Genomic DNA, 72,089 nt, shown 5'->3' with positions numbered 1-72,089 from the left:
TCACTGAAAAAAAACATAGGCTTTAGGGAAAGTTATAGTTAGTTGGACATTTCCCTCATACAAAACCAGAGAAATTCCCCCGTTATAGATAGTTCAGCTAACTATAACTCACGCCCCCGCAATGCACTACTGATGATGTCACATAATACATCACTCATGACATGATCAGTGACATCACTGATGACATCACTGATGACATTTCAAATGACATCACTGATTATTTTGATTTTTCCAATAATGGCTCTGCACCAACTTCCTCTTTCCTCCCTCTCCTGAAGAAAAGCAAAGAGAGGAAATAATAAAAGTAAAACCCTCAAAAATTGAAACAGCAAAAATAAGATTTATTACAACCTTTTCACAAGAATCAAGTCAAGTGACTAAAATACTGAAAAAAATTGGAAATTACTAAAACTGGACCAAACGGTGGCAGAGATTGTGGGGGAACACTCTAATGTGACATACAAGAGAGGGGGAAATTTGAAAAACAAGCTGGTGCAGAGCCATTATTGGAAAAATCAAAGTAAAAAGAAACAATGGTTAAAAGCGACCAGCTTTGTCAAATGTTCAAACTGTAAAGTGTGCCAAATAGCCAAAAATAGAAAGGAATTTATCGGTATCAACCGGAAAGTGTGGCGCATTCGACAATTAATTAACTGCAAAACTCAGTATGTCGTATACATTATAGAGAGCCCGTGCTCGTTAAGATATGTAGGGAGCACAATCTGTGAAGTCAAAAAACGAATTCTGGAACATGTGCGGGCAACCGTGAACAAAGATAGAAGTAGCCAAGCACATGGAAGAAAAACATGGAAGTAAGTGGAAATCTTTAAAGTTCTATGGTGTGGAGAGTATGGAAAAAATGTACGGGGAGGAATTCGAGAAAAAAGACTGTGAGAGTGCTAGTCGTGTTGGATTTTGTCACTAAGAACATTCGCCCCACATGGTCTGAATCAGGACGAGGAGATGTATGTTCATCTTGACTAAACTCTGTTCATTGAACTAGCCTTTAACATTAACCTTTTTAACATGAATCAAAAATCATGAGCGACTTCCGTATAACCATGAACTCTGGAGAGAATGCTAAAATAGAGCACAATACAATATAAACTTCATGTGTGAGGGTAGTCCGCAAATATGAGAATATTGATTTGTTTAATTTATGGTTTTTCCCCTTCCTTTTTTATTTAATTTAATTTTTCCCTCCCCCTTTTTTCCTTTTCCTTTCTACTTTAATTTTGTGATTTTAAAGAAGTACTAGCAAAAATTCATAGAATTTTTTGAATGAAGGTTTTTAGATAAAAATATATAAATCAATGATTTATAGGATGGGTTGGTATACCAATTGATATGGTTGTGATTCCATGATGAATTAGTATAATACTTTGAAGAAGTTTGTTGTTGGTTATGGCTTATATGAGCATAATATCACAGAAGTGAATTTATGTCTGTCCACTGGAGGGCAGAAAACAAAGTATTAATTGAATGGTATTTTGAAATGGGAAATTTGTTGCAACCCATCTTTTTTGCGAACCCAAAGCCCACTCAAAAGAAAGAATGAGCCTGACATGTCCTGGCACACAATCCAGGATTTATTCCACAAAAGTTATAAAAGCAAAGTCCAGGAAACGCCAGGCAGATGCGTTTCAGCGAGTCTTTGTGCTTTCTTAAGTGCCGGTTCCAGTTACCGTGTTTTTTCGAGAACAGAGGCATGCTGGTATATCAAGTCCAAAGTGTCAGCCCATGCAGTGAAGGGCTGCCAAACACCAAGTGGCATGTCTCGGCGACTCGCAAACATCCGCTCTCAGCCACAGGGATACTGTTGCAGTACCTGGTGTGGCCACTGCAGTTAATGCTGCAGCCTCTCTCCCCGTGTAGTACATTCAAGCCAGTGCTGCTAAACCACTTGGGAGTGGGGGGGTAACTTACTGTAGTTTTATTCAGACATCCCAAAGTGCTGGTTTTTGCGCGTCACACCAGATTGAGAGGGCATGCCCATTAGCCAGTGTCCGGCATACTTGCATAATATAAAAACCCAATACCCACTCAAAAGAAAGAATGAGCCCGACATGTGCTGGCACATAATCCCGGATTAATTCCCCAAATATTATAAAAGCAACATTTTAGAGAGTCTTTGTGCTTTCTTCAGTGCTGGTTCCAGTTTCGATCAGAGCCTCACACCTGGGGATTATTTTCAAGGTCCTGTGGCAATCTCGGGCCACTCCCTTTTACAAGTTGTTTCACCCCGCCTCTGCTGTCAGCTTTGATGCCTCCCGTGTTTTTTCGAGAACAGAGGCATGCTGGTTCATCGAGTCCAAAGTATCAGCCCATGCAGTGAAGGGCTGCCAAACACCAAGTGGCGTGTCTCGGCGACTCGCAAACATCTGCTCTCGACCACAGGGATAAAATTACATAAACTCTACCAAGCTTAAATACTATATATAAATATTTATTTATATAAACATATACACATATAACTGTCTTGTGTTTATTTATGTATATATATTTATATATATATGCACACACATATATGTATAGAGTGTAACACAATTATTAAAATATATATTTTACATTATAAATATATTTTTTTTTATTTACCACTATGAAAAGTCTATATCTATCTATCTATCTATCTATCTATCTATCTATCTATCTATCTATCTATCTATCTATCTATCTATCTATCTATCTATCTATCTATCTATCTATCTATCTATCTATCTATCTATCTATCCTATCTATCTATCTATATTTAATTAAAATAAAAACGAATACAAATTCAATTACAAAATATTAAATACATTACCAAACAATTAAAATGTAAAAAAAACTGAAAACTAAAAAAACACAATTACAAAAAGTATTATACAAATTTTAAACATATTAACAATATAAAAAAATATAAAAGTAAAAGAAAACAAATAATAATACCAAATCTATGTACCTAATGTTAGGAAAGGTAATGGGGTAACATTAAATACACTATATACTATTACCATTCCACTTTTTGCAACAGGAGGGAAAGTGTAAGACTTTGTAGAGGTTACATTTACCACCCCTACGACAAACAGTGCAACAGTAGGCAAAGTGTAGGACTTTGAAGGGTTTAGATGAACTATTCTCACTCCAAACAAGGCAACAGTAGGAAAAGTGTTAGACGTTAGAGGGGTTAAATTAAATATTCCAACTCCAATCATTGCAACAGTAGGGAAAATGTAGGACTTTGAAAGGGTCAGATTTAATAATTCTTCTTCAGTCTGTGAAACAAAAGGGAAAGTGTTGCACTGGACAGGACCGTGGAGAAGTGTGGCTCAAGTGGTTGGAGCGGCAGACCCTGATGCAGAGGTCTGGCCCGGACCAGGGTTCGATTCCCCGCCTCGGCAGGGTCTTGGGCTCACATTTCCCCTAACCTGACAATTCTCGCCTCGGTGCCTATTCCAATCATGTAGTCCCACTCTGTAACTCTGGGCAATAGCTTGCTTAATCTCCACAACGGCCCCTCGCAGCGGGATGCCTGGCTTTCACCTTGGGGATGCCCAGTAATGGGTTATCTCGCAGGGGAATACCAGGACTGGTTCCCTAAGCAAGCGCTGGGACGCTTTCGGGCAGCCATGCGCTCTACAAATCAAATTTCACTTCATTTCATTCACTTCAGAGCGGTTACATTTATTATTCCCAATCCAGTCTCAGCAACAGTAGGGAAAACGCAAAACTTTGGAGGGGGTATATTTACTATTCTTACTCCAGGCACTGCAAAGTTAGGGACAGTGTTGGGCTTTAGAGGGATTTAATTTGCTATTCCTACTTCAATCAATGTAATAGTAGGGAGAATGTTTATCTTTAGCGGGCTTAGATTGACTAGTCCTACTTCAGTCTGTGCAACAGTAGAGAAAGTATGGGATCATGGAGGGGCTTGTTTTATTATTCCCACTCCAGTCAAAGCAACAGTAGGGAAAGTCTAAAACTTTGGAAAGGTTGCATTTACTATTCCTACTCCAGTTACTGCAAAGGTCGCCAAAGTGTTGGACTTCAAAGAGGTTTAATTTAATTTTCCCCCTTCAAACAGCACAATAGTAGGGAACATTTCGGGTTATGGAGGAGTTAAATTGACTATAGCCACTCCAAACAGCGTAACACTAGGTAAATTATTGGATTTCATAGAGGTTATATTTACTATTTCTACTCTAGTCAGAGCAACAGCAGGAACATTGTTAGACTTTGCAGGGGTTACATTTACTATTCACACTCCAGTCTAAACAACAGTTGGGAAAGTGTTGGACTTCGGAGATGCTCCTTTATTATTCCCACTCCAGACTAAGAAACAGTAGGTAAAGTATTGGACTTTGAAGAGGTAAAATTTACCATTCCTACTCAAACAGACCAAAAGTAGGCAAAGTGTTGGACTTCAGAGGGTTTAGATGAACTATTCTCATTCCAAACAAGGCAACAGTAGGAAAAGTTAGACGTTAGAGGGGTTAAAATAAATATTCCTACTCCACCCTCTTAGCCCTCAATCCCGGTCGACTCCCCAACTGCGCCCAAGCCGCGCCTGGACACACCCATGGACCCTTCACATGTAACTCCTGCAAGTATGATGGCACCAAGACCAACTCCTCATCCACGAACACCAAACAGAGCTCTGACACCAACCACCTAAAATGCATCCTGCTCAATACCCGCTCGGTCCACAGACACGCCATCGACCTTTGGAATCTACTTGACACCATCTCTCCGGACGTCGCCTTCCTAACAGAAACATGGATGAACGCCTCCTCAGCCCCAGACATCACCATTGCCATCCCGGAAGGCTACAAGATCATCCGTAAGGACCGCACCATCCAAACAGGAGGAGGCATCGCTATCGTCCATAAGAATTCCATCCGCATCTCAACCAGCTCAGACGTCAACCTCCCTAGCGCCGAACACCTTCACTTCCAGATCCACACCGACCCCAAGACCACACTCAGAGGCACCCTCCTCTACAGGCCACCAGGACACCGTGCACAATTCAGTGAAGACATCACTGACTTTATCACCCCACACGCCCTCCCCTCCGAAGACTACATTCTATTGGGAGACCTCAACTTTCACCTGGAAAACAGCAACGACAGTAACACCACCACCCTCCTGGACAATCTCGCCAACCTCGGACTCAAACAACTTGTTAACACCCCCACCCACTACGCAGGTCACACACTCGACCCTATCTTCACCTCCAGCAAACATATCTCCTTCAGTCACACCACAGTTCTCCATTGGACGGACCACAGCTGCGCTCACTTTGTCTACAAAAAGACCACAACCCACAACCATCCTCAACCTACTCTGCGAAGAAACTGGAACAAAATCACCATCGACCAGATCTCCTCATCGCTTCTTCAAAACCCCCCTGCCCACTCTTCGAACCCCAACCAAGCAGCCATTAACCTCACTCAATGGCTAACCAACAGCGCCGACAACCTAGCACCGTTGAAAAAACGTCAAATCAAACTAGGCAGCAAAAACGCCGCCTGGTTCAACGATGATCTTAAGAAATCCAAGAAACTCTGTCGCTCCCTCGAGAAGGCCTGGAAAAAAGACCCAAACACCAGCACCAGGGTCGCCTTCAAAAAAGCCACCCGCATACACCACCAACTGATCCGGACTGCCAAGAAAGCCGCATTCAAAGACCGACTAGACAACAACGCCCACAACAGCAAGGAATTATTCAACATCATCAAAGAGTTTACCAACCCTACCGCCAACTCCAATGACATCACTCCCTCTCAAACCCTTTGCGACTCCTTAGCTTCGTTCTTCCACGACAAAATCGCAGACATCCACAACAGCTTCGACAACCAACCTGGAGACCAAGCCACCCAACCATCTACCATACCTTCACCCCCCTTGAACATCCTTAATAACTGGAACCCAATCTCCACTGAGGACACCATCCGCCTGATGAACTCCATCCACTCAGGATCCCCCACAGACCCATGCCCTCACCACATCTACAACAAAGCAGACTCCATCATAGCACCACACCTCCGAGACGTCATCAACTGCTCCCTCAACTCCGCCACCTTCCCGGAAATCTGGAAACACGCCGAACTCAGCGCCCTTCTGAAAAAACCCACAGCCGACCCCACCGAACTCAAAAACTACCGCCCCATCTCGCTCCTTCCATTCCCGGCCAAAGTCATCGAGAAAGCTGTCAACAACCAGCTCGCCGCCTTCCTCGAAACCAACAAATCCCTCGACTCCTCACAGTCCGGCTTCCGAGCCAAACACAGCACTGATCGCAGCAACAGACGACATTCGAACTTTACTGGACAATGGAGACACAGTCGCCCTCATCCTCCTCGACCTCTCCGCAGCCTTCGACACAGTCTGTCATAGTACCCTGTTACAACGCCTCAGAAACATCGGAATTCAAGGAAAAGCACTGGAATGGATCACCTCGTTCCTTGCCGGTAGAACTCAGAGAGTCCGCCTCCCACCATTCAAGTCAGAGGCCACTGAAGTCATTTGCGGCGTGCCACAAGGATCTTCACTCAGCCCCACACTCTTCAACGTATACATGAGCCCCCTCGCGGCCATCGCATGCCTACACAACCTCAACATCATCTCCTACGCCGATGACACTCAACTGATCCTCTCACTCACCAAAGACCCTAACACCGCCAAAACCAACCTACATGCAGGAATGAAAGAAGTAGCCGAATGGATGAAGCACAGCCGTCTGAAACTGAATTCAGACAAAACAGAAGTCCTTATCTTAGGTACCTCCCCCTCCGCCTGGGACGACTCTTGGTGGCCAGAGGCCCTTGGAAAAGCACCCATCCCGACGGACCACGCACGGAGCCTGGGCGTCATCCTGGACTCCTCACTCTCGATGAACAGACAAGTCAACGCCGTTTCTTCCTCTTGCTTCAATATCCTTCGCATGCTCAAAAAAACATTTCGCTGGATCCCCACCGAAACTAGGCAAACAGTCACCCACGCACTGGTTACAAGCCGCCTGGACTACGGAAACACCCTATACGCCGGTATCTCTGCAAAACTTCAGAAAAAACTCCAACGCATCCAGAACGCATCAGCCAGACTCATACTAGACATCCCGCGTAAAGACCACATTTCCGGTCACCTGAAAAATCTCCACTGGCTCCCCGTCAATAAGAGGATAACATTCCGCCTTCTAACCCACGCACACAAAACACTCTACGAACTTGGACCCGAATGCCTCAACACACGACTTTCCTTCTACACCCCCTCCCGCCAGCTACGCTCTTCCAACCAAGCCCTTGCTGCTGTACCTTGCATCAACAAAACCACCATGGGAGGAAGATCCTTTTCCTACCTGGCGGCTAAAACCTGGAACTCTCTTCCCATTCACCTTCGCCTCACTCAGAACCATCTAGCATTCAGAAAGCAACTTAAAACCTGGATTTTCGACATGCAATTCCCCACTCTTCTTCAAGCGCCTTGAGACCCTCTGGGTATGTAGCGCGCTATATAAATAAATTGAATTGAATTGAATTGAATCATTGCAATAGTAGGGAAAAGCGTTAAACTTTGGAGGGGGTACATTCACTATTCCTACTCCAGTCACTGCAAAGTTAGGGAAAGTGTTGGACTTTAGGTGAGTTTAATTTGATGGGTTAAATGTACTATTCTGACTTAAATCAATGCATAGTCGGAAGAACGTTGAACTTTAGAGGGGTTAGATTTATTAGTCCTACTTCAGTCTGTGAAACAGTAGGGAAAGTATTGGACTTTGGAGGGGCTATATTTTTGAATTTCACTCCAGTCTAAGTAACAGTAGGGAAAGTCTTAAACTTTGGAGAGGTTACATTTATTGTTCTTACTCCAGTCACTGCAAAAGTTTCAAATGTGTTGGACTTCAAAGAGGTTACACTTACTTTTTCCCCTCCAAATAGTACAATAGTAGGGAAAGTGTTTGACTCTGAATGGGTTACATTTACTATTCCTAGTCCCATCAGCACAACATTATGGAAAGTGTTAGACTTCGGAGGAGTTACATTTACTATTGCCAATCCAAACAAAGTGAAACTAGGTAAAGTGTTGGATGTCGAAGAGATTACATTTACTGTTTCTACTCCAGTCAATGCAACAGCATGAAAAGTGTTGGGCTTTGGAGGGGTAAGATTTACTATTCCCACTCCAGTTTCAGCAACAGTAGGGGAAATGTTGGACTTCGCAAGGGTTACATTTACTACTATCACTCCAGTCTGTGCAATAGTAGGGTAAGCACTACACTTCAAAAACCTTACATATTTGAATAATCCTATTAATTTCCCAAAAACATAAAACTCTTAATTTAAACATTATTAATTAACATTGAACATATGTAGATATATATATATAAAACATAAACAACAAATAAACAATTTACATAATAATCGGTTAAATAATTATCAATAATTTTTACCTAATAAACTTCCCAGCTTATACCCCTATAAACCTAGAAGTCCACACCTAAAATAAAATTAATATAGTTAAGTATACCACAATTTGCATAATTTGCAATGAATTAAATAATTGATCAACAATTAATTGTTAATTAATTATTACTTGATTAACTTCTCACTCTATGCCCCTACAAACTCAGCACTCCACTCCTAAGATACAACTAAAATATATAAATATTAGACAATTTACATAATTAATAATCAATTAATTGACTAATTATCAATCAGTATTTAATTGTTAATTCATTATTACTTAACTCCCTACCCTAAACTCCTTCAAACCTAGAAACCAGCACCAAAAATATAACTAAAATATGAACGTATTACATAATTTACATAATTAATAATCAATTATTAATTCTAAATTAACAATTAACTGTTAATTGTTGCTTGATTAACTACCCCCATAACCCCGCGAATCTAGTGAACCAAGCCTACATTATACTTAAAATAGCTTGGTATTACATAATTTACATAATTATTATCAATCACATAATTATTAAAAGTATTAATTAGTTCGTAATTAATTATTACTTAATTAACTCCCCTCCCCAACAACCCACTACGGCACTATAAAGTACTATTAACAATTTTTTTTAAAGTCTACATTATTTATAATTACAAACTATGTTAAAAAAGTAATAACAATTACATAAATATTAGTAACACAAACATTTAATATATGAAGTAAAACACATTAAAAGAATAAAAAATGTATCTTTTTTTATAACTACATCACTGAAACGATATTAAAAACATTGATAATTTCAAAACCAATATTACTTACCGAATAAAATCAATATTCTTGACAACTATATTCTTGCATCACAATATTGTTGTATTACTATATTTTATTTCCTTTATATCTGTCTCCCGATATTTACAACTCAGGACTTCATTACGATGTCGGTCGGAAAGCATTCTGATCGACTCCTTGTCGGAACCATTCCCGACCGACTCTGGTTCGAGGAGTCCAACCGACCTATTACGATGTTTCCGAACACCGTTCGGTCAGACTCCCATTGAAATCAATGGGAGCCTGCACTCCGACAACACAGACTCCCATTGAAAAGAGGGGTGGTTGCAGAATGCCCCCACCCTGTCAGTAAGGTTAAGAACCTTGGGGTCATTTTTGATGCCAAATTGATCTCTGGTGCTCAGGTAAACAGTCTTATTTCATCCTGCTTTTTTTCTATTAAAAACGCTGAGAAATTTTTCTCCATACATCTCTTATGAGTTGCAAAAGATGGTGATGGTAGCACTCTTCTTATCCAAGTTAGACTACTGCAATGGCCTATTTCTGGACATTGAAAAGTCCCTACTGAGAAAACTGCAATCCCTACAGAATGCTGTAGCAAGACTACTCCTGGGCATACCTACAGGACAGTCAACCTCTGCAGGAATCAAATCACTTCACTGGCTTCCCATCAAACAGCGTGTGGAATTCAAGTCTCTAAGCCTTGTGCACAAGGCAATATGCAGTGGTGGTGCTGAGGACATCCAAAAACTGTTTCCACCGTATATTCCCACACGTGCCCTTAAATCTGCTAGCCTGGGCCTCATTAAGACCATGAAGACCAGACAGGCAAGATGGGGGCAGGGCGTTATCACAATGTGCAACAAAGCTTTGGAACAAAATGCCTCTGGCCATGAAGCTTCACCCTTTCCATCATAATAGTGCGGCCGGAAATGCTTTCGAGTTGGTCGGAAACATAGGTTCTGACATGGGTTAGGAAAATGGCATTCAGAGCCTTTCAGACCAACATCGTAATCAGCCCCTCAATATTTTGTCCAAACACCCTTAATCTTTTCAGGCTTTTGAGCTGTGTGTCCCCTTTATATTCAAATAATATCAAATTCCAAATGTTCTTTACATTTATTGCCCTACTTTTTGTGTTGATGTTATCTCCTGCAGTCTTCTCTTGGCTGCTTCAGGGTTTGATTGTGAAAGATCTGTTACTGATGGTTTAAATGTTTTGCCATTTAAGGCTTTCTTACATTTCAAATCCTTCTTGCTTCCTTTAAACAATAAAGCCCTCAAGAGGAACATTTTATTACAAAGATTATCACGTGTACTTGCTTTCTCCGGCACAGCTTAAATTACTTTCCTAGACATTCTCATCAACAAACAATAAGTATAATGAGGTTTGGTCATTTATTGTTAAGGAGTTCATGGGGCTGCAGTAAACAAAGGCAAAATACTTCTAACGCTTCTATAATGCATTTTAATTTGGAATTATTTCGTGCTAGGTAAAAATCAAGTTCATTTGTATCTTGAAACAAGATTACAAGTCAAACATTTTATAGTATGCTGCCATTGCAACTCTGAGTGTCTAGGAATATGGTAGAAATATATACATTGTTACGGATGTTATGGTATTTATGTCACCTTATGTTATGATATACAGGGGTCAGTATGTAAAAGTGATCAAAGGAAGGGAGGGATACTTATGGAAGGATAAAGTGAGAAGAAAGTATGGTATAATACTAGTCTGTAGGATAGCCCTCTCCCCCCTCCCTATTTCTCTCTCACACAGTCTTTCTTTCTGTCTCTCATACATAGTTAACTGCACTCAGTACTGATCTGCAAGTGACAGCCTAAGGCTGTTGGTAATCCTTCTTGCACATTTCCCTAACAGCCAGGAGTCCTGAGAGCAAAGGGTATTTGGTGCTTTAGGAATGGTAATCAGCAGGGTGGTGATGCACATCTTGCTTTAACCCCTTCGCTGCTAGTCCTTCCCCCCTTGCTAAGCCTTTTTTTGGCTATTAAGGGTAGTTCGTGCTTAGACCACTCCAATGTTTTGTCCACATACGTTATCAATGCCAAATTTGTGTCCTATTCTTCCAGCATCTTGAGGATTCTAAAGGTACCCAGTGTTTGTGGATTCCCCTGGAGGGGACCAAGAAATGCACCAAAATACTGCTAATTTTAGTTTTTTTAGGAAAGTTGGAAAAAGGTGCTGCAGAAGAAAGCGTGTTTTTTCCCCTGCTAAATTTATAAACAGAGGGTTTGTGGTGATAACATCACCATCTTCCCAGGTTTCAGGAACATGCAGACTTTGTCAGAAACCCAACATATTCTTCACAGCTCTAGCTTTTTACTGGGACATAGCCTATTTTTTCCCATTGTCTGTGCTTTCAGCCTCCTTCCAGTTAGTGGTAGAAATGGGTGTGAAAGCAATAATGGATCCCAGGGAACTATACATTTCTGAATCATAGACTAAATTCAGCAAGGGATCATTTGTATAAATCCTTCAAGGTTTTTTTTTATAGAAACTAACAATCAAAATAAAAAAACATTGAAATTGAGTTGGAAAAAACAGCCATTTGTGCCATCGTTTTCACTTGTAACTTCTTCTAAAATGGTGATTTTTTAAAGCAATATACCATTACATCTGCTGAATGCTTCTGGTTGCGGGGATATATATGACTTGTAGGTCCACTAAGAACCCGAGGTATCTAGAGCCAATAATTGAGCTGTGTATTGCAATCGTTTTTTTTGTGTACCAGTAATATATCAATTAATTTGGTAAAATATAAAGAGTCAAAAGTAGGAACAAAGGAAACCAATATATTTCCAAAATGGGAACAAAATATAAAGTTTAGAAGCAGTGGTTATTTGTACATCCAAAAATTATGGTTATCCATACAAGCTAGTGACTTAGAGGGTATTTTTCAAAATGACTTCTTTTTTACGCATTAGGAAGGCAGAAATGCAAAGAAAAACAATTGATAACACTATTCTGTGTTTGCCTATGTCTCCTGACAAAAATGGCACCTCACTTGTGTCGGTAACCCAAGTGCCTGCGACAGGAAAATACGCTGCACTTAAAGGGAACACATAACATTTTTCTGCAGAAAACTGACCCTTTTCTGCAATGTGCTTAGCTGTGGATTTGGGACCCTAGCTCAGCAGGCTTCTAGGGAAAAAAGAAAAACTGTACATTTTCTAAAACTAGACACCCGGGGGAATCCAGGATGAGGTGACATGTGTGGCTCCCAGCAAGTTATGTTACCCAGAATCCCTTGCAAACATCCTTCATTGTAAAATAAAACATTTTCCTCACATTTCTGTGATGGTAAGTTCTGGAATCTGAGTGGCTCCACAAACTTCCACCACCCAGCATTCCCCAAAGGCTCCCAATACAAATGGTACCTTACTTGTGTAGGTAGGCCTAGTGCCCACAGCAGGAAACATCCCAAAATGCAACGTGGACACATCACATTCTTCCACAGAAACATGACACTTTTTTTTGCAATGTGCCTAGCTGTGAATATGGGACTCTTGCTCTGCCGGCCTCTAGGGAAACCTAGCAAATCTGTAAAATTTAAAACAAAAGACACCCAGGGGAATCCCGGATGGGGTGCCATGTGTGGCTCCCACCAGGTTCTGTTACCCAGAATCCCTTGCAAACTTCAAACTTTGTAAACAAGTGAGGTACCATTTTTATCGGGAGACCTGGGGGAATGCTCGGTGGTAGGAAATTTGTGTCAACCCGGTGATTCCAAAATTTCCTACAGAGAAATATGAGATTTTTTCTGCTAAATTTGAGGTTTGCAGGGGATTCTGGATAATAGAACCTGGAAAGAGCCACACAAGTCACCCTCATCCTGGCTTCCCCTGGGTGTCTAGTTTGCAAGAATGTGCAGATTTACTATGCTTCCATAGGTGACGGCTGAGCTAGGGTCCTAAATCCACAGCTAGGCACAATGCGAAAAAAGGGCCCGTGTTCAGTGGAAAAATGTGAAGTGTCCACGTTTCCTTTAGGGACGTTTTCAGGAAATCCCTGGTGCCTAGTGTACTTGCTGCCCCCCGGGGGGGGGAGGGAGATGTGGGATTATTGCACCTGTCTGCCTCTGGGAAAGAAAGACTGCAGCAGTTTTTTTTGGGGGGGTGAGGGCTTTGGCATGCCCATTCTGGGTGCCCCTGTGTATAGAAAAATATGTAATCCCTAGTGGGTTTTCTCTCCCCCACCCAGATGCAGATATGGGGCTAGGGCCCCCATCTGTCTTCCGGGGGGGCAGAAAGACTGGCAATTGTTTTGGGGGTGGGGCATTGGCATGCCCATTCTGGGCAGCCCACAACCCTACGTGTAAAAAACAAAACAAATTCCTGGTGCTTTGTGGGATTTCCTCTCCCCCGGGGGACAGGTACGATGCTATTGGTAGTGGCATTTTTGAGGTGGGTGGGGCCATTAACATGCCCCTTCTGGGCAGCCCCCACCCCCTGAACTTTGAAAACAAATCCCTTGGGCCTAGTGGGCTTTCTGCGCCCCCCCCCCCCCAATGGGGCAAATCAGGGGCTATTGCCTCCATATGCCTCCAGAGGGGCAGAAAGAGTTTTGCATTTTTGGGGGGAAGGGTAGGGGCATTGGCATGCCCCTTCTGACCAGCCACCACCTCTGACCTATAAAAAAAATAATCCCTGGTGTCTAGAGTGCTTTCTACAGATTGGGGAACACTGCCTCCATTATGGCATTTGTTATTGGGGAAGCAAAAGCCCTTGCTCTAAGGGCCGCTCCTCCCTCCCTGGTGTCTAGTGGGTGGATCCCTGCTTGGGGATCGCCTTCCTGGGGCGATCCCCAAGCAGGGATCTATTAGGGAAGGGTACCATTTGAAAGGGGAGATTCTCCCCTTTCCAACAATACCTCTCCCATGTGATTTGGTGTTTGGGGCTTAGATAGCCCCACGAGCACTGAAACAGTGAGACTGAAACGATGCTTCAGTTTAATTTCCAATGTAATGATGTCTGCACCCCATGCGCGCAATCGTCCTTGTATTGGGGAAAAAAGCCTTGGAAACACCAAAGGGGTTAAGTGAGTGAGTAAGTGGCAAATAATCAAAGGTTTTGGCTTTGATTATGTGCCATGCCAACCCAGCAAAGAATCATCTTTGTTGACAAGATTTGCCAGGCGGACGGTTAAGGACTAGAACCTCTGCTTACTTTGTTACACAATGATCCCAGTTCTACATAAATGTAGGCGTTAGGCTCTTATGTCCAGACAATCCATAGAATGATGAGCAGGCTGTCAAAACTTGAAGGCCTGAGTGATAAATGCCACAGTAGAGGAGGACCAGCTAGGAGACAGTTTGCCGTCTTACTTTTTTTTATTCACTGGAGGTTCAAGAGAGTCTCACTTTAAGAGACAAAGGGCCTGTTTTAGAGTTTGGCGGCAGGGTTACTCCACCACAAATGTGACGAATATCCTGTGCGCCATGATACAAGTGCATTATACCCAATAGTACTTGTAATATGGTGGAGCTGATCTCGATAACGTTTGTGACGGAGTAACATGTTGGTCAAATTCTAAATCAGACCCAAAGTCATTTTTGTTATGTTAAGACCATTTGTATAGCTTGCTAATAACCAGTGAGGGTATCCAAGCACTTTGCGGGTGGGTAGGCAGCTGTCTCCCCAATTAAATTATACCAAGAACTAGCTCTTCAGCTGAACTCTAGAAGTGATGATGAGGCTCTGATGTCATTGTGGGAGGTCGCTTCATCTTTTGGGGAGATGTATGGGAAAGCACAACCTCCTGCTCTATTTTTGTGTATGTGGGGTAAATGTGCTGGTGAAAGGGTCTTCACAGTTCAGCGAGGGGTTATTCGTATTCAGAATAGAATGGCGCACAACATGTAGTGGTTGAGTAGTCACAACAAAAGTAGTTTTGGTTGGTGCTGCTTGTACAGAGAGAACCCTAAAACTCTGCAACCAAAGGGTGTAGAAACTACCCTTATGTAAAGTACAACAGCCAGTCAAGCACACACAACAATTGTAAGGGTATAGGTGATTATGCTAAAGCGTTCAAGGATAAGGTCACACATGATGTTCTTTCCGTCTTAATTTTTAATTGGTATATGATTGGTCCTCCTGTCCAGGAGACACCAACGAGAAAGAAAAAACAGCCGACACGTGTTTCGTCAGTAAGGACAGTTAACCCAATGACTCTTCAGGGCTGTAGGGGTGTGAAATATCATAGTATCGGGGGACCGGTGATACTTCCAACCCGGTCCTGGTCGGGTTTAGTGGAAAATAGTGAGTCCGCACCACAAGTAAACGAATGAACGGTAATGTGATCGTATTAATCACAAAGGCGGGTAATGCCTTTTGTTAGGATCACGAGCGGCTCGGTGTGCCGGGTAGTAAGGAGGAAGGGATTTGCCGGATCGTGTTTCCCGTATCCGGCAAATCCCTTCCTCCTAACAAAAGGCATTACCCGCCTTTGTGATTAATACGAGCACATTACCGTTCATTCGTTTACTTGTGGTGCGGACTCGCTATTTTCCACTAAACCCAACTAGGACCGGGTTGGAAGTATCACTGGTCCCCCGATACTACGATATTTCACACCCCTACAGCCCTGAAGAGTCATTGGGTTAACTGCCCTTACTGACGAAACACGTGTCGGCTGGTTCTTCTTTCTCGTTGGTGTCTCCTGGACAGGAGGACCAATCATATACCAATTAAAAACTAAGACGGAAAGAACATTGTGTGTGACCTTATCCTTGAACGCTTTAGCATAATCACCTATACCCTTACAATTGTTGTGTGCGCTTGACTGGCTGCTGGTGAAAGGGTCAACAAGTAGTTTGGCTCATTAAGATTTTCACAAGCACTGCTCCAGGCTCACTAGACTGGAATGAATTAATTAAATGTCTCCTTTCTCCTGATGATGTTACACAAGTTGATTCAATAATCCTTCATGATTCTTATGTTTATACGCATGATTTCATAATCCCATAGTAGCAATTCTTTAGCATTAGCCATAATAATTCATAAATTTGACTATTTTTATAGATTGCTTCTCCCTCTATACTGCTCCACCCACTGCTGTTATATACCTTTTGATTCAAGAAGTGGGTGGGGTGAGGTAGAGAGAAAGTTTAATATGGCAGGCAGTTGCATTTATCTGACCTACTATCATTTATGCCACCAGACAGAAGTCTCCCAAAGCTGCAGAGGTTTTGAATGTATTTATAAAGAACACATTAACTGTCATATATAATGCAATGGGCCTCATTCTTTTGGTCCCACAGATCTTAACACAGATACAAAATCCCATTTGCACCTGACTAACTTTTGGCATGAGGATTGCAATTCTTGAAGTACAATTCATAGTGCAGTGTGAAGTATACTTTGTATCAGGCCCTGTTCATGGGCCGTAGAACATTCAGGTGCTACTGGGACCTAACCGTGGTGGTTGAGGTAATTTTCCACTGGTGCCCAGGGGTCTGTCCTACTATGAATTTGCAAATTGATCCAAGTACATCCCTTCTGTCCTTAACCAGCAGCCACAGGCTTCTCAGAGAGCTATTTATTTGATCATTTTTATAGCACAAACTTGATCCTTGCGGGTATCGGGGTGCTTTACAAATTTACAGAGAGCAGCACAGTGATAACAATAAAATGATATAAGAAGAGAAAAGATAAAGGATATAGGTAGCACCCAGAGATTGGAGGGTATGCATACACATTTTCAGTGGCAGGAGGGGATGTCTAATAAAAGACAACAAATCATAGTTAGTAAAACTTTAGGATCAGTCAGTGTCAAGAGATTGAGTTTGAAACACTGAAGTCATCGGTGAGAGTTGTCATGAATGTGATTGAGGGAGAAAGGGTATTTAGTACCTGGGGAAGAAATTTGTTCATAAGAAGTACTTTAACTTCTTTATTGAAGGAAATAGTTGAGGGATTCATTCTGACTTCAGTGGGCAGAATGAATTCCTGTACTAGGTGGTCAAGAATTCAGAACCTAACAGTCAACATAGAGACATACTAACATAATGTCCAGTTCAATGCTTATCTGTTATAAACAAAAAAAGCTACTTTAATCACACAGCAGAACTAAATGTGATACCATTAATGAAAGAGGCATATTGGGGTTGAACACTATGTTTATTTAGACATTGAGTCCTAAGCTCCCAGCACCCTCAGTTACAGGTTAACACCCCCTCATCAGCCTAGCTAGCTTTAATCCAGTGTCAAAGTGAGCAAGGGACCCACATCTGGGCATACCCTACCAACATATGGCCAACAAAGCAAACACAAGTAGAAGATGGACGGAGTGCTGGAACTTTTCAAACACTCACCCCCAGTCACAGATCTGGGTTGAATCCATCATCTTTCTTTAGCTCACTTCGCCACCCCAGTTCGGACCCAGCCATATGAAAATCATTCTAGAACCTGGTCCTCGTGGTAACAGTTCAGCCCAAACTACCTACCAATCTACTAGGCAATATGTGTGGTGGTTTAGGCCTAGTCTTAAATCAAGCTAATATGGAAACTGTGCAGAGCGGCTGGGCACCCCTTCACAACATGGTTCACTCGTAGCTGCTCACTCTATGGCAAGTTAGCTATCTCTGGGTGCTCCTCACTCTGACAACACTCTTGGCTTCTCCTCCTGGATGGTGCATTCTCCTGCAGGGCTAAACGTATTACCTACCTCAGCAGAAAGGCGGGCAGGCAGGCTCATAGGCATGACAGGCAGACACTCAGCTCCTTCAGCAGATAATGCATAATTCAGGTGATGTCCCATCATCTCTGGGAGACTAACTATCAAATAGGTACCAGCCCTGGTTGCACAGAAATTAATCAAAGGACTGCAACAAGGTGGGATGAGTTGCATTCCACTTTTGTACTTATTTATCTGACATGGGATGTGGATCAACTGTCTAAGGCTTCAGACCTGATTTGGGTTGTATGCTTTAAAATGTAATTTTCCGGCTGATTTCCAGACATAGCTTTTGAGTGAAGTGATAGTTCTCAAAGCAGGTAGCAATTGGGCTGGTCCCAAATAGAGTAGTCAAACCAGGGTCCACAAAGAAGTATGAGATCTCTGCACCTGGCTGTCATGGGGCTTACTGAATCAGGAATTGGAGACAGACAAAAGCGCAGGCCCTGCCTAGAAATTCTCTGTGGCAGATGTAATCTAAAATCTTTTGCAAGCAATTTTCTCAAAGATTTTCTAAAGGTAGCCCTGTCTCCTTCCTCCTCTAATCAGTATCTGGGTCTCCACACTGCAGCCACTGGGGTGTCTGGTGAAGCTAACCTCATCTTCTATCATGCACCATACTAAACCAGTGGCATGCAAAATAGATTACACTGGCCCACTACTTAGATTCACACACATATAGGGCCTCATTTATGAAAACAGTTGTATCGCTGTGATTATATAGCGATGCAACAGTTTTCACAGCCCCCTCCTTACGACACGATGGAAGTGCTGTATTTAATGTACGGCGCGCCATGTCGCAAGGAATTACAGAGATGTTAGAATCATGAAGTATCTGTTGCCGCAAAAGTCATGCATTGCTGGATTTGTGTCGCAAGCATGACGCAACTCCAGCAATGCATGGTGTAGGCCTGTGCCAATGGCACAGAATCACCCTTACACCATGTGGCAGGCATAAGGTTTTGATGCAGTGGTGTCCTGGAGGTGTTGCAGTGAAATCTCATACAGTTCACTGTGACACTTCTACAACCCTTTTTTACGTGCGAACATCCACCCTACATACATCATGAACAGTTATGCAACAGCAACGCAAAAGTGTTGCAAGGCCTTCATAAATAAGGCACATAACGTCTTACTACCGAACATGTGCTATGCACACACTGAAAACACATGCACACAGGATGTCAATGCAAGATTCTGGGTTTTACATAACAGTGGAGTTCTACACAAGAGAGGTCAATAGACTGCCCTCTAACTTACACAGAGAAAAAATGTCTGGTCACACTATGTATTCCCAAAGCACACTATGCTGCTATCACTGCTCTATGTGATGAATCCAGAGCATAGACTGTAGACTACTACCTGCTATGAGAACATGCTTGACGTACCCCTCCAGATCACAGCACAGATCCTGGACCTCACAGTACCAGAGACAAACCAGGTCCAATGAAAGTCAGGATATCAGTTTCTCATGCAACTGGGCACTCAGGGCAGGGGAACACATCCATTTGCCATGCAGAGGACATTCCAATCCCAATGCTTTACATCCCACAGGAAATATGATGCTGAGCAGATGCTTAGAATATTGTCCTGCATGATGGCACTATGCTCTAAACATCATCACAAGAGCATCAGTTGACTTCTGACATTGCTGCAGAGATAATATGTTGACTTCAAGATCAGTACACACCAGACCATGAGGACGAGGCAATGTAATGTAATGTGGCATTTATATTGCACAACTTTCACTCCAATGATCATCTTGGTGCTGTGCAGAACCCGTAGAGGTAAATTAACCAGAGAACTTAACTGCAAACGATAAAGGCAGACAGGGAATCAGATCAGAGACTAGCACAGGGTGTCAGAGTCGGTAAAAATCCATCAGCCTGATTCATGTACAGGCCGTTTTGCGTGGCCCTAATAGCGAATCATAGCGACTCGCTATTGAGGACACGCAAAACGGCATTCATGTAGGAATTGCTAATAAAATAGCGATTCCTACATGTTCTTTATTTGCGAGTAGCAAATTGCTACTCGCAAACACTCCCCATTCATTCCTATGGGCCAAGAGGCCCATAGGAATGAATGGGGAGTATCCCTTATTTGCGAGTAGCAATTTGCTACTCGCAAATAAGATAGCGATTTTAAGGGTGCCAGGGGTGTCCAAAGGACGCCCTGTAGCACCCCTAAAATGCACATTTGAACAGGTGTTGCGCACACACATGTCCAAAGGACATGTGTGTGTGCAACATGCAACTTAGAAAAATGCTTTTAAAAGCATTTTTCTGAGTTTTTGCTATTTACCGACAGGTCTGACCTCTCGGTAAATAGCGGCTCCAAAAGTGCAACATCGCAATTTCTTGATGTGTCATGAATAGCATTTGAGGAATCTCTATTACAGATTCCTTAAATGTCATTCCTCGCAAATATGCGATTTCTTAAATAGCGATTTTTGCATTTGGGATTGTGAATACCAAATGCAAAAATCGCACTCGCAAAGGGCCAGATTCTCAGAATCTGGCCCTTTGCGAGCGCAATTTAGCTTCATGAATCAGGCTGCATGTTTTTAAGGCCTTCCTAAAATGGGATTCAGATGTAATCTGACAAAGATGAACAGGAAGTTTATTCCAGGCCTTTGAGCCTATCACTATAAGTGATTTTCCTCCCTTCAGATTCATTCTATAAGCCGGCATTTTCAACGGATTGGCGTTTGATGATCTTAAACTACGAGAGGGAGTATATTGTTTATATCTGGCTTGAAGATATTGAGGGCCCATGGAGTGGAAGGATCTAAAGGTGATAATAAGGACCTTGAAAAGGACCTGTTTATGAATTGGCAGACAGTGAAGTTTTTGTAACGCCGCCGATGCTGATGACCTCCTTGGCCACCTCAGCACTAATTGTGCTGCAGCAATGCTGAACCATCTGCGACTTGTGCAGGACTGACCTGTTGGTGCCTGCATATACGCTATTGCAGTAATCTAGCCTAGAAGTAATTAAGGCTACAGCAACTGTTTGCCTAGATGAGATGGGCAGCAAATCAAAACATTTCTTTAAGCTTTTGATGATGTGAAAGCATGTGCCAGCCACTGCCAAAGATTGCTGTTTAAAGGAAAGGTTGGTGTCAATTTTTTTTCCTAAATTATTAACTACACTTACTGTGTTAGGAGGAGCAATGGTGTTTACTGGCCACCAAAATTTGGGAGAGAAAAAATGTTCTTTGCCCAAAGGTAAAAATTTCAGTTTTTTCAGAATTACACTTAAGATTGTTTTTTGCTCATCCAATCAAAGGTTGCGGTAAGACACAAGCAGAGATTTTCTTTCGCCTGGGTGGTATTGTTGTCCAAGACCAGAATTAGCTGCGTATCGTCTGCATATGATATGGTCTGAATGTTAAAGGTCGATATTAGCCTGGTCAGTGGAACCATATATGCATTGAAAAGAGTAGGGCTTAAACTTGACCCCTGAGGAAGTCCGGAAGATATTGCCTTTTCTTGTGACTTGTATTTTGCTAGCGTGATCACTTGTCTGCGATCTTACGGGAAATTCTTTAACCATGTTAGGACAGTACCGGAGATGCCAAAATCTGCGAAACGGTCCATAAGGATGGTGTATTGTATTGTAGTGTATTGTCTCTGTGCTTATATAGTGCAACTGCCACCCTACGGGTATCCTGGCGCTTAGATATAATAACACCCGATCAGCGTGATGATGAGCAGAGCAATGGAACGTACGGATCAGACTTTTGGGAAGTGCCAGGTTTTCAGGCTCTTCCTGAATTCAATTGGAGAGTCAGCCTGTCTGATCCTTTGTGGCAGCTCATTCCACAGCTGAGCTCCTACCACACTGAAGGCCCTCCCTCCCATCCTTGAGCGTTTAAATCTCGTGGTTGCTAGCAAACTAGTACCAGAGGACCAGAGCTGTCTCTGTGGAAGGTACCAAGAAAACCTTTCTTTGGGAGGAGCTACGACAGCAAGCAAGATGGCTGCATAGCTTTCCGGCTCCGCCGACCTCCGTCTTTCGCTCGAAGATCTTGTCGTATATCCTGATTTCTTGCCCCATATCCGGGTGCATGAACTACTCTGCAGACTGATGGAGCAATCCCGAGAATTTTCCGACATGGTGGAGTGGAGTAATGTCGAGGTTTGATTTGCGGCCTAACTCAGTCTCAAGTGTTGGCCTAGCCGGGTCCCAGTTGAACAACAACGGACCGGAGAGAGCGGCAGGGTCCGGTCCATGGAACTTCCGACATCTTTATGATTGCTTTGCTGCCGATCTGCTGCCTGGAACTGTACCGGAGGTGAGGAGACGAGTGACGCCCGAGGTGGTGTGGTGAGGGTCCGGAACCCGGGGGCCTGGCGTTCGTAGCGCCGGTGCCGTTGGGTCGAAGACTTGGTGCGCACTAACGCTTATTGATGATCGATCCCTCACGGTTCATTCCTGCTCCACCTAATCTTACCCCGTGGATGGCGCCTCTCCATGGGATCACTATGCCTGATGCTATGCGGAACCCGGCGGAGCGGGTTAAGTGCGGCCCGTCATTGCGGTCAGTGATGGCAGCCCTTGAGGCACTTCAGGTGACTATGGAGACCCAGGCCTGGAATCTGATGTCGGCAGCGGACGAAATTAGAGGATCGGGACCGGACTCTGACTTGCTGCCCGAGACCCGGTGGCCAGTTCATTTCCCTATAGCTACCCCAGCGGTGCAATTGGACCCAGTGCTTGGAGCTATACCTCCCCCTACAGAAGTGGAACGGTTCGAACATGTGGAGATTGGCGAGGCACCTGCAAGGTTGGAATCTTTGGTTTTGCAATTGGCGGAACATCTCACTGCTGTTCCTGATTCGGAGACTTTTGACCGTAACTGTGAACTGTGTTGGACTGTGTCTCACCCCCTTCCCAGCTGGTCCATCAAGATGGCGGATGGGATAGTGCCTGGTCTTGGAGTCGGGGAGGGGCATCGTTGGACTCGAGCGTCTACTTTGGGACTTGCCATCCTTTATTCGTTTGATAGACCATGTTCTGGCGACTTCTGTGAGCACTTTGACAACTTTACGGTGGGGCTCTACTTAGCGGAGGGGATTAGCAAATTTGATCGACGGGGCCAAGGCTGAGACTGTTGTTTGAGATTTCACACTATTGTTTTATCGGTAATGGGATTGCTTTATTTGGTTAACGGAGTCCGGGGCGGGATTTATAGGTTCCTCTGGTGTACTGTTTTATTGTGGCCTGCTTGATCGTGTCAGCATTGTGGGGGATTCTCCGTTAAGGCGGGGGGGAAAGTCTGGGACTGCGCATGACATAGCCCTCCTCCAGTTCTCCTTTTTGGGCAGGGTTTTAGTCCCTTCTTTCTTTCCCTTCTTTTTCCCTTTGTTCTCTCTATATTGCGGGTTCATTTACGGGGCGACAGGCACGCTGCTAGGGGGTAGGCCGTAGTCATCTGCAGGGGTGCAGGGTGGGGATTTGGGGGAGGGGACTTTTGTTTTACCATTTGTTTCTATGGCCTTTTTTCTTCTTATCTTTCTTCGCTTTTTCTTTTGTTCTTTCTTTTTTGGGTCAGCGTTGTGGGTCTATTCTTTTGTCAACTGTCGACTTTTTATCTGTGCCTATACTTTCACGGTACTTCAGTACCATTGGGCGGGCGCTTAACTGGTGCGAACAGTAATTGTTTGCTTGTTTATCCTGACTTGTATACCTTAGCGCCACTGTCTCAAATGAGATCGACCTCATTGTGGATCTCCTACTGTTTTGCCCGCCTTTTATGCACCTTTGTGATATTGTATGGCACCTGATCCTTCTATCCTTATATTATAAAATGGAGCCTTTAGTATCCTGGTGTTCGTATAGTATGATCTGCTGCCTGTTTTAATTGAAGTTATGCTGTATTCACCTCCCGGGAGGCCGAGTCTGGTTCTAATTGCTTTGTTGCGATGACATTGATTAGCGGCCAGCACTGGTGGTTGTAGGCCCATACTTGTAACTGGTTGAAATATTGATAAAGGTTTTCCAAAAAAAAAAAAGAAAACCTTTCTTGTAAAGAGATTGGGCGCATCTCGTGTGATGCTTTATACACCTGACAGAGTGATTTAAAGAGAACCCTTTCCTTGATTAGTAACCAATGAAGCTCTCTCAGGGCACGAGTTTTGCTGTGGCAGACTGAACTCTTTGCAACCCCTGGAAAATGTACTGAGGAGCCTCTAAATACAAGGATTTGCAATAGTCCAGCCTGCTCATCACAGTGCTGCTTACTACCAAGGAGCGCAAATCCTTTGGTAGGATTGGTAGTATCCGACAAAGCAGACGTAGCAAGCCAAAGCACACACTAGCTGTCTTAATTGCCTGAGACTCCATCTGGAGGTTCTTATCTATTAGAACCCCATAATTCCGTAGCGTACTGGCCGGAGTCAGTGGATTCTCCTCAGGGGTAAGCCTAGACTCCGTCAGGATATACGAGAACAGCCTCACTGGTGCGCAGTATAGCACCTCCATCTTCCCTCTAATGAACTGCAAAGAGTTCCTCCGCAGCCAATCTGCGGTCTTACGCATGCACTCTTGGAAGCGGTCCATGGAAACTGCCTGTTTTCCTTCAAAGGAGAAAGCCAGCTGCGTATCGTCCGCGTAGTTGACCAAGTCAACCCCAGACCATTTAATAATAGGGAAGAGCGGCTGCAGATAGACATTTAAAAGGATGGGGCTAATGGCAGAGCCCTGTGGAACCCCATAGGCAATGGGTGACTTACAGTATGTAAAAGGCACCATGGTACCTATCTGTTCTCTCCCTGTTAAGTAGGACCGTAGCTATTGCAACGCCCATCCCTTCACTCCTATTCTCGCCAGTCTCTCTAGAAGGATTGAGTGGCTCACTGTGTCGAACGCGGCCGACATATCGAGGAGCACTAAAACGGTGCCATTCCCGTTGTCGGCCCGCATTCGTAGATTGTCAAAGCTGACTCCGTCCCATGTCCAGTCCAAAACCCGAACTGGTCCTTATCCAGCAAAAGATGTTCCTCCAAAAAGCTGGATAACGATTTGCTTACAACCTTTTCCAAGATTTTAACTGGAAATGGGAGCAGAGAGATCCGTCGAAAATTAGCCGGGTTTGTCGGGTCCAAGGTGGGCTTCTTTATCAGGGATGTTACCATGCCTGTTTCCATCCCGCCGGGACAGTACCCTCTTCCAGGGACTGATTACAATGTCGTTTGGCCGTAGGTCTTCCACACTTTCTGTGGTAGAGGGTCAAGTGGGGATCCTGAAGATATACTTTGCACCACGATATTAAAAGCCGGGGCAGTAAGAGCCTGGAAGCTATCCAAAGTGTATAGCTGACAGGTGGTCCCTTCCCTCCCCTGTAGATCTTGAATCTGGGCAATAATATTATTCTCCACAAATGACCTGACAATCTTCCCCACTTTATCCAGGAAGTGCGAAGCAATTTTATCGCACAGTTCCTGAGAGGCCACCACTTTATTATTTAAGCAGGTTGGAGCCGATATATTCCTGACTATTTTAAACAATTCCTTGGTTCCGTTCGAGGCATTTCGGATCGAGTTGGCATAGAAATTTGCCTTACATTCTAGGATCCGTAGCTTGTACTTGGCCTGTGCCGACCTCAGCTCCAGCTTATCCCCCTCTGAATAGCTCTTCCTCCACTTTCTTTCAGCCTTTTTACATAGCAGCCGTAATTGTTTCAATTCCTCATTATAACATGGTGCTGAGATTTTATTTCTAGTTCTAATTTTTTTATCTGGATTAATTGATCCAGAGCATCCATGATATATTCCTGGTAAATATTGTAATTCTCCTCTACCGTGGCAGAGGCGCAGAAGAGATCATCAGGAGGTGGTGTTAATAGGACACCCGATCTTCCTAATTTCGCCCATTCTCTAACGACCGTATAGTCCGCTGGCATGTTAGATTGGTCCCTCAGGCCAAGTGTTGTTATTCGAAAATGAACTAAATAATGGTCTGTCCAGTGTTGAGGTATAACATTCAGTACCTCTGTATCCGTACAATTAGCAAATAGCAGGTCAAGAATGTGTCCTCCTCGATGGGTCGGGAAGTTAACTAATTGTTGAAGGCTAAAGTTAGCACAGGTGTGGTTCAAGTCTCTCAAATGATTACACAGGGTGGCACTCTCCCACATGTTAAAATCACCCAGGACAATCATTCTGGAATGCGCCAAGGAAAGATTGGTGATAGTGTCAAACAAGGATTGGTAATGAGTGAAATTCCCTGGGGGTCTATAACAGACCAAACCCGTGAGACCTTATTGAAAGCATCCGACAGGTCTAACAACACCAGGACTGCTCTTTTTCCTTGGTCAAGTGCTGCTCTTAAGGATTCCGCTGTGTGTAATAGGGCAGACTCTGTGGAGTGCGGAGCTCTAAAGCCAGATTGATGAGAGTGAAGCTGATTGTAATGTTGTATGTTGTAATTTGGGTATTAACGAATTTCTCTTACTCAGACTTGGTAAGTAGGAGATGGGGTGTAGATTGGAAAGGGTAGCAGGATCCACCAGTTGTTTCTTTTGGAGTGGTTTTACAGCTGCCTGTTTCCAATCTGCCGGGATCTTGGCTATTGCTAGCGAGGAATTGATAATGTTATTAATATTAGGGTTAACAATATCAATAAGGGCATGTAGTGGTGTGGGGGGACATGGGTCAAAAGGTGAGCCTGATTTCAAATTTAGGATTGCCTGATGCGAATATTCCAGATTTATTGGGTAAAAAGTTTCCATACCCGTTCTAGCCAAGTCTGCTGAGACCTCACTATTAACGGATGGAGGGCTGGGGTTGAGGGAGCAATCCCAAGTAGGTCATTACACATACAATCCTGTGTATTATGAGCCCTTATGGTCGCAAATGTCACTGTGATCTCCAATGCTTCTCCACTCTCAAACCCTCTCACATGTACGATCCATTAACTCTAATATAAGATCTCATGTGTGCAGTTACTCCTTCGCGATACTTCTCCTCATCTTAATAGGTATGGGTTAGTGTTGGTAGTTTGGTTTAGGTCACTACTTCGATTCCAAGAAGGGCCTACTCAGTCTTTCATCTCAGGTCACACATTAAGGGGGTCATTAGGATTGCGGTTTTTCCGCATCCTCGGGGCCGGCGGAAGCCACCACCGGCCCCGAGGATGCGGAAAAACCGCAGCGGACTGACCAAAGACCCACCGCCACATTAGGATGGCTGGTGGGTCCTGGTTTCTGTCTGCAGCTTTTCCGCCGCGGTCGGCTTACAACCGCGGTGGAAAAGCTCTAATATGGTGACGGTGTCTTCCAGACACCGTCCACCATATTAGGATGGCCAGTAAATTATGCTTTTCCGCGGCGGGTTTTCCGCCGTGAAAAAGCATACGGAACTTCACTGCGGGGGCCCGTTGCGGGCCCCCTAGGTGAAGGGGGGGTGGAGGGTGCACATGGGGGGTACCTATGGTACCCCCCTGCATTTGCATGCAGAAAGCGGCAGGCACCGCTCTGTGCCTGCCTCTTTCTGCATGCAATTGCAATGCGTGCATTTTTAACATTGACGCGGGTGCAGCTTGAAGCCGCACCCGCCACAATGTTAAAAATAGAGGATGTGACCGCCAGGGTGGCGGTCACATCCTAATTGCACAGGAGGGAACTCCGCATGACATGCGGAGGTTCCCTCCTGCTCTGGGGTCGCGGACGGACGCAAGTCCGTCCGCGATCCTAATGAGCCCCTTAGTGCCATTACATTGGTTAATTGTAACACCCATTATTCATTCTGCAAAAAAGTTTCAAAACTGTGACATAACTATTAGATTGAACTAGGTTATTTGAGAGACTGAACCCGGCATATATTTTATGGTCAATGGGCAATTGTCTTCTAGTTTTTGATACTCTCTAAGGTGTTAGAAAGAGTCCATGTCCCTTCTCCGTTAGAAGGTTCTGTGGAGCATTTTTGAAAACATGTGTATTGACACATGTATTGCTAGTGAACAAAGTTATGGAAATGTATATTATTTTCTAGAAGCTCTCTAAGGCGTGATAGGGAGGAAATCCTGTCTAGTGCTGCATTGCTGGCCTTAGCAGTACATGGCATTGGCTCTATAATCTTGGCTTTGCTAAATAAGAGTAATGTGATACTAAACATGTTACTTTGTCTACCTGTGTATTGAATTGGTCATATGTGTAATGTAACAGTATTATATATGCAATGCACTTAGTCACTGTATTCCCACACCTATCAACAATCACCTTGGCCACCTCCCTGTGTAACCATTTCACTGCAAGTGATATTATGTACATCTTTTTGTGCACTTGCTTCACACACAAGTTAAAAGAAGTGATACTCCACAGAGGAATCTCCTACAGTCTTCACATGTGGTGCATTAAGATAGAACGGTATCAAGGTGACTGCTGAACCAGGCCTGTGCTGTAAGTGGAGCCCTTCAGGTGATGAAAGATGCTTGTTGGAGGTAGGAGGGAATATTCATCGTCACAAATGTTATTAACAAAGGGGCTTGGTATGAGGGGTGATTGACTGCCGCTCTGGCAGGCAGGGAACAAGTTCATGTGAGCGGCTGAAGGGGGGGACAGGCACATTCTAGGAGCTCTGGAGAGCCGACCCCTCGCAGCTGGTGGCCTGCAAGGAATGAAAGAGCTTAAGACTAACCCTGAGCAAAGCACTACGCTACGCTTGCATAGTTTGCGAAGTTTGCGCAACTTTGCACTACGCGAACTGCACGTAGCACAGTGCAAACATGTGTAGCATAGCGTAGCGTATTGCAGCAGTCATTTTTTGCTTGCCCCCGGTCCTCAACATCAAGTTAGCGACCACAAGCAAGCAAAATGACATCCTCGCGAGACTTTTTCCTTGTTCGCGATCGCGAGCATGGAAAATAAACCTCCCGGCGAGATTCTCAACGCGGGGAGGTCAGGTTTCTCATTGCGAGTGGTCGCGCATGCTCGCGACCGGTCGCGATGAGAAACTACCAGTCCGCGTTGAGAAAGCTGCAACTCGAGTAAAAATCTACTGCAGAAAAGTACAGCTTGCACTTTGCAAGATGCCTTTTTCAATGATTGCACAGTGCCGGATGCTTGTCCTCACTTTGCAATCATTAAAAAAGACATCTTGCACAGTGCGAACATGCTACTACGCAGTTCACTAAGTGCTACGCGTAGCTCGCGTAGTGTGAAGTTCACTTTGCGTAGCTACGCGTAGTGCTACTTCGCGAACTGCGCCCACCCCTACTTAAGACAGCGGTCTGCAGAGGAAGCAAGCGCTGCCTGGAGAGACGACAGCCGTGCGCCATACTTATGAAGCTGTGTGAGTTGTTGGTACATCTTGGCCAGTATCAGGGCTGGAAATATGCCCCACTCGTGATGGTTCGCATGCACCATGGATTTTGTACCCTTTGCACCACTGACAAGGGGACTTCACACATCCTCCCGCTTCAGCATCCCTGAGCCGCCCTCGCCCATTCCTGTACTAATGTCTATAGAGGAGCAAGGTTACTTGTAAATGGAACTTTGTCCTTGAGAGACAGTCATACACCCCGGTTGCGTCACTGTAAAGGACTGTTTGTGTGCTGTGAATTGCCTCCAGCTTCCCGATTTACTATCGACGGCTGAATGTGAGCCGGCATTCAAGGTGCTGTGTCCTGCTGCTCTGCAAAACAAAGTATTTTTTTACATTTAGAGACAGTAGCAGGAGTAAGACTTTGACAGAAGAATCCATGTTATATTAACAACGAATAAAATAAAAAAAATTGGAACATTGAAAAACAACCTCTCATTGCCTTTTACTGTGACATGGCCGTGACACTGTGAATCCGAATAAGTGAGGGCTGGTTGTAATTGTTTACCTTTCTTAATCCGTCTCTGCTGTCAGGTTGTATGGTCCCCATGGATGTGTGTCCTTGGTTTATGTCTCTGGACACCCTTCACTTAGCCTCAGGACAGGTTGTTATTGTTACTTGGCATTTGTCTAGCCTGCTCTTTCCACGTGTGTGGCCCTAACACTACTCAGTGCACCGACAGATATAGCGTCTCTTGGGGGCCGGTGTCTTCAAGTTGGGTTTCATTTCAGCACACCTACATTGACCTGTGTGAGATTGCCGGGGTTGGTTTTGGCACCTCTATATAAAACATAACACAGCTGTGCAGTTCACTTTTCAACATATCACCCTGTCGGTAAAAGTGTATACATAAGACATGAACTCGTAAAGTTAATTAGCACCCACAGAGTTTAAAATCTGATCTGTCAAAGACAATATACCGCAAAAAAATGACATGAGAGTGTTGAATATAAAATCCACGAAATGCAGCGAAAACATAACATGGTAGAGCTGATGAAAAAGTCACAACATACAGACATAAAATGACATGGGAGAGCTGAATAACAAAGTCACGTTAGCTCATTGGATAATTAACATTTTTAAAATACCAGTTAAGACATTTTTATGCAAAAGGGTTCAATACTCGGTCAGTTCAGTCTAAAAATCCAACCAATGCAGCTTGTAGTCCCTTGTGTTGTAATACAGTTTTTGAGAGGAAATCTCCAAACATTTTTCAGTTCCTATTCAGTACTTAGGGGCCAAATGTACGGCAATGCCATTTAGCAATTCACAAATTGTGCTAAATTTTGGGTCGCTAAATGCCATGTGCAATTCCTATTCAGAGAGTTTCAAAAAAATTGCGACTCCCTAAATGGAGATTGTCCATGACCGTATTAGATTATGCTTAGATTATGCTTGCGCAAACAAGTCCCAACCCCGTTTGCGCATGCAAAATAAGATTGTACATCTGGCCCTTAATTTGTTAAAAAAGAAAGTGCCAGGCCCTTGTCAAGACATCACTGCAGTTTAGCCCCACCCACCCATTTCCCCAGCCTGAGCTGACAATGACAACCACTAACAATCACATTGTTACAAGTGTGACAATTCAAATTGTTCCAGGCCCCCCAAGCTATAAGAATGACTAGATACCCTACCATATCAGTGGCTCAGAATGGAACTTTTAAGAATGAGAGTAGGCATTAACCCCGCTCGAGTCAAAGACAAAATAAATGGAATACTGATGGACCATGAGGGCAGGTGTAAATGTGGGATGGGTATGAAATGTACTTGCCTTCATATTCTGTTGGACTGCAAAAAATTGCTAGACAAAGCAAATTGCTCCTAGGTCCAGTATTTTTAAAGTATGAGATTGGGTCACGGATGCAAGCAATTGAGCTCCTCGTGGACATGCAGTTCCTCGATATAGCAATAGCAGTGGCAAAGCATAACCAGGCAGTTAAAAAGTTACTCATGGAATAGGGAATGGAGGAGTTGTCCGTGTACTGACAAAGATAATTTGCAAATATGCTAATTTTAAGTTGTTTAAACAGAAAATTAAAAAGTCTAGATTATATAGGTGTTTTAGATTGTGTCCATAAATTGTTATGTATTTGTTTTAACAAAACTAAGTGCAATTTTAGTATAATTAAGTTATCTGTTGTTAGGAGACAATACATTTGTAATAATCCCTTTGTATTTTAATAATGGCTTTTTTTACAATTTTAATCAAAGGTCGTGTTTTAATGTTATGCTGTTTAATGACCGATGGTCAAAATAAACTTATCTTTAAACAAAAAACAAAAGAAACTATAAGAATGAATAGGGTTGCAGGTATAAGTAATTAATGTGCATATCATTAATAAACAACTGTAGGGGAAGAGGAGGTTCTTCAAAATTTTGGATTAATTCTGGAAAATGTGAATAAAACACTAACTGTAAGGAAGAAAGGGAATAGGGACACAAAAAGGGTGGTTTAATCATAAATGTACATTGGCCCATAAAAGCTTAAAAAGAGCACTATCTAACAGAGCCAGAAATCAGGAGGAAATAAAGACGTTAAGAAGGTCTTATAGATTAGCCCGCAAGGAAAGAAAATTAGAACTAAAACAAGCCTTGTGGAACCAACTACATGAAAGTTCCTTGAACAAAAACAGTGAGACATTTTGGAAAGTGGTGAGAGCCCCGTTCCTAGTAGACAACAGAAACCAACCATCAGTAGAGGTGGCTATTGAGGGACCAGCATGGGTAAATCATTTCTCAAAAATCTTTGGAAAAAACCCAGAAGTAGATCTTGTAGGGGGGAGCAATAGCGATAGCAACAACCAACAGGTAAACTCTCTTCCAATCCCATTAGTTTTTGCATTAACTGAGGTTATTGATGCAGTAAAGGCTAGTAAAAGTGGGAAAGCCCCTGGCCCAGATGGGGTACCAGTGGACTTTTTTAAATACAAATTAGATTTGTGGGCCCCAATTTTAAAAAGGGTAAAAAGGGTATTTGACTCCGCTATGAAGTGCGGGCTACCTAAATCCTGGACCCAATCTGATATGGTCCCCATCTTTAAGAAAGGTGAAAGACAGGATGTCTCCTGTTATCGTCCAATCTCGCTCCTGGATTCGCTGGGGAAAGTCCTGGGCAGAGTGGTTCTCCAGCGTTTACAGGAGTGGGCCGAAGACGGTGAGATTCTTTCCGATATCCAGTTTGGCTTCCGAGAGGGTTTTGGGACAACGGAGCAAGCCCTGAATTTGGCATTAATGATGGGGAAATACGTCTCAGCAAAGCGGGGCAGTTTGTATATGGTCTATGTGGACCTGTCCGCAGCTTTTGACTGCGTTTCCCATTCAAAACTATGGTCCGTTCTCACTGAGATGGGGATAGATCAGGCCCTCGTAACCTTTCTGAGAGAGCTTTATTCAAACGCTTCTGCTAGAGTACGTTTTGGAGTGAATGGCGAACTATCTGACTTGTTCGCGGTGGAGCGTGGTGTCAGGCAGGGCTGTGTCCTGGCTCCCTTTCTTTTCTCCCTCTATACAAATGGTCTTGAGGTTGAGATGTTGAGGGGGGGTCAGGACCTACCTCGAGTAAGAAATCGTCCTGTTCCCGCTCTTTAATATGCGGACGACGCCGTGATACTCGCACGCACTCCGCGTGAACTGCAGAAAGCACTAGATAGGTACGCAAGGTTTATGGGCAGCCTGGACCTGCGCATAAACATAAAAAAGACTTACGTTATGGTGGCAGGAATAAGGGAAAAAGGGGGAAAAGGCAGGCATCTTCCTTGACAGCGAAAGGATTAAAATAACTGCCCAATATCCATACCTTGGCATTATGATGGATGAAAAGATAAATTGGAAACCAGCCATAGAAGCTCGAAAGCACCAGTTGTTACGAGCAATCGCTGCCCTTAAAAAATTCTCTCAAAACTAGGAAAGAGGCCTCCAGTAGAACTGCTCCATATTTATAAAGCAACGTGTCAATCTACCGCACTTTATGGGGCAGCACTGTGGGGACACAAAAACACTAATTCCCTACAGGTTGCAGAGAATACCTTTCTAAGATTCCTTTTGGCGGTCCCCAACCGTGTATCTACTTTTGCCTGTCATATTGAGCTAGGTATTCCGCACATAGAGGACTTGGCAAAAATACAACTGCTCCTGCTTTGGCGACGTATCTGGACCACGACAAAGAATACTTTTTCTAAACAGATAGTGACAGACTGTATGTCACTGGATTATGCTGGGAAAATTGAGTGGCTCATGTATGTAAAGTACTTCCTCACTGATCTAGGGTTTAGTAAATATTACTCTGCCCCGGAACTAATTGGTGAAATATCCAGAAAAGATCTAAAAAAAAGGGCATTGAGCCATGTAGAAGAGTTACGAATCTGTACTGAGGCAAGAAAACCCTCGGTCCAACATTCCATGGCGGTTATGACCACCCTAGAGATTGAGCCGTATCTGACATATGTTCAGTCACAATTCAAGCATTTTCTACTGACAAGATTCAGAATGAATATCTTCCATAGATTGGTGGCATTCCCGACGAAAAATAGCTGGGAAGATTGTCTAACAGTGTGTCCATGCGATGACATATCAGAACAAACCACCATGCACACCTTTCTGTTTTGCAAATTTTACTCTGCACATCGTAAACTTTGGTTGATTCCACTGTTAAGAAAAATGGGTCTTAGAAGATGTCGCCCCGCTATGCTGCGTTTGCAATTTGTAGAATCAGAAATGGCTTGCAAATATATAGCGACTTTTTAAAAATGTATCTTTAAGCATAGAGTAAATCTTTGACAAAATCCTGTTGTACATTTTAGGAAAACTGAGAGAAACTTAAAAATTGCTTGATATGTATAAACTTTTTTTTTACAGTTTTTAATGTAATATTAATCTTAATGAGGGGAAAATGATCCCTTTTTATGATGTCAAACTAATAACTTGATGGTCGTATATGATAAGACATGTTTATTGAAATTCTTTTATGGTTTTTTATGTACTTTGAAAACCGAATAAAGATTTACTTACTTACTTACTTAATAAACAACTGTTGTTGTACTCATGTGGCAGACTGTAATACGTGCCAGTGTTCACAATTGAGTGCCAGTGCTGAGCACAGGAAACCACTGGCTCAAATTAAGCATTGTTCCTATTATAAATAGCTACATAGTAGGTTATCAGTTATGAGTCAAAAGAATCAAACTATATTTCTCTTTTTGCTCATCCTTCAACGAATAAATTCAAGGAATAGTCCTGTAAGGTAAGAGGAAAGGCATTTTGTACATGTTATTGAAATAACCATCTCCCAATATATGGCCTTCATTACTTTTTTTGATGGGAAAACTGCATTTGAGGGATCATCCCACAATTCACTCATTCCCATTCTCACTAACAGGGATCTAATTGCCTTCAACCAGCTTATTTTGTGGAAGCAATCCTTTTCAATAATTTCCTTTAGACCCCAGGCGTAATGATGTAGTTCCTCGGTAGTCCATATTCTACGCCAATACAATAATGGTCGTAGAATAGCCAGATCTTGTACTGCTCTCCTACCAAGATCCCAGAGCAATGGTGTCAGGGGGGTACTTTGCGGGACACTAGTAGCTTTGCGCAAAAACTAATTTTCCACTAATGTCAGGCGTTTAAGATTTTCAAAACCCCATAGTTCGGCACCATAAAGGGCCGAACTTAGCACCTTCATCCCATAGATCTCAAGGAGTGGGCTAATAGTTTTCGTCAATGAAGTGTTGAACCTTTTCAGAAGAAGTCCTGACTGTTGCTGGTGCTTTAATATAGTCAGATCTAGTTGACTATTCCAGCACATGTCTCTCTGCAGGGTGACCCCCAGATAGGTAAAAGCGTCAACCTGCTCTAACGGGCAGTTATTCATGTATATACTACCTCTAAAAGGTTTAAAAGACTTGGAGGGTTTATGTTCATAGAGAGACATAAACTTTGTTTTGGCAGTGTTTATTTCTAGACTGCGCAATAGGCAGAAGTCTTCGAAGCACCGGAGGGCCCGTTGGAGATCACTCGGTGTTTTTGAGATTATCAAGGTATCGTCCGCAAACATGAGGATTGGGACACGATTGCCAGCCATCACAGGTGCATCAGTGGGGACCAGAGAGAGGTAGTCTTCTGCCCCGTTCACGAAGAGCGAGAACAAGGTAGGTGCCATGACGCAACCCTGCCGCACTCCCTGCTCAACGGGGAAGGCATCCATAACCTCTCCCTGCCTTCCCCACCGAACCCGAGCGAAATTGTCCTCATGCAAGCGAACGACCAAGGTCAACAACTCCAGGGCCATTCCCAGCTCCTCCAAGACACACAAAAGTTTACAGCGCGGCACTAGGTCAAAAGCCGCCCTCAAGTCGACGAATACAGCATACAATGCCCCTTTCTCCAAAACCACAGTCCCCCAATAGTGAATGATAAACCGAAAGACTTGGTCTATTGTGCTTGTCTTGAGGCGAAAACCGGCCTGGTGTGGACTCAAGATGTTCCCTTCTTCCATCCAGGTCTGTATTTTTCCCAATACCAAGCGACCCATAATTTTCTGAATGGAGTCAATCAGGCTGATAGGCCTGTAATTGCCTTCTAAGGACTTGTCCCCTTTTTTGTATACAGGCACAATTTCTGCTCCCTTCCATGAATGGGGGAAAGCCATCCCTTGAGCTATGGCATTTGCTAAATAGACAATGTATAGTCGCCATCTTTGCTTATCATTTAGAAATAAGTCCGCGGGGACGCAATCCATCCCTGGGGCACGTCCCTCATTTCTGAATCTAATGCTCTGTCAACATCCCCTAAGCTAAAGGCGGCATCTTCATAAAATGTAAAAACAGAAACCCCCTCTCTTTGATTATCTTCTCTATTAGTGTACTGTGGCTTAAAATAATCAATCCATGAATTTTGAGGGACATTATTCTGTGGACAATCAGGGCACCCACCCCCATCCCATTTAAATGTATCCCAAAATGACTTTGTGTTTTTAGACAAACACGCCACCTTGAGATCCTGCCACTTGCACTCTTTCCCATGCCCTTTTTGCACCATACTGTATTTTCCTGTAGTTACCTCGAGTCACTTTTACTATGCAGGGGTTCCTAGATTTTAATTCTAGGCCCAGCTCAGCCCGGACTTGCCTACAAGTATCATTATACCAGCTCTCCGGTTTTTTCCTTAGTTTCTCCTAGCTGAGCTCGGTTTACGGAAATAGGTTTTAAGATTGGCGAAGAGGTTAGCATGGGCTACTACGAAAGGACTATACTTTGTCCCATTAATTACACCTGTCCCCATAGTTGCTAATACTTTGTCTACACTAGCTTTAATAGCAATTAATGTTTCAGGGTGCTCAGCAACTTTGCACCACTTAAGGTGGCGCTCGTCGTTTGTTAAAACAGTTCCTGGGGCTATTAGGTCATGGGTCGCACCAACCATTCCCTCTAGACCCAGAATAAACAGTGAGGTTAAGGGGTTATGATCACTCTCTATGCGAGTCTTTACCTCCATATCCACAAGAGAGTGCCAAAGCTTTAGATGGACAAGCAGATAATCTATGCTACTTGAACTAACGCCATTATCATAAGTTTTGTTGCCCATCCTGTCTGACGGTGTTCGGCCGTTAGTGGCCCTCAGCTGATTCCCATGCAGAGCCCCTTCAGGTGCATTGTGGCCTCGGTCCATTTATTTATAGGTTTAGTCTCAAGTTGGGGGACTCCCCATCTAGAGTCCTCCTCTTCCGTTAGATTCAGATCATCGAGCCCTAATGACTCAAAAGTTGTATTAAAGTCTCCCGCAATCAATGGCAATACATTAGCTGGCATGGTTTCAATCAGAACTTCTAAGGCTGTTACTACCTCAGACTTTTTCCTTCCTGGTAGGCCTCTGGCATAAACATTAATAATGTCAATTTTTGGGCTTGACAGGAAGCTAAGTCTTACTGCAAGAATATCACAGTGTGAGACCGGAAGAAGTTGAGTATTACATTTTAGATTCTGCTTAACCCAAATCACCAGTCCTCCTACTGGACGACCCTTTTGCCGTTTCACAGCGGGTACATAGAAATTCAGGTAGCCCAATCTAAACACAGGTTCGACAGACCAGGTCTCTTGAAAGAGACAAACATCAAATTTATCAATAACATTAAGCCAGCATGGTGAAGCTAGTTTAGACCCCACACCCGCCAAATTCAAAGATATTAGTGATGTCAGGCAGACTGTACTCGGAGACCTACCAACTATCTCAGCCCCCACTGTAGAAGGATTATGCCGAGACAATATAATCAAATCAGAGGATGGTAAAGGATTTATCCTAGTTGACACGTGCTGTGATGGTAATATGCAGCCCTTCTGTATGATAACTGCATTATCTTTGTTTGGCTTGGGACCCACTGTCCCTCCCTGTGAACTTTCATAATTAATCAATTGGCCTGTTCTCCTAACTACATTATCATCGGGCAAGGGTACTGTACTAGCGCTAATGCAGCGATCAGATACTCGCTGTCAATCGCAGTCCTCCAACCCAGATAAAGCATTGAACCTGTTGAATAACCTTATATTCCGTAAGGCGCAATGGTTCAATGCCTCACCCGCTGGAAAGATTGCCCTTTGTGAAGCCTGCGCTGATGCATAGAAAGAAATAAGTCAAAGGTAGTGGTTGAATTAGGGACGATAAATCTTTTTGGGGCCAATTACAGATGTATTCAACACACCTCCTGTCCCTAAAGTTAATAATAATGCAGTCCCCCCCAACAGACTTTGTCCACCTACCCACCCAATTGATTCTTCTGGCGAATAGAAATTCTGCACATATATGAAATGGCAGTGGCCGGTTAGCATTGAGCCAAAAGATGCACTTGTTCTTAAGTTCCATATATGTCTCCCTCTTTCCCTGGTTCAGGGGCAGAACCCCCGCCAAAACTATCACATAAGGGGCTGATTCAGGGGGGGAGTTCTATGGTTGGTAAACCAGCTCCAGTATGAACAGGAGGGGATTTGGACAGTGATTGAGGTTGCATTGCAGGTCTACTAACCTCTGCATATTGAGCCCTATCCCTCTGTACTGTTTGATTAACCCCTGTCAAGTTGGTTGAAAGAGAAGCGACACAGGACACTGGGGGATCATTTGGTACAGTGCTATCATTACCTTTTGGTGGAACATTAGGATTTGCGCCCACAACGCTTTGCCCTGCCGCATTTGTCTGTATAGAGTTTGGTCCACTACTCCGACTTCCCACCCGCGACTGGACTGAGGCAAGTGAAAGTTCCAGACACACAAGTCTGTTTTCAATGGAGTCCAGTCTATCGTATATCGGGTGACATATCTTCTTCACAGTACATTCCAGTCTTTTCCAGAAAGACGGGCCCAACTCACCTGATGCTTCAACCCCCACACTTGGCAATGAATTAGCCCCTTCATTAGCTGATAGTGATGGTGTAGAGCTGGGGGGAGTGCTTAGGGTAGGATTCTCCTTGGGCACAGGCTCCTTTCCACTTTTTGCTTTTCTTACTATTGCTTGCACTTGTGCCCCGGTACGTTTCCTTTTTGATGTCAGACCCAGCGATTGCTGTGCTACTCCAGTTTTAGCATTACTGGCTGACCTAGTCTTGATATTAGGTGAAGGCAAACTCCTCGAGATGGCATTCAGGTTATTTGTGACCATTGGGATAGTAGGTTGTAATTCCGGGAGTGTCAGGGGCCCAGCTTGCTGTGAAGTATAACTTCTCTCATCCCCTCACAAGGAGGACAACGTATCCTGGGTATCAACCTGTTGAGGGAATGGTGATATAGCCCTCGACAAACTTCCCATTGAGGATCTCTTGTCAAAGGGGGTGTCAAGAGATAGTCTCTTTTCAGTTAATTCAATGTCTTTGGCCAAGGCTGTTGACACTCTTACGAGGAAATTATCCAGAGTGCCCATTAATGACCCTCCAGTAGATTTCCTGCCATTCCCTCCTACAGTTGGGAAAGTAGCTGTGATCTTTTCAAGGGTTGAGTCTAGCTCCACTTCCAAGTGACGAATAATGCCCAATCAAAACTGTGTCAGTTAGAATAAAGGTACGGACACTCACTAACCTTGAATACAGATGTTAAGGGGGTGGCCCGTCCCGTCCTTGGCCGAGCTTGAACGGGCTTAAATGGGCCCGCCCTTGGCCCGGGCTTTGCCGGGCTCATCCCGCACACGTCCCGCGACGCGGAGGGCTGTGGTGGCTAAATGCGCCTCCTGGCGCTGCTGCCTGCATGAATTATGCACGCTGCGTCGCTGAGGCTGCCGGAGATTGTAGTCCCGGGGCGGCGGCAGCGCTGGTGATGGCGTCTGGTGACTCCTGGCGGTGTTGGCGTCAAGGTATGCCTCCCCGTGGCACTGTGACGCCTGGCGGTATCGGCAGGTTTCAATATGCTCCCCCGCTCAACCGAGGTCTATGGTGGCTAAATGCACCTCCTGGCGCTGCTGCCTGCGTGAATTGTGTGTGCCGCACCGCTGAGGCTGCTGGGGATTGTAGTCCTGGGGCGGCAGCGGCGCTGGTGATGGCGTCCGGTGACTCCAGGCAGTGTTGGCGTCAAGGTAAGCCTCCCCGTGGCACTGTGACTCCTGGCGGTATCGGCAGGCTTCAATATGCTCCCCCGCTCCACCGAGGGCTGTGGTGGCTAAATGCGCCCTCTGGAGCTGCTGCCTGCGTGAATTGTGCGCGCCGCTGAGGCTGCCGGGGATTGTAGTCCTGGGGCGGCGGCGGCACTGGTGATGGCATCCAGTGACTCCTGGCGGTGGTGGCGTCCAGGTAAGCCTCCCCGTAGCACTGTGACTCCTGGCGGTAGGACTTTCATGGAATATGATGCAACACATCACATGTGCCCTCCTTGGCCCCGTGGCTTGATCTCTTTCTTAAAAGCCACTGGCAGGTCTTTAAATTCGATGTTGACTTCTGTATTGTACCCTGAGATTGTGTTTAATCCGCACCCTGATTTTATTTCCACTCTGAGGACTTTTTATGAATGTTTACTGTTTTACTGTGTTTTATCACATTTGTTTGTATATTACGTTTGTGGTCTATATCAATTTGATCGAATAAAAATAATTTGAATTGAAATTGAATTGAGTCATAAAAGATTTTTGATGCATATTTTCAGCCAGTGTTTTCAATTGTACTGGCATGTGAGCAAGTCATCTTACTGTTTGTTTATTATCACCTGCATCTATTTTATAGTGCCCCTAATTATCAACATATTTGATTTCATGCAATCGTTTTCGTTTATACTACATAAATTATTCCGCATTTAGATGTGCTCCATTGCCCTATTAGCAACGTTTATCTACATTCACCTTTTCATGGAAAGAAAGGCAATATACTCCAAACGACCAGATCCATGCCCCAGATGCCTTCATTTAGTACCCATTAATGTTGTTTCAACACCCTTGTATTTGTATTTTTGTATTTTGTATTTGTATAGCGCACTGCTCACCCGCAAGGGTCTCAAGGCGCTTGTACGAATACCGCTGTGGAACCCATCCTGGCTTTCCCTGTGAAATGTCCACTCCTGGGCACCCTCAAGGTGGAAGCCAGGAATCCTTAGCGTTGTGGGGGCTGTTGTGGCGATTAAGCAAGAGGTTACCCCAAACGCAAACATTGTTAGCATTTTAGTTTCCCGATAATCTTTCAAATTACGTCTTGAAATAGTCAAAAATTAGTATATTATGTTTTTAACAGAAATGCACGCACAAGTTGCAGAACTTCATTTAGTAATGCAAATACTGGAGGTTCATTACTGATAACGCACAGGAAAATGTAAAATTGCAATTATAAATCGACTTTCAAAGGTTTGTACTAAGGTTAGTACAACACAGTCAGTCGGAGTGTACATAATCCGATAAAAACTCATATATGGGCTCGGTACAGACTACATATAGCTTTAAAACTGAATGCTTTATTCAGACCCAGCTCATTCCACCTAGTAAATCAAAATCCTACACAAAATTATTGTTCTCACATTACATTTCACTGTTTGTCCCTCACATAAGATTGTAATATTCAATTATGCAGCTACACAGATAACTTGTGTATTGTTAACATTGAAAACATGTATTGATTTTCTAAGCTCTGTTCTACCTTTTGAACCAACAGCTGCTTGAGCTTGTAAATGAGTCCAGAGGAGCTACTGTTTTTGCTGGATATTAGCAATGGCCCAATCACAGTCAGGAGTGAAGAGCAATCCACCAGGTGCATTTCTGTTTTGATCTCTCAATCCTGAAAACTGTTGCTTAGTGATTGTTAACTGTGACTGGACCATTACTAATGTCTCGTATATAACCCTTCACTGTTCCTTTGCGCCGTCCCTCGCTGGTTCACACTTGTCACCTAGCGCTGTTTTCACGAGCACAATTTGCACAAGTGGTACAGGTTACATGTCATTAAATGTAACAGTGCTTTTTTTGCAATTCTGTACATAAAACCGCTCTTAGCATTTTTGCTAACCCACTGATGCTCCTCTTCATATATTGTGTATAGACTTAAACTTGCCTTGAATTGATACCTGTTGAGACATTGTTATTTGTTATATACATCTACATATTGGGGCAGTGGTGTAACACAAAATGTAGGGCCCCCCTCAACCCCTGAAGAAGGTGAATAGGATTCACTGAGTCTCCTATACCTGACATATATTCATTGGTCTTGAGCTGCATGGGGGCCCCTGAATAGCTGTGGGGTCTCTGCAGAGCCTTAGTTACTTCCCTGTATTGTATTGCAGGTGGCAAATTCAAATCTGAGGGATTCATAGAAAAAGCTGATTTACATGTTTTCCTGATCTTACGCATGCACTCTCTGTGATTGTGTAAACAATGCACATGCAAGGTGCGGAAATTCAAGATATTTCTGATTCATCTTTCGAGTTTTTTCATTGGGAACCATTTTCTATACTATGTATTTCCTTGTAAAAACAGAGGATTTTGAAGCACATTCTTGCAATTTCCGTAGAGCTTACTCCTGCGCCATAGGTGTATATAAACTACATATGCTGAAGAAGGTTTGAAATAATCTATAATTCCACTCACTCCTTTTGCGACTCACGCTTGGAAATTGATTGATTGATTGATTGACTTTTGAACTTATATAGCGCGTACTGTCACCCCAGGGGTAATACTTTCCAGAGTAACGTAAGTGAAAAGCTACTGGAGCATAGTGTAGGAACGAGTAAGTAACCTATCATTTACACCTGCTTGATGTTTTGTTACTCAAGCCAAAACTGTTCATGCATAAGTTTAGCACTTTCTAGGCTTAAATTGCTCAGGGTTAAATTGCTCTTTAATTTAGGCCTAGGCTAGCACTAGAACCAAGGCATAACTTTCAAACAAAAACAAAATAGGTACAAAGCAACTTTTTGAATACTCCTATCTACATGGTATTTATAATTTTCAAGCACATTAGGTAAAAAAATAAGTCCTTTACTTTGCCCCTGTTTTTTAATATCATGGTGACTGCAACAACTTGCAATACTTTTAGGGCCTTATTGATAAACTTTTGACGCACAGCAGCTCAGCAAGCCTTCTTGTTGTGATGCTGTGCTTCAAAAGAGAAGGGCAGAAAGTGCCATATCTACACGATATGGCACATTCCTGTCCTTCTCCCCTGCCCCGGTGCACGACAGCAGCCATGTGCTAATGAAGACACCCTTGCATTATGTTGCCAGCGTGCCTGTGTTGCAAGGATAATTGTTTTTGTGCAGGAAGGGACACCATCCTGCACAAAAACAAACACTCTAAGCATTTTCCTCTTTCTATGCATGCTGCAGAATGCATTAAGCATAGAAAGAGGAAAAAACGAGGACAAATAAAAGTATTTCTCCTGGTTGTGCCACTCAAATACCTCCGCTGGGGAGGTGTTGGATTCTGATGCATTCCCAGGTTTACGATTCCTCATAATTCTGGGACCGCTTCAGATTCCATGGATGCTACATGGTAACAGCTACAACAACACCCATGGGACGCCCCTTTCACGTAGTGTTCTGCGTGAAAGGGGCACATATTTACAAATCCATGCAAAGCCACATAAAGAGGCTTTGCATGACTTTGTGAATATGCTGCGGCACATTATGCCACCGGAACGTCAAAAAAGTGACACTCCGGCGGCACAAAGTGCTGCTATGGGCCTCGTAAATGAGGCCCTTATACTGTAGTAGGGAATATCAAATTCACAACATCGGCAGTACTCAGTGCTTTAAATGGGAAAAAGTAAGTGCAGGTACTCATTAAAATGAGCTAGAGGTGTAGTGAGATGGCGGGGCTAGGTGCGGGGCTAAGGGCAAGACATGATGCTACTTAACAACTTCTATAATAGTTGCAGCACACAGCAAAACTTTCACTCCTTTATACCATCCACCCTTTCATTCCATCCACCCTTTCACTCAATCCCTCCTTTCACTCATCCATCATCCACACTTCCATCCATCCTCCCTCCCTCTCTTTCATTCATCCATTCAATCTTTCACTTATCCACCCATCATCCACCCTTTTATCCAATCATCCACCCTCTTTCACCCATTCATCCACTTACTCATCCATCCATTCACTCATCCATCCCTTCATCCATCTATACATCCACCCTTGCTCAGTCATCCATCCTCTCACTCACCCACCAACCCTCCTACTACAGTCTAACTGTGCTGAGAAAATAAAGGGTGCTGCTTCGTAATGTCACTGTCAAGCAAGGATGTTAAACACTTTGCACTACTAATAAATCAGCAAAACTGCTAGTTTAGACAAAACATAGCATGTTTTCAGCATAGACAGACAACTCTAGTGTGCCCATTTGCAAGGCCCTATACCGTGCTAGAGCCCCTAATCATTTCCGTAACAAACATTTTAAATGTCAGCAGCAGATTATTAAATTAATATTTGACTTACCTGAATCTCTTTACAGCTGTCAGAACGATCCATTGAGAGGCACAGCTGGCCTGTCTCTTCTTCAGAGAGTCAGACAGCGAGCCCTGCTGCAATGTTGCAGCCTGTGCCATCCTCTCCCCCTATGAGACTGACGATGGCGTGGTGAGTCTGGGGCAGAAGTTGGGCTCTGCTGGGCTGGGCACAGAAATAGCACATTATGTCGAGCTCAGGAGGAGGTGTGCAGCAGGTGATCGATTCTTGAACACCTGCTTCCTCCTTTAAATCCATGCAGCAGGGGAATTCAGGGGTGCCCTGGGACTCAGCTGGCAGTCAGGAATGCAACATCTTGCCACAGCATGGGCGCCGACCGGACATGGCTCCTCCGCAACAGTGTGTCGATGAGGGACCTAACGTGACTCGGGGAACAGTAACATCAAGCAGGGTTGGCGGCGCTAGTTTTGAGCTCCTTTGGCATATCAGAAAGCCTTCTATGCACAGACTGGATAATTGAGGCATTTGGCGTTAGAAAGGTAGGTGCCTCAGTAGAGAAAGCAGTTAGATTAGCGCGCCAGCGGCCTCTTCAATCACATTTTCTAGGCATTAAATCTCTGATGTAAAGGAAAGCTACGTAGTCCATATACTTTCTTGATGCTCCTTTATTCAGGTAAAATGGTAAGTCAAGTAGTAGAAGGAGAAACCCCACCAGGAGTGGCCTCCTGCCACTCAGCCCACATTCAACTGCCAGACATCCCCACAGAACATTCTAAGAGGCTCTTGCATCATACATTCTATGCTGGGCAGCAGGGACAAGTACAACACTCTCCGATCGAGAGAAAGTACGAGAAGTGAGACAGTCCTCAGCCTTTGCCCCTGATAACATTTCTATGTTTAAAGAATTACCCTGTATTGACTGTTTACTACCTGAAGTGCTGCGCCTTGAAAATCACACGTGCACACTAGCAGGTAAAATGAACCTCGACCCTGCTCTGTCACGCACAGCCTGACAGTGAGCACCGGACATTATTCAAATGGGCCTGCTGAATAGCTCAGCAGGGGCTCGGATCAGGGCTGCAGAACCCGGCACCTTCCTGCCAGAGACTCGTTCCACTCCTGCTGATTAGCGCTCACAGCCAACGAGCCTACCCTGTCATGAGTACAGGTACTCTCCACGGCAGTAGAGAAGTGCCGGTACTCGGAGTGATACATTTAAAACGTGCCGGTACTCAGTGCCCATGAGTACCGGCCCATTTAAAGCACTGGCAGTGCACAGAGGGAGGTAAGGATGTACTTATTCTTAACTCCTCCACGTCTATGTATCTCGAGGATATATATCTCAAAGGTACATATATGTGGAGTTAGGTGCAGAAAACGTATACAAACTTACCTTTTGATATTTTGTCCCTCGATTTGTGACCCGGCGATACTCTGGAGGGATAGTCCCCGCCCACTCTCTTTTCAAATCTCTCCTTGGTTCCGCTAATCAAACCTCTGTAATGTCCTGTACTGTGTTCTTTACATAAACAGCTTTTCATTTCTTGGAAACCAATTACTGTCCTTAATTGCAATCTTTGCAAAATAAAAGACATAAATAGTAGGGCCTCGAGTAGAAGCTGCCATGTCTCCTTAAATACCAGCTGGCGACGAAGCTTGGAAACACACATTAAACTTTAAATTGCCTCAGATGTTCCAGGAGAAATGACACACAAGCTTCACTTTGGAAGGCGTGGCGCCCCTTGTGAAACCAAAGGGACGTGTCGACACTGGAAAACAGCACGAGGTGAGGCGGAGCTAGGAAGAGGAGAGGGAAACATGTCTCATTGTACGGCACCTACATATGTGAATGCCCAAGATGCACAAACACTGCTGCTCCTGGCTTTAATATGCAAGTAGCCCTTCCAGATGTAAAGGAAATCATGTACATGCACGCGGGGGGAGGCCAATTTACGGTTGAAGAAGAATCCGTGGCTATTATTTTGTATATTTATTACCAATCCATGTTAAAAGAAATAAGGTAAACGCAGAGTGGGAGGAAATCGGATATAAATGCTCAGATATCACTTTTGCACCCACTGTTACAGCGCTGCTGGCTGTTCACCAGCACTAAACAAAAGGGGGCTAGACCACGTCTCGGATTTTAAATGTTGCCCCCACGTGCATCCCTGAGGAATTCAGTATTTTCTGTACTTTTTTTTTCTAACAAGCTATTTTCCACAACTTGTTTTAAAGAGGCTTGATCGCGGTGTGTGTCTTTGACATAAACACGTCACCCGGTGTTAGTGTTTGGGTAATTGCTTGTCTAAGGCGCAGGCCTGATAAATAAACACGCCGTTGTCCAGAAGGCCTGCAACATATCAAAAGCCCAGAGTGCGCTGACAGTCCGTGAATGTAAGAACAAACAAGCAAGCGTGGGGACTGACGACAACTGGTTGGTGGTGTGTCTATGATGAGAATTAGCATACTAATAATATCATTCATATCTGGGTTTTATGAGGAGCAGTGGTTCTATGAAACCTTTTTAAAGGCCTGATATCGGTTTGAAATCAGGTCACCAGCTTTAAGCACACTCTGCATTTCTGCGTTCAAAGAGTGGATTTTTTTGTTTTTATTTGTTGCAGTTTTATATAGCGCAAACTCGACCCGAAGGTATTGCAGCGTTTTACGTCAGCATCAGGGTCCGTATTACAGGGGGTGCCCCGAGGGCGAATCGGGCGTTTGTGCCCGCTTTGCACGCACCCAGACCCTTTTATATTATAGCAGGGGGCGCAGACACTTGTGCGTCACCTTTAGAGCGCCAGCGCTATCAACAGAGTGTTCCCTCATTTGCATAGTGAAGGACCGGGTTTTAGAACCCAGCGGCGCCAGGGAAAACGCCCGATACCTTCGAGTTCCCTTGTCTTGTCAAACAGTGACACGGGACGCTTCTTGATGACGTCAAAGACCAAAGTTTATTGGTTGCAACCAGGAACAGAGGTCTACGAAGCACAACAAGCGTGGTTCGCTAGAGACTGCACAAATTCAATGAGCGAAACATGGTCTTTTATGCCAAAAATCATGCCTTAGGCAACATTCCAAATTAGCATTGGGTGCATACAAACTGACCAATGGAAATGTGACAATTCAAAAGTAGCGGATGACGACAATCTCACTTTCCGTTGTCCAGCCCACCAGAAATGACCAAGCACATTCCAACAACTTGTTTGATCAGGCCAGACAAACCCATCATAAAACCCTCAACCCAAATCAGTGATTATGTCGTAAAGGAAGGAACAGAAACAGATTGGAAGCAAGATAGAAAGTGGGAGCAGTGTACCATAAACTTCGGCATGCCCTACTCTTCTCTATCTGACCAGCTGCTTAACAAGGAACTGGCTCAGCGAAGTCAGCCTCGGGCAAGGAGTCAGTTCGGCCAGGTCATTCAGAAGTCAGCTAAGGTGTACGTGTCCCAAGGACTCGTTCAGCCGCAATCTTCGGCCTATGTGAGGGCAACCATACAAAATGGCTGCCGCACTCAAAATGGAACCCAAAGGTTCAAACGAAATCCCTAAATACGTAGTGTTCTCACTAATCAATTAACACAAAAACACACGTAAACACCGCACTCGTGATTTGCGGTCTTCTGACACCAAAATCGTCTATTTCCGACGATCTTTATTGAACGGGTTCGGAACCATCGAACCAGACCCTTAAACTACGGAACCACAGACCCTCCTTTTGCCCTTACATAGGCAACAGACCCAAACCCATGTCAATCTGAATCCGGATCTATATTCATCAGATCATCGATATGTTGCTGTAGCATCATCCTATTACTTAGTACCTCTCTCTGGACAGGTCTCCTTGCACACAAAGTAGCACAAAGGCCACAAACAGCAGGAGCACACTGTACGCAAAGACAGAACATAAAAAGGATAGCTAAGACCATTCCAATGACCATCAAAATCTTCCAACCCCAGGTGGATATCAATCCCCATAACCATCCCATCAACGACCAATCTCCTTTGTCCAAATGGACAGAATCGGAGATCTTATGTAGCTTGGAAATGGCCTGGAAAACTGATGGAGCGTTGTCTGGAATGAAAACACAGCAGCTCGATTGAATCAGCGTACATACTCCACCTCGATCTGCTAATATAACATCAAAGGCAACTCTATTTTGGAGTGTCATAAGTCTATCCGACTGGAGCTCAGCAGTCAAGTTACTAAGGGCACCAGCAGTCTCGACTATGGTGGACTCAACCACTCTCGTCAACTGGCGAATATTCCTGCTGTTAGCCATCGGTCCCCAGAACGGCAGAAAACCCTTAAAGAAATCTCCCAACTCTTGCCCTGCAGTGTCTTCTTGACTAAAGACACCTCTACCAACTCTCGTCTAATGGTAATCTGCCGCAGCTGTAAAAGTGGGAGGCAACAGGAAAGAGACAAAACATGTGCCCGAAAAATCAGGGGGCAACCATGTATACGCTTTGTCATAACAAACAAAGTAGGTACCCTTAGCAGCTAACAATGCTGGGGAAGACTGAGACATAAATACATAGGTGTCAGTACAAACGCTCTTCCCTAACTGAGCTCTCGGATTCTTGCCATTACCCTGCAGACAATAGCGACCTTGCTGGGGCACTATCCAAATCGGTGGAGAACTTTTCGCTCGCTGGTAACACTCAGACTAACTCCATATCCAGTAATATCCCAACCACTATAGGGTTGTCTTTCATCTGTCGGAATAGTTTCAACGGCATTAGTCCCTTTAACCATGTCGACTATGCCTCTTGCAACAGCACTACTCTTCGGATTGTCTTTCGGTGTTTGTAAGGGATAAACACTATGGGCATAGATAAACATCGTTCTGTAAGCCCAGATTGAACCATTTAAACTAAAAGGCAAAACCAAGTACGGAATACCCTTAACAGTCGTATGGGGTATTAGACCACAGATCCAACAGTTTGTCGTGTTCATCATTAACTGGTGTTGGTGCAAAAGTTGAATAAAGGAATTATTAGCAAATTCCAATCGTCTAACTACCTCATGTTCAGGCAAAGGATGAAAAGAATGAGAAGAAATAGTGGGTGGGGGTGTAGGTTGCACAGTGGGATTAAACGTCACTTTAAAAGAGAATGTCACATAACCAATTATGAATACCATTAAACTCAATAGCAAAAATAAACACGGTATTATAAAACATTTCTGTGTGGCCAATTTGCACATCTTATTCTTAAAGTTCATTGTCCTTGTAGGTCTCTCCAACTCGAAGAAATCCATCCTAAACTTAATATGCTGCTCGCGATGGTAGGGTGTTCTATGCTAAGGAATGCCTCTGTCAACCCAGGGCAACTCCCTTAGGCCAACCAGAACCTTCGACCTAGTGTCTCAGGCTTGCACTCCAAAGACTTTTGGCAACCGCGACCATACAGCTGAACCCGGATGGCGGTTCGAAAAAAAAAATAAGTAGATCCTCGGTGGAGAGTTAACCTACAAACAAAAAATCATAAAAACTTTATTTATTTATTTGTCCATGACTCTCGGTCGCAAATTATAGCGGCTTCTTCCAGGCAATTCTTGATCTTTAAACAGAAGGTCAGGCTCGGTAGTATTCAATCGATTCAAAGGAGGCACAGCTTCTTGTAAAAGATCGTCACTTTCCTTCTCAGAGTTCGTACCAATCAAACAAGCATCGCTAAATGGCAAAAATCGTGGAACATTGTCTGTTTCAGAATTTGGAAGTCCTTCCTGGACCCACTGATCGTACGGTAAGGGCAAAGGTGCTCGCTTACAGTGCACGCCGTGGATTCAGTTTCTTTTGCCCTGGACTCGAACCGCAGAACGTGTTGACAGCAATACTTGGTAGGGTCCTGTCCAGCGGGGTTGATCGTTCTTGCTCCGCTGAAAATTTTTGATGAAGACCCACGAACCAGGTTCAATAGCGTGGTCTGGATCCTCAGAAGCTTGTGGTAGGCTATCGTGTACCTGTTGGTGTAAAACACGCAGTTTAGTCGTCAGTTCGCGCAAATAATCAAGCAAAACAGGATACTCGATTTCACTAAACTTGGTTGGTCTCGGCACACCCCAAATATTCGCTGGGCGACCAAAGACCACCTCATACGGACTCAGACCCATTCTCGAATGCACAGTCATTCTTGTGGACAAAAGTGCTAAAGGCAAAGCATCTGGCCATTGTAAACCAGTACTCGCTTGAATTTTGGCTAATTTTAGCTTTAAAGTGCCATTATAGCACTCAACTAAACCAGCTGATTTGGGGTGATTTGCAGCATGGAACTTCTGCCAAATTCCTAGTCCCTCACACACTCTCTTCATAACTTGACCCACAAATTCACTCCCATTGTCACTCCAGATAATTCTCGGCATTCCAAATCTAGGGAAAAACTCTTTTATCAGCGCTTTCGCTGTGGACAAGGCAGTATTGTCCTTAAGGGGATAAGCTTCTACCCATCTAGAAAAGGAGCAAACAACCACTAGCACATATTTCAAGTTGTTGCATCTCTCCATGTGGATAAAATTTAGCTGCAAAGCCTCGAACATATATATAGAGGGAGCAAAATGGCCAGCTGGTGTCGGAGTCCCTTTACCAGGATTGTGCATCAAACACACCATACAATTCTTGACCAAATTCTCTGCACATTTTGGAATACCAGGATTCTGCCAAACCGGAGCCAACAACTTGCAAATCCCTTTCACGCTAATATGTGCCATGCCATGAGCCATTGTAACAACTGGAAGCACATACGCGTCAGGCAACAACCATCTTTGATGCTCCGACAAATCAGTCCAACAACCATTCGAATCTAATCTACCCTTACATTCTCTCCATTCATTCAGCTCTTTTTCTGTAGCTTCAGCTTGAATGGATTTCACACTCTCAATCGTATCTTCACACATACTCTTCTCTGGAACCCATCTCGCCGGACCCGCAACATACATTCGACTCATCACATTCCTCGCAGTTTCTTTCGCAACTTCATCCGCAAACGCATTTCCGCGACCAACATCATCCGTAACTCTCTTATGGGCACTGCATTTCACAATCGCTACTTGCAATGGCAAGGTAAGAGATTCAAGAAGTTCATTCACCAACTGCCCATGCTGAATCTTCGTACCATGCGAAGTAAAAAATCCACGTTCACGCCACAAACGTCCAAAGCTATGAGCCATGCCAAAGGCATACTGGCTGTCAGTATACACATTCACTCGTTTTTCTTTTGCCAACACACATGCTCTCGTTAATGCGATCAACTCCGCTGCTTGTGCTGAATTATGTGGAATACGTGCAGCTTCAACAATTGTATGCAAAGTCGTAACAGCATATGCCGCAGTCGTATCACCATTCGGCAACTTAAAGCACGAACCATCAACCCACAAAGTACCATCACATTCTGGAAGAGGAGTATCCTTCAAATCTATTCTCCCTTTCGTTTCTTCTTCAGTTCTCAGAAAGCAATCATGTTGCTCTTCAATATCTATCTCTGCTGAAATTGGCAACAACGTGGCTGGATTCAACGTGTTGCATCTTTTAATGTGCACATGACTCGCTAACAACGTCAACTCGTAACCCGACAACCGAGCACTAGTTAAATGCTGTGTCTTGGTACGGTTCAACAAGGTATCCACTGCATGTGGAACCATTACCACTAACGTGTTGTCCATCACTAAACCAGCAGACTGTCGAATGGAAACAGCCGCTGCCGCTGCAGCTCTCAAGCAACTCGGCAACGCTCTAGCTACTGGATCTAAAGTCGACAAAAAGTACGCACATGGGCGTTGCTTATCGCCAAACTGTTGAGTCAAGATTGACAATGCACAACCTTCTCTCTCGTGGACATACAATGTGAAGGGCTTACTGTAGTCGGGAGTACCCAACACAGGAGCCGAACACAACGCATTGCGTAATTCAGAAAAGCTCTTTTGACATTCATCAGACCAATGAATAGGATTTGGAGTATCCTTAACAGTAAGAGCTATCAAAGGCATCGCTAACAAAGAGAAATTTGGAATCCACAGTACGACGTAATACCCAGAAACGCTCGTACTTCTCTCTGAGTCGTAGGCACACTCATTTTCGCAATAGCTTGAATTCTTTCTGGGGTCAGTTTCCTTCCCTCCTTCGATAAGAGGTGACCTAAGTAGGTTACTTCTTGTCGACAATATTGCAACTTGGAGAGAGAAACTTTATGATGAAAATCAGACAAATGGCGTAACAGTGACAAAGTGGCTTCTCTACAAATCTCTTCGGTATCAGCAGCAACTAACAAATCATCAACATATTGGATAAAGGCTGCACCATCAGGTAAGACCAACAGATCAAGTTGTGTCTTCAAAGCTTGACTATAGATCGATGGACTCTCGCAATAGCCTTGAGGAGCGCGCTTAAAGCGGAAACTTCGTCCTCCTAAAGAGAATCCAAAGATGTCCCTACTTTCCATGGCAATCGGGATACTGAAGAAAGCATTCTTCAAGTCAATCACCGAAAACCACGTGGCTGTAGCCGGGATCAAAGTCAACAAAGCGGTGATATCAGGCACAACACGAAATTGTGGAACCATGATTTTGTTCACCTCGCGAAGATCAATGACAAACCTATAGACAGGAGGCTGTGAAGAATCAGTTCTCTTCAGAACAGGCAGAACGGGACTATTGCACACATTACCTCTCGTTTCCTCAATAACACCCTTTTCGATCAGATCGTAAATGATCGCTAAAAGTGCACGTTCACCATCACTCGAGATTCTGTACTGTGGAATGCGCGGTAACTTAGCATTCGCCTTCAGTGTCACAACATATGGAGGAATCTCCAAAAGACCCACATCGTTCGGACCAGTAGCCCACAATGACTCAGGTAAAGAGGACAATTCAGATGGAAGTCTGTCTTTCGACATATACATTGGAGAGATCACTCTCTCACCCAGAGTAAGATGTACTCCTGACGGAGAACAATACAGCGGTGCATACAATCTCTTCAATAAATCCAATCCCAACAAATTCTCATTACAACCTGTAGTCAAAAGAAGGGGTGCTTTGAACTTACGGGGTCCAACAGAAAGAGACAATGGAGCAGAAATCGGATTCGTAACGGGGGCGCCAGAAAAACCTACAGAAACGTTATCAAAGCCAGACAAAGGTGTCCCAGGGAGTTTAGAGTGAATAATAGAACTCTTTGTGGCACCAGTGTCTAGCAGAAAAGGCTCTGACACACCTGATGCAATCACTTCTACACAAGGTCCACTCTGATCTACTGGAACTGAAACAACTCCCTCTCTTTGTATATGGCTGTCCTAACAATCATTACCATTTGCTTCGTCACCTTCAACATAGTAATCATCTACATAGTACTGTGCTGTCCTACCAGACGAACTTTGCTGTTGATCGAAACTATTCATCGAGTTCTGTGGAGGCAAGGAACGTACGTTCTGTCCTCGACCTCTACCTCTAGGCGCTTGTTGAGCACCTCCACCTCTTACACCAGAAACACCACTCATTCGCTGCAACAAAACCGGACAACTATTCTTAAAATGACCCTCTTCTTTGCAATACGCACACTGATTAGGCCCATACAGGAAACGCTGTTGAGAAGACTCGTTCCTTTGCGAGTTTCTCGAATAGTGCTGAGGTTGCTGATAATCGCGCTGACTATTAGTACGGAGTGGATAAGTTTGCTGTAGAAGAACTTTAGTCTTCAATTCCTCAGTCTTCTTATCCGCTTTCTCTAACTCATCTTTGCGCCTATTTTCATAGTACTGGGCCGTAGCTAAAATCTGCGCTGACGTAGAAACTGCCCAAGCACTCTCGGAATCCTTCAACTTAGTGCACAACTCAGGAAGCAGATTATGCACAAATTTGTCAATGAACAATCTCTGGCCACCTTCAGTAGCCATATCCTGACCACTATGATCCACAAAGGTCTCATCAAACCGCGTGAAAAAGTCAGACACCGTCTCATCTTTCTTCTGCTTACATGCAGACAACTTGTCCCAATTAACACGTACTTCAGGCATCAAAGTCTTCATGAAGTTAATTATCCTACCAGGAAGTTGAGCAATGACATCTTCAGGCTTAGCACCTCCAACTTGTCTATCATTCGCAGCAAAAATATTAACCCAAGTATCACCCAATTCATTATCATGATCCGTATGTCGAATCACATTCCAGATAGGCTGTGGAACAACGTTCCCAAACAACATGTCTATGTCCGCTAAATTCATGACGCACGAACCCACAGTTTGCGTGAGCTCTTTATAATATCCAGCTGGATTTTTGCGCGGATCAGGTAAAGACTGCTTAAGCGCTAAGACTTCAGCATGCTTCCAAGAAACATGTACCCATACTCGCTGGAAGTGCGCAGCAACATTTCCATCTTGAGGTCTCCAAACCGGAGGAACCTCTTGCATCGGATATTGACGCGCTTTTCTCCTAACTGACGAATCAGGTTCAAACAATCGCTCAGAAGGAACAGTATTACGGAACGACAACAGTGTCGCAACTGCTTTCTCAATGTCGTGGAAACTCACAATGGTCCCTTTCGCAAACTCAGAACGCACTCGGAACAACTCTTCAGGAGCTTTACCTACTTCGTCAATCCATTGTTCATGAAGGAACACACACATCATCTCAAAGACGTACCGTTGCTTAGGTGCTTTCCATTGCCGGAAGACATCCATAATACCCTCAAGATCATACTGAGAAGTGTACGTAACCCATCTACGTGCCATGTGATCCAAAACTGTACGCTCATCTGTATCAGGCAACTGAACCATGGATTAAGGAGCTTGCAGCATTTTTTACTAATAAAATACGCACCATTCAGTCAGCCTTGCAAGGAACCTATAACATCCCGATTTCGGGCTCTGTGGTCGACGGCCCTTCCCACCCCTGGTTACAACCATTGGCCTCGCATATGGATTCCTTGGGTCCCACCCTGCACTGTTTCCCCTCCATAGAGCCTCGGGCCTCGCTCGATCTTTTGCTTAGCCTGAAATCTGGCTCCCCACTGGACCCTTGTCCCGCCAAGTGTCTTGCGACCTTGGCACCTGCCCTTAACCCTATCATCAACCCTATCATCAATGCATCCTTGAACTCGGGCAAAGTCCCCTCATCTTGGAAACAGGCCCTAGTTCTTCCTCTTATTAAAAAACCGAATGCAGATGCTAAACTTCATTCCAACTATAGGCCAATCTCGTTGCTTCCTGCCCTGGCCAAAATTACAGAAAAGCATGTTCATACTACCCTTACTAACTTTTTAGAGGATAACTCCTTATTACATCAGTCACAGTCCGGGTTTAGATCTAACCTGAGCACTGAAACCGCTCTACTTGAGGTAACCGAGGCTGTGAAGGAGACTCTTGACAGGGGTGGAAAGGCCCTGCTTATCATGCTCGATCTGTCGGCGGCCTTCGACACCGTTCCCCATGACCTTCTCCTAACAAGACTCTGGGAGATTGGCCTGCGGGGAACGGTGTTCGCATGGTTTCAATCTTTTTTGGCCGACCGGAGTCAAACGATCTGGGCCCCCCCTTTCTCCGCCCTGATGCCTCAGCTTGAGGTGGGGGTCCCGCAGGGCTCAATTCTTAGTCCCTCCCTCTTTAACATCTTCCTTACACCTCTGGCGGCACGGGTGGAGGAGCTAGGGGCCCAGATCATATCCTATGCGGATGATACGCAGCTCCTGTTCACCTGTGACAGGGGCTGTGATTTTGACGGAGCAGCCATCAGGAAGTGTCTGGAGTTTCTGTTTGATTGGTTCGGGAAAAGTGGCCTCAAATGCAACTCCGACAAATCTGAGATATTGTTCTTTGGTTGTCCTGCAGACCTGAGATGGAAGCAATGGTGGCCTTCGGCTATGTTTCCCCCTGCCAGCGACTCGGTTTCAGCAAAGAATCTGGGTATGATGGTTGATAACACTCTTTCTTTCAAAGCCCAGGTTGCCGGCCTGACTGGGAAGTGCTTTGCCATCTTAAGGATGTTGCGTAAGTTCTTGCCTTACCTATCTTTGGAGCACAAGAAGATCACAGTGCAAGCCCTGATAGGTTCTCGTCTTGACTACGCTAACATCCTTTACTTAGGCCTTCCTGAATATCTGCTGACTCGTCTGCAGATAGTTCAAAATTCTGCAGCCAGGGCAATCTTTGGTCTTACTAGAAGAGCCAGGGCCAGCAATCTCCTTGTCTCTCTGCATTGGCTGCCGATTCGTAAGCGCATCTTCTTTAAGACCTTAACTACAGCTTTTAAGGCGCTTCACAACTTCGGCGCTGGATACCTGCAGAGAAGGGTCAACTTCTATCTTCCATCTAGACATTTGAGGTCTGCTGCCCAGGCCAATGCCATCGTCCCAATAGTGAAACGTGCTCGCTGTGGAGGCCGTTCCTTTAGTTATCTCGCACCCCGTCTCTGGAACACGCTGCCTCTGGCATTGCGGACGTGCTCCAATCTTTCTGTTTTTAGAAAGGGACTTAAAACTTATCTTTTTGCCCTGTAATGCCGTTATATTGAACTCTGGTGCCTCATCCTTGTGTGTTGGTTGCTGGTATTTTGTGTGATGATCTTTAGCGCCGGGACGCTCTTTGGAGCAGCTGAGCGCTCTACAAAACAAACAGTAACATAACATAACATAACATAACATAACATAACTACATGATTGTCTACGCTCACTCACTGGAGACATACCCAATTGTCCCAACAAAGGAGAAAGGAAACCAGAAACAGCAGCAGACATTCGCTGTCTAGTAGAAGGAGAAGATGAAAGAATTAAAGAAGAATCCAAAGTCGAAACAGAAGGAGCATTATAGATAGGCGTAGGAGTAGCAGACAAAGGAGGAGGCAAAGTTGGCGGCCCCTGAGGAGGCTGCGCCAAAGGAACAGTAGCCAACGGAAGAGGAGCTGGCTGTGGAGGAATCGCAGGCGGCACAACAACTGGATGTTGCACAACTACAACTGGCGGCGGTGGTGCCATAGCACTCTGTGCATATGGGGGTGGCGAACTCAATAGATGCAACATTAAAGGATCTTTCGCAAGATCTTTCTTCTCTTCCTGCTCTTTAGGCGGCAAAACTGGGTAGCATCTATCTACCGCTAGCTTCATAACCCTAAGCTTCTGTTCGCTCTCTTGCTCTTCCTCATTATCCCTATATGCAATAGCAGCTTGCACCATTGACATACCTCATTCTCTTTTATTCTTCTTCGCTAATTTAATTTCTTTCTGTGTGGCTTCTTTGCGCCATATGCGGAAAGAGTCAAACATTGCCGGCCGGGCTTTCTTCTTAAACAATTTCACTTCGAGATTGTCTAAAATCTCAGCTTCAAAACTACCATAACGGGGCCACTGTAGGACACCGTCTTTCCTCGTATACTTCACCCAGATCTCATTGTAGCTAATGGGGCCCACACCATGCTTCACGTATAATTCATATGTAGGAGTTCCAATTGGAGGAACCGGACACGAATCCTCTAACCGGGAATCCCTAAAACAACCACAACCAAATATCTTTCCAAGTCTGCTAAGACCAGGCATCTTGCTCACTAGTCTAGCTTCAAACTACAAGGGAAATCTCAAAACGATAATCTCGCGAATACACAAGTCCCTTGGCTTTGGGGCCTGCAGGTACCAAATCAAAGCGATCCACTAAAGGGATACCAAAACAAACTAAGGACTAGGAGACGCTCCACTCATACTTAACTGAAATGTCGATGGCGTCACCAGAAGACCCGTTAATCGTATTGCTCTACAAACGTCTAAGGCTCCAAGACAAGGCGACGACAAGGCGACAGTCAGGGCAGCAGTCCTTCGTAGCCGTCGGAAAGCGGGGACCCTCGCAGCAAAGACTTTCGGACCATGACGACATACAGGGGTCGATGAAGTGGTTGGCCTTCCTCCAGAATTTTCACACGCAGCTCCTCACGATCTTCGGACTTGGATCGGTACCGCTGAAGTCGCCCCACGTTGGGCGCCAACTGAAGGACCGGGATTTAGAACCCAGTGGCGTCAGGGAAAACGCCCGATACCTTCGAGTTCCCTTGTCTTGTCAAACAGAGACACAGGACGCTTCTTGATGACGTCAAAGACCAAAGTTTATTGGTTGCAACCAGGAACAGAGGTCTACGAAGCACAACACGGGTGGTTCGCTAGAGACTGCACAAATTCAATGAGCGAAACATGGTCTTTTATGCCATAAATCATGCCTTAGGCAACATTCCAAATTAGCATTGGGTGCATACAAACTGACCAATGGAAATGTGACAATTCAAAAGTAGCGGATGACGACAATCTCACTTTCCGTTGTCCAGCCCATCAGAAATGGCCAAGCACATTCCAACAACTTGTTTGATCAGGCCGGACAAACCCATCATAAAACCCTCAACCCAAATCAGTGATTATGTCGTAAAGGAAGGAACAGAAACAGATTGGAAGCAAGATAGAAAGTGGGAGCAGTGTACCATAAACTTCGGCATGCCCTACTTTTTGGTCTCTATCTGACCAGCTGCTTAACAAAGAACTGGCGCAGCGAAGTCAGCCTCGGGCAAGGAGTCAGTTCGGCCAGGTCATTCAGAAGTCAGCTAAGGTGTACGTGTCCCAAGGACTCGTTCGGCCGCAATCTTCGGCCTATGTGAGGGAAACCATACAAAATGGCTGCCGCACTCAAAGTGGAACCCAAAGGTTCAATCGAAATCCCTAAATACGTAGTGTTCTCACTGATCGATTAACACAAAAACACTCGTACACACCGCACTCGTGATTTGCGGTCTTCTGACACCAAAATCGTCTATTTCCGACGATCTTTATTGAACGGGTTCGGAACCATCGAACCAGACCCTTAAAACTACGGAACCACAATAGGGGCGTGCTCTATGCAAATGATGGAATTCCTTTGTCTCTGCGCCCGCGCCATATTACAGACACAGGTACAGAGTCAAAGAAGGCCTCAGGGTGCGCACTGATAGTGGGCCATTTGGGGCCCAAAGGGGGAGAGGGGGGGGGAAGGAAAAAGCACCGACCAGAGACTCAAAATTAGGTGTGATAAAGGCCGCTTTATTGGAAGCAGGTGCACCTTAAACAATGAAAACCCTTGGCCTACGCCGTACAAAACTATACCTCACTAAATATGCAATTTCCTGACAAAACCCCCCACCCCCTCCCCTAACTGGTTCCCCCAATCCACAAACAGTAAACAATTAGCAGAAACGTCAATTTGCCTCTCCACCTGGCTAAATTCTTTATTATGCTTGACCTACCCCCGCTAATCCAACGACCGATCTCCTACACTTCCCCCATATATTAGGAAGAACCGCCCCAAGGCAGAAAATCACCCCACACCTGCTCCAGCGACACAACCAACCCCACAACCATTGAGCAAAACTAGATGCACCGGCCCCCAAGAAAACTCCTTCCAAAAACCACAGCACACCACAAAAAACCCCTCCTACACCCTGAAGAAAAGCAATCACCCCTCCCCCTGCCCCCAGGCCCCGTATTTGAAACCCCCCCCAATCAACTTGATCGAAACCGAGGGAGGGAGGGTGGGAAATCAATTACCTCCGCCACACCCCCGCCCGGCTGCTGTGTCACCAGCCACCAAAATGGTGGCCTGTGACTCAAGATGTCCGGTTTTACAGGGGACCAGCCCAAACCCAGCCCAAAAGCAGCCCACCCCAGGACAAGGCTACCAAGTAGCCAAAAACCAGCCCACGTACGGTGCTGGCTCTACCCTCCCCTCCCCCGGCCCCAAAACTCCCCGGGGGTGGCAGGCCTCCGACTGGTTGGCCGCCCCCCCAAAGCCCTATTGGGGCCCAAAGGGGGACGGGGGGAGGGGGGAAAGCACCGACCAGAGACTCGAAATTAGGTGTGATAAAGGCTGCTTTATTGGAAGCAGATGCACCTTAAACAATGAAAACCCTTGGCCTGCGCCGTACAAAACTATACCTCACTAAATATGTAATTTCCTGACAAAACCCCCCACCCCCTCCCCTAACTGGTTCCCCCAATCCACAAACAGTAAACAATTAGCAGAAACATCAATTTTCCTCTCCACCTGGCTAAATTCTTTATTATGCTTGACCTACCTCCTATAATCCAACAACCGATCTCCTACACTTCCCCCATATATTAGGAAGAACCGCCACTCAAAAGGCGTGCTAACGGCTTTCGACCCCCCCCCGCGTCCCCCCTAGGACTCCTGCCCTTCCGGATATCTGCGCCCCAATGTCCCGCTCCAGTGCCTCCCTCAAGTGTAGCACATAACTCCATTCCGTACCCCAGGTGAAACCCCATCCCCCTGCAAATCCACTGCCCCGTACCGCAGCTCTGGGTGCCCCATCCTCTCACCTCCTATCTTCCCCGAAACCTTCACTTCCTTGTAAATTCCCTACGTGTCTTATCCATGGCCGCTGGCCTCTCAGCCCCCCTTCAGCCCACCTGGGACCAAACTCTGACCAAATGACCTGACACCCTGCCTACCTGCGCCGTATCTCTAACAGATCCCTCTTCACTTGTTTAACCCAACGCTAACCCTTTGCACTGTACCAAGCCCACGTCAGGCACACTCTCCCCTGTTCCACTGCACACAAAGCCTGCAACAACGCATGTCAGCTCATGCCCCTTTTCCTCGCCGCTGACAATGAAACAACCTGTCGTCCGACTCCAACCACTGATTCCGTTGCTTGACCCAGTCCCCCTTTCCGCCTGCTTTACAACTGAGTGTGCACTAACATAACTCTCCAGCGCCGCTGCAATTGCACCTGAAAAGACACACATGTGAGAGGCGAGAAATGTCCTTCATGTCGTATGTTCACTTCCCACCCCCGCAGCCTGACAGCTGCCCGCTAACAGTCCGACCTCCAGGGCCCGAGGCCTTCTTCAACCTTGAAGCGCCGCCTCCATTGCCGCCCCCACTCTGACGTAATGCCTCCGTAACACCTTCGGGTCCTCACCCATTCACCATAGGGCGTGCCGCAGGACCCCTAACACCTGTGCCGCATACGTCCCCCCATTCCCCGCCAACGGCGATTCGCCCCCCGAAAGCCTCCCGTCCATCAACTTCAACCCGAACCGCAAGACCCGCTCCTGCGGAAGCCGCCTATCCCCCTGCCCCCACTGCACCCAACCGCCGCAATTCCTCCCGTGTCCGCTCATATGCACACCATGGAAATGCCCCAAACGCCTGTCCCAAGCCAATCCCCCTTTACTCCCCACGACAACGTACCCGAGGATGCGGCCGCGTCAAAACCGGACAGCGTCAGACCCAAACGACAACGTTGCCATCCCCTTGGCCTACGGCAGGCATGCTTCCATGGCCACGGAGTCGAGCTCTCTACCAAGGAATGACAGCACCTAAACTGGGACCGTGCATCTTCTCTGGCACCCGGGGCACCCCCAGGTAAGCCACAAGGCCCGGAAAACCGTCCAGCTCGGCTGGCAGTCCATCGAAACCCGGCCGTCCCACCAACAAGAAGTCAACCTGATAGTCCGTCACCGCCCAGAGCCTGTCCGCCAGGAAAAAACCCACTGCAAAATTCACCTAATGGCGCACCCAGCGCACCCAAATTTGAACATCCCATGGGCCGTGCTGTCGCCCCCCATGCCAACCTTGCCGCCCCCTCGTCCTCTGGCAGGCGTGCTTCCATGGCCCGGAGTCGAGCTCTATACCAAACAAGGACAGCACCGTACTGGGACCATACATCTTCTCTGGCGCCAGGGGCGCCCCCAGGCAAACCATGAGGCCCATAACTGACCAGCAACCGCCGGCAGTGTGCTAAACCCGGCCGTCCCACCAGCAAAAAGTCCTCCTGATCGTGTGTCTGTCTCAGAGCCTGTCCACCAGGAAAAAGCCCACTGCAACAAGGAACTGAAACGCCCAAACACGCACACGAAATCGAAACCCCCATGCTATGGTCACAAGTGCCTCCCGGTCAAACCGGGTCCCCACCGACCGTTGATCCCCCAGATGCCTCCGAAACCACCAGGACGCCAACCGAACCTCGCACTTTGCCCAAAAACCTTCACCCACCGCCGCCGGGCTCCTCCGCGCCATGTCTCTGCTTGTATACAACACCCCCGGGAGCTCCTCCGCCAAAGTCACCAACCGACTTACCTCCCCCCGACCCCGCACGCTGCTGGGACAACCAAGACTGACCGGGCTCCTTCCTGCGCCCAACCCCGTAGGGGAAACCCTCAAACCCGGCCGCGCGGCTCCAAACAGAAAGAGGGGGGGGGACCCCATCCCTGCCCCGCTCTCCTCCTTACACACCTGCCCCGCGCTGGCCCTGTGATCGCATTGACGGCTCAACTCCAACCTCACTGGCGACGAGCCTATGCCCCGAACCTTGACCCCTTTTCTCCCCTCCCCGCACCCCCCTGGCACCCTTTCCATACCGCACCATTCCCCGGCGCCCCCCCAGGATCCCCGGTATCCGCACCAACCAACAGCCGAGGATTACTCAAACCACTCCCCTACTCCGCCACCATCCTTCCCTGGCGTCAAGGCCGGCGTCCACTGGATCCCGCCGCCTAACCAGCGGAGGCGGGGGGGGGGGCATCACACTCGGCGCTCCTTGCCGTGGGCATACCTGAAACACACTACCAACACCGTTACTTTGCTCCCCCCCTTTCCGCATCTCCCCCTCCTCCTCCGAATCCTCCACATAGTTCAATTGCCCCATGGCCTCACCCCCTTTCCGCATCTCCCCCTCCTCCTCAGACTCCTCCACAAGTTCCAATGGCCCATGGCCTCCTGCCCAGCACTGGGCCCATCCTTCCACCTATCGCTTGTAACAAACCGTTTGCTACCCTTCACATTTTGTTTACTTAGGTACTTGCACGAGTGCCACCATTGCCTACGTAACGCTTGTTCTTGTGCCGGAGTGTCTGCCACTTATTGCCGTATTATACCTCTACTGGTACTTTGTACGTTTTGTAACCTGCACACATATCACTTTTTTCTCCTGTAATGCACCGATTGCTACCTCATGTATTTTGGTTGCTCACTACCTTTGACTCATGTAACCCAACGTTTTCTTTCGTAATTTGTTCATTTGTAACTGTTTCCTCTTGTATCATTACTGGTCCTATTGGGAAGCGCTCTGACACCTTCGGGTAACGTCTGCGCTATATAAAATCGAATAAATAAATAGATAACTCATCCCCCCAATCTCCCCCTTCATGGCTCGGTCCTACTCCCCCTGCCACCTGCTGACACAACCACATCAAATCCCCCGATCCAAGCCCTCTCTCCTCTCACCTCCTCCTCCCCTCCTCCTTACTGTCTCCTCCACTGGTGCAATCATGGATGGACCAGCTGAATCTATGAAACGACACACCCATCCCTGTCGACAGCGCATAACCCTGGGGTCCTAATCGTCACACAACACAATCTACCCACCCCATTACCACACTTGCCAAGCCTGCTCGACACCAAATGCGCCTCCTAGTGGGCTCCATCGCTTATTCCCGCAGCATGACCTCAACCACCCTGGTCCCATCGCTGGTCCTCACCAAGACTGGACTACAGCAATTCTCCCCACCCCCCAAGCCTCCCACTCCTCTTCCCCCGTTATCTAGCGACCCCACCAACTCCTCCCCGGCTTTCCAAACTGACCTCAAAGTTCCCCTTCCTCAAGGCCCTTCCAAAGTTAAATCATGCCCCACTATTACCTGCAGGCAGACCCTTTTGTATAAAAATTCCTTGTCCCTCCAACTATGGAAGTGCCATTCCAGTGGGTACGCGTGATCCGTGAGACTGCCATTATTGCAGTACTACTCCGCACCCGTGATTGGGACTCTTATTAACATGCCCACGTCACGGGTCCAGTGTAACACCCCGTTTGCCACCTCCTACATTTGTTTGTTTCCAATACTTTCACAGGTGCCACCGTGCCCACGTAACTCTCACTCTTGATTACCTCTACTAGCACATCGCTTTTGTAACCCGCACACATGCCACTCTCCCTCCTGTGATGCCCGATTGCTACCTCCTGTATTTTGTTTGCACACGCTTGTCACTTATGCCTCATGTACTGTAACCTTGCTTAAGCAATTCATTCACTGGTAATGCTCCTGTATCCGGTCTGTTCTTATTATCAAATGCATAAATAAATAAATAATAATCCGCATCTTTTCAACAGTCTCATGCCTTCCTCCCCAACCCCCGGCGGCCGTCCTGACCCTTCGGGGTGGGAGTGGCGGGGTCGCACCGCCCGCTACCCCTCGCGCGTCCAGGAATGGTCCCTCGTGGGAGCAGGACCGCCCGTACCAGTCAGAGCCGGCCCATCCCCTCGGTCGAGTGGAGCCGCATGCTGCTCTCCCGAGCGCCTACCTCAGCGTCCCTGCCCAGAACAAGAGGTGTGGTCCAGCATGCCGGGGAACAAACCCCCCCTACTCCCGCCCCAAAAGCCCCCAACCCCCTGCCAAAACCCACTCCCCCCCGCTCGCCGTGCCTCCAAACCCCCCGAACCTGCCCAACCTCTGTTCCCCGCCGGACATCCCCCCACTCGAAGGCATCCCCCCACCCAGGCCCTCCCGACCCCCACTCGCCCCACACCCCTCCCCTCAACCCCGTCCTCCCCCCAGTCGCACACTCGCCGCAGAACACTCCCCCGCCAGCCCCACCATCCCCCCCAGGCTCTCAACTCCTGCCCCCCCTGCCCGCAGAGACGGAGACTCGCGAGGGCCCCACCATGCTCACCTCCCCCTCGGGGGCACCCCCCCCTACATCACTCCCCTCCCGTCCGCCCCCGTGTAAATCCAACTACCGAGAGTCTCACACGACATGCCGTTTAATAACCCTACGTCACGCAGCATGAAAGCCGGTTCCTAACAAGAGTCTTGTGCCTCCGATCGCACTCACTGAACCGGCTATGGGGTATAGGACCAGCGGCGAGGCCGCACAGCAGAAGCAAGCTCGAGAGCCAAGACACTCCCAGAAGACGTAACCGAGGCTGAGCCCCCCAGCGTCTCATCCATTCCGCCGCCGACGACCTGACCCACCGCATCTCCCAAAAAGGGGCGGGGAGGGCCACCCGAGAGACCGACTCCCTCGGAGGCCCCCCATTTACTGCACACCCCGGCCACAAACATCACCACCCCGCCCACCCGCACAAACACAACGCCTCCAAACCCAAACCTCTCATGCGCCCCAGCAAATATGAATCCGCCGTACAACCGGCACCAACAATTACCGTACTAGCGTAACAATCGCGCTTATTGCGCCTCCAACGGACAAGAAAATTATCACCGTTGATTGTCACAATTACACGAACGCACGCATCCTCAATAGATGCACAATCATCATGCAGTATCTTTACACCCGCAAATAATTACCAAATCAATTACCTCCGAAATCAATTACCTCCGCCACACCCCCGCCCGGCTGCTGTGTCACCAGCCACCAAAATGGTGGCCTATGACTCAAGATGTCCAGTTTTACAGGGGACCAGCCCAAACCCAGCCCAAAACCAGCCCACCCCAGCCCAAGGCTACCAAGTAGCCCAAAACCAGCCCACCTACGGTGCTGGCTCTACCCCCCCCCCCTCCCCTGGCCCCAAAACTCCCCGGAGGTGGCAGGCCTCCCGCTGGTCGGCCGCCCCCCCAAAGCCCTATTAAAAGGTGGCACACTGTCAGTGCGCCCCCTGAAAGCAGCCCTCTGCAAGGGGTAAAGGGGGCCCGTGGACCCCCCAGACATCCCTTTGCATGCGGGTGCAGTCGCTGGCTGCATCCGCCTGCAAGGGGATCTCTAAATGCCGTCTGCACTGTGAAAACACGGAGCAGTTGCTCCGTGTATTCACATGAATGAGCTGCCCTGGGCGCAGAGCGAGTTCGCGCCTGCCCTGGAGGCAGCTCATACACCATAATGGGGCGCATTATCACTGTTTGCGCCCGGTGAACCTTTTGAAACAGTGATAATGTGTAATACGGCCCCAGTTACATTTCACAAGGACACATTCATTTTTAAATTTTTTAGGGGGTAAGTATGGGGAGATTAAGTGATTTGCTCAGAATCACAGGATGCTGAGCCAACACTGAAGGCTCGAAACTGGTTTGCCAGGTCAAAGTTGGCGGCTCTGACCGTTAGGCCACATCCTCTCCCCCTGTGGTTAACTTTTAATCTAAGCCTGTATGAGGTAGGTCGTGGAAAGGACAGTCTTCTAATTCTCCTTGTTGTTTTGCATCCCCACAGCTCACTATTTGGGAAGAGGCTGACTTGTGCATATTTGACATCAAGTGCATCGGTGTCTTTGATGCAGAAGGAGGAGGCCATTTCAGTGCAGTTTATAAACTACTACCCTTGAAATGTGCTGCGGGAAGTCGAAGGGTCGGCGGGGGTGGTCCCAAGGGTACCTCACATATGCGGTTATAGTCAAACACCGGCTGCCTGTAAACTGCAGCAGGTGGGTCTGGTTGCCGCAAGACAGTTCATCTGACTGCAGCTCGGTCATTCTGCACATGGAGTTCTGTAAGTATGCAGGATTCTGTAATTTAAGGATTTGTCATCTCTGAAACTCAATGCTTCCCTAATGAGTAATATACAACGTTCGTAGGATTTTTCCAAGAAAATGTGTGGAACCCCTAACAATTTAAAATTACTCATTACCTATTAATTGCACTCTTCAAAAAGATATGGTGAAAAAATGTTATCGCTACTCAACGTAGGCCTTATCCCCCATGTCTTTTGGGTAACATATTTCAGCCGATAAATAAAGAATCATATGGGATTTGCAGCCCTATTCAGGACCAGGGTTCACATGCTTAACCCTACCCAGGGCCTGTTATTATAGGATCATGTATGTTGTGGTAATATTCTCCTAGTTCTGTGGCTATCACCTGTGCGAGACACAACAGTATGGCTTTGTCCTTGTAGAAGCTGCATATTGAACATAAGGCTCTGCAAAGCATTATGCTTTTACCTGACAGAACTAATTATTCTTCCCCGCACACCCATTGCTCTTGAATACCACTATAGGGTGGTTAGTATGGCTTTACCTTCAATACATAAATAAAGAAGTGTTAAAATAATCTATACATAGTTTTAGTCATCATCCAGGGTCATTTTTTCTATTGTTTTATATTTGACCGGAAAAATCCTCCTAAAACACATGCATCATTTCCAGTTATATACAGTGCCATTGAGTACTAGGCATTTCCTACATTTTGACCATCTCCAACATCATGGATGTCATTGTGCCAATCCAACATAAAAATGCATCAACAAAAATATCCAAACCTTGGTATAATGAAAACTTAAACACGGGACGTCGCAACATTAGGGCAGTTGAACGTTCCTGGAGATCAAATTCCTCCTCAGACCAACTTAAACTCCTAAGAGAAGTTAGGAGCCTCAACTACAAACAAATCAAGTGCGCCAAGGCTAACTACTTCAGACACCAATTGGATCAAGCGGCATACTGCCCCAATAAACTTTTCAAATTGGTCAAACAGCAATCAGTTGTAGGTCCAAACCTCTCTGAACCCAGAGGCAGCCCACCCTCTTGTGACAAACTTGCTGCTTTCTTCATTGAGAAATCAAAACTCATCTCCAATGACCTCGCCTATAAGAAGGCTTTACTGCTCTCCTCCAGGGCAACATCACCCCTTGTCCTCTTAGAAAAGCTCAACTCTACCCCCCAGAATGCCAAGAACAATGCATCTTGGGGCACCTTTACCCCATTTAGTGAACAAGACAAGATCCTCTTGAATATAAACCCATCCAACCACTTCAGTGACCCGTTACCCTCTTCCATCTTCAAGGAAATCAAGAATGCACTCATCTCCACCTGGACAAGGATTGTAAATGCTTCTCTATCACAAGGCACGATCCCCGAAGGCCTAAAAGCAGCACAGGTTTCTCCTATACTAAAAAACCTAACGCTGACAAGACTGATCTCAATAATTTCTGACCTATCTCTAACATCCCCACCCTAGTGAAACTCCTTGAAAAATGTGTTCGATCCCAACTCTGTGCGCACATAGAAAACTACCAACTCCTAGATAAGCATCAATCCGGCTCTCGGAAAGGGCACAGAACCGAATCGCTCTAACTCATGTTATGGATGACATTTTAAAAATGCTCGATCAAAACGAATCCTGCCTCATGATCCTCCTTGACCTTTCCTCCGCTTTCGACATGGTTAATTATGACAACCTCCTATCCATTCTGCAAAACAGGATGGGTTTTTGTGATCAGGTGCTACAATGGTTCTAGTCCTTCCTCCACCACAGATCTCAAAGAGTCAATGCAAATCACTCTCTCTCCCAGCCCTCTCCAGTTCTCATGGGGTTCCCCCAAGGATCTGCATTACCTTCTATCCTCTTCAATCTTTTCCTGGAACCATTAGCTAACTCACTAAATTCCACGGGTATTCTTTTCCACATGTATGCCGATGACATGCAACTCCATTTGAAAATTTCATCCCGGGAAAACATCATCTCACTCAACACTACCCTAACGTATACTCAAAACTGGTTAACTGAGAACCGTCTCCTGCTCAACACCTCAAAAACTGAATTCCTGCTCATCTCCCCTCTGAACCACATCCCCAAGCTAGACCTCTGGCTGAGTCACCTCACCGGTTTCAACTGCACTCCTCTCATCGTAGCCAAATCTCTAGGAGTCACCATGGACAAGCACCTGAATGTGAAAAATCATATCAGCAATATATGTAAGGGAGCAAACCACTTGATGAGGACTCTCAGAAATATCAAACCTTTCCTTCCTGTTAATGATTTCAAGCAGGTGGTCCAAGCGCTTGTCCTACCAAGGCTAGATTACGGCAGCGCTACCCTCTGTGGCCTTCCCAAATACACCCTGGCTCCACTAAGGGCATCACTGAATGCTGCTGCTAGACTGGTAAAGGCACCAAACGCAATGAGCACATTTCGCCAGTCCTAAAATCTCTGAATTAGCTCCCCTACGAAGCATAAATTCAGTTAAAGATTGCCATAATGATGCACAAATCCATCCACTTCAATACTCCTAGGTATCTGACACAAAAACTTGAACAATCTTGTGGTGTAAGAGCCTCAAGAAGCGGTACTACTTTCCTCTTGAAGCCACTTATCTTTAGCAAAAAGAGAACTTGTCACAAAGCCTTCTCTGGCGCTGCCCCAAAGATATGGAACTCGCTACCACCGGAATCTCCTTAACAACGGTCTTGAAACTGGAAGTCAAAAGATTCCTCATGAATAAATTCCTTCCGTAAGTGGGCTAGGCTCTCCTGCCCGATGACATTGCTCATACTTCCATGGTACCATCATTTACTGCTACGCTTCCTTACGACATACTATGCCCCTTTTACTATTGTTTAACATAACCTCCTTGTGGAATTAGTCGTGTAATCTGTGATCATTCTTGTTTTTATCCCTACCTGTTGTTGTTTTTGCATTATTGTCCTTCCTTTCCTTCCTTATGTAAAGCGCTCTGATATCCTATGGGATCTTGTTCGCACTATGTAAAACTTTATAAATAAATAAAATAAATACAAAACTCCATTGCATTCTTTGCAAATAACTCAGCTAACTAGACTCACTATGAAGACTGCGATAATAATCACAGGAGACAGAAAAAGGTTGTCATTATATATCATAAGTAATTTTTCTTAACTCTGAAGCACTCTGCCATGTTGCTTAGGTAGAAACCAAATGAACCTGCATCTAACTCAAAGGTGACAAGGACACCAAACACACCCGCACACACCCACACACACCCACACATGCACAAATACTCAGACACACTCTCTTTCTGTCTCTCTCTCAGAATCCTGAGACAGATATTCAATCTTTTCTTCCTTCCGTAATCCCTGGACAGGTATTCATGTTCTTACCTTCAGATTGTATGTTGATAAAGCGAAACAATATGCAACAGCTCTGCCTGTTTACCCAGAGTTTTTAAAATATCATTCACGTGCTGCAAAAGCAAGAGAAACGGAAAGATAGCAGACTGCCTACGTCCCACGATGTAGCATTAAGAAATCTTAAAACCATTCATGCTGTTGTAACGTTAATATTGCTAATTAATTTAGCCAATGAACAGTTAAAACTGAACCTTATATTTTATTTTTAGGGTGCACTCGAGTCTAAATAGCCTTTGTCAACTTCCACTCTTTTTCCACTATGCAATAGGAAAGGCCAAAAACAAAGGCCCAACAAGAGATGTTTTACAATGGCGTATGGTCTGTGTGAAGCTGGAAGAACCGCACCCTTGGTCTACGGAACCAACATTTATACAGAAACAGAGCAAAGATCCATCCAGCACATGGCTTGTAGCTGCAGAATAATTCACAAAGTTTAATAGCATGTCCAGATCCTGTCAGCTGTCCACTTTCTTCAGGTTTCAGACGCCTCCATTAACCTCATGCTGCTCATGTCCTAATTTTCCACTATGGATATATTGGTGTTGTGGGCAGATGTACAACAGTGGCGGTTCAGAGTTTCATCGTGCCAGTGATCTGTGGATCACTCTTTGCTTGAATAGACCTATGCTAGTGAAGGCCTTAAATAAGATGTGATATGTAACAACCAAAGTAAAAGGTCCAGTCCTCATGGGAGGTTACAAATGAAGACAAGGTGGAACTAACGAGGGACTAATAAACTATTAACGAATCAGAAGCCAACATTTACGAAGGACAATGACACAAGCAAATGACAAATATGGGTGGAGAATGGGTGTGGCTTCAAGTCCTTATTCAAATATAGCATGCCTCGCAGAGCAGCGCATGCACTGTCCAGGCTCGACTTAAGCAGAGGCGGGTATAAACATAGGAAAGTCAGTGGGTAGACAAGTAATCGGGATGTATGCACAACTTTACTTACACAATATGAACTTTGTACTCCCCTCATCCAGACTATGGCTTTGAATTACGAGTGCCCTAATGTATATAGTGCTGGTTATTGCACCCGGTAAAATCTGACAACATGGTGTTCGGAATACAACATGTGCAATTTCCTCTAAAAATGGGGTGTAACCAGTGGCAGCTCCCCCACTATAGCGAAAGAGCATCTCCCCACAGGAAAAATAAATGATAATAACTCTGTGTTATTTTATTTTTCAGAACGCTCTGAAGGTGCGGGCAGGGCAGCTTACAGAGTAGGGGGAGGAGAGGTGAGCCGGCCAAACAGTCATGCACATGTAGCATGTTCTCCACCAGGCTGTAATGCACAGCCTGGGTGGAGAACAAGCACAGGCTCCCACTGCCTGTCTGTGCACCGAACCACGGCGCTCAGACCAATGACGACACTGCTGTCATGGTGACAGCAGCATCGTGATTGGCTAGAGGAGTCTGCTTCCTACTGGATTGAAGAGGACGGATGAGAAGTGGCGCTGGCAGCGTATCCGTTCTTTGACAGGTCCCAGTATCAACTTTGGCACCTCAAATCTTCATAGGAATACGAACAACTACAAAGTAAGCATACCATAGCATACTAGATAGGACACCCTCTTACACTAGACAGGTCACCTTCATTTAGTTTATTGTTTCCACAGATTTCCGATACATCACAGGAGCACCCCAAAGTCATGTAAGTAGGACCCACCTAATAGATTTTGGTCTAAGCTTATGTGATTGGAGCAGGCTAAACTTTGCTTATATCCAGTGTTGGGAATGGTATTAGGACTGTGCTTGATTACTCTATTTCTTACAGTTGTCCACGTAGGGTATTGCACGTAGTAGGGCTAACTCCAGTCTCAAGGTAAGAGGCAGCGAATATTAGGGGCAGTTAGTTCAGTAGTTTTTTGCCCCCACTCATAGTGACAGAGATCTTCTTTCTTCTCCACAGCTATGAGGTCCTGATGAGAACCCCCCACTAATTAGGGGTTCGAAACGCGTAGACCGCTTTTCTACACCATAGGATTCTTCAAATAATAATCACCTATGTGACAAGAATTTTCAAACTAATGAAATAACTATCTTTGGTGTTAATAATTTGTGCTTTGTTATATTTAATTGTAAATAAGGAAATGTGTATGAGGTGTGTGTGAGAGTGTGAGATTGGAATGTTTATGTTGA

Source organism: Lissotriton vulgaris, chromosome 2_1 (assembly GCF_964263255.1).
Source record: "Lissotriton vulgaris chromosome 2_1, aLisVul1.2, whole genome shotgun sequence".
In the NCBI taxonomy this organism is placed as follows: domain Eukaryota; kingdom Metazoa; phylum Chordata; class Amphibia; order Caudata; family Salamandridae; genus Lissotriton; species Lissotriton vulgaris.
Note: the sequence above shows the minus strand (reverse complement) of the source record.